The 53,207-nt window shown below is 37.4% G+C and overlaps 2 protein-coding genes across 2 annotated transcripts in view; one reads left to right on the plus strand and one right to left on the minus strand.

The window, feature by feature from the left end:
• LOC306884840 (zinc finger protein 646-like) overlaps positions 1 to 5,349 on the plus strand; it is an 8,420-nt gene extending 3,071 nt beyond the window's left edge. The window contains exons 2-3 of the mRNA XM_079441061.1: positions 1 to 1,116; positions 2,444 to 5,349. The exon at positions 1 to 1,116 is cut by the window's left edge and continues 36 nt beyond it. Of these exons, the coding sequence (XP_079297187.1) occupies positions 1 to 1,116; positions 2,444 to 3,380 (2,053 nt within the window). The 3' untranslated portion in view covers positions 3,381 to 5,349. The remainder of the gene's footprint in view (positions 1,117 to 2,443) is intronic.
• Positions 5,350 to 13,753: 8,404 nt separating this feature from the next.
• On the minus strand, positions 13,754 to 51,075 carry LOC306885392 (syntaxin-1B). The gene is made up of 10 exons (XM_079441862.1): positions 50,691 to 51,075; positions 31,124 to 31,198; positions 28,706 to 28,805; positions 21,898 to 21,972; positions 20,098 to 20,171; positions 18,819 to 18,927; positions 18,538 to 18,611; positions 16,933 to 17,070; positions 15,535 to 15,645; positions 13,754 to 13,944 (listed from the first exon to the last, which is right to left on the minus strand). Exons 1-10 carry the CDS (start codon positions 50,718 to 50,720, stop codon positions 13,864 to 13,866), a joined length of 867 nt encoding a protein of 288 aa, XP_079297988.1. The 5' UTR covers positions 50,721 to 51,075; the 3' UTR covers positions 13,754 to 13,863.
• Between the last annotated feature and the right edge of the window lie 2,132 nt (positions 51,076 to 53,207).

Here is a 53,207-nt window from a genome sequence, read left to right on the forward strand (position 1 = left end):
TCAGAAGCAGTTGATAAATCATCTACGGCTACACGAAGAGCACAGAGCAAAGACTGGAGATCGAGACCAACGGGTTCAAAGCATGTCTCATCCCAATGGTACCCGCTATGAGGGAGGCCCATCGCAGCTCCAAGCTATGAGGATGGGTGACCCCAAAATTCAGAATCCTCCTGTGAACACCAATTATGGTCAACCTCAAGGTTTCAAGAAACCGTATGCAGGGGCTAGGGCACAGCAAGTTGATGACGGCAGCGGTCGCCGCCCCTTTGCTTGCGATCAGTGTGGACGTACTTACCGTCATGCTGGCAGTCTGGCCAATCATAAGAACCTACACAAGATTGGTGAATACCACTGCAACGTGTGCAACTCCACTTATCCAAATCGACTGGCAATGAAGAACCACCTCCGAATGCATTTCGCTCTTAAGAAATATTCCTGCACCGACTGCGGTAGGGGCTTCAGGAACCAGAGGCAGCTTGAAACACATACCAGCAACCAGCTCTGTAAAGATCTTCCTGGTCCCCTTCCTGGTCCCAGCATGCAGACGGCTCCTCCTCCAACTGAATATGAATGCGATGGGTGCTCTCAAGTCTTTACTACAACCACAGATCTGGCCTCGCATAACTGCAGTGCCCAGCTTCCTTCTTCCTCTGCCTCCCTCAACAGCTCTAATATGAGCATGGAGACAGGTGACCTGGGGTCTCCAGAGCGTGAGGAACGCCCTTTTACCTGTGACCTTTGTGGCTGCTCTTACAAGCATGCTAGCAGTCTGCTGAACCACAAAAATACACACAAAATTGGCAACTTCAACTGCTCATATTGTGACAAGCCGTACACCAACTATATGGCCCTGCGCAATCACATGCGTATCCACACGCAGAAGAAGCGGCATATCTGCTCAACCTGTGGCAAGGCTTTCCGGCTGGCCCGCTTCCTTCGGAATCACCAGAGAGTCCATGAGGAGGGACACACCCGTTTCGGCTGCCCCACCTGCGGGAAGAGCTTCCAGGGTCGTTCTGGGCTGGCCAGGCACTGCTGCGGGGACAACCAGGTAGGCAAGGAGGGCGTGAGGAAGGCCACTTCAAGCACAAGAGAGGGAGAGGAATACCGGTTCACGTGAGTTTACGTCTGTTGTTCGTGATTTGTGAAGTGAACTAGTAAAGATCACAGGTTTCTACATGTCTATTACAGGTATATGATCTCCAATCCGGCTTCCTTGGGACCATACGCGTGCCGGAATTCGGATTTTTCTGAAGTTTGGACAGTATGATTAGTGGAGACCAGATAAGTTACCCCCCTTTGCTTTCAGTTAGCAATATGCACTAGACTGTAAGGATGTCTTGATATAATGGGTGAATTTTGATGTACTTATTAGGTAGATGTGTGTGTATTGTACCAAATCATTGATTCCCTCCTTATTTATTGATCTGATTGATAATATTCTAGAATGTATGGTGTAGTTTACTGTTGTTACCATTCGAACATTCAGTTGCCATAAGTACTCATACTGACCATCTTACATAAGCTGTTGTGCTTCCAGTCATAAATACTGATCTGGGCCCAACAGTATTTAGCATGGGACTTAGACCCATTTATTAAAGGTATATTTACAAAATAAAATAAATATAGATTTTGTTGCTTTTAAGGTGAAGCTTAAAACTCTGCTCCATTTTCTGTCAAGACAAAATAAATGTCAAGCAGAAAACCGTTTTAGAAATGTGCCAACATACTAACACTAACACACTACTTCCATATTAACATATTACATGATGAGAACAAACATTCATAAATACACAGATAGAAAAAACAAAACACGTTGCTTCACTACATGTGCTTAGTGCTTGGAAAACAAGTTCACCACACTTGTTTTCCACGTTTTATTCCGACCAGAATTGAGGTGAAACCTTATTTGCTGTACAATTGTTATTTTAAAAATGGCTTCCTGTGTGTACTCTTTCTATACATGGTAACATTTTCCATTTTTACCTGTTGAATCTTTTAGTATAAGTACTATGAGTTTGACAACAAACAGTGAGTACATTTTTCTCATGACTAGGTTGGTCCAGTAGACTGTTACAAAATTGTACACCTACAGTTCATATATTACCACCATAAACTATAGAGAATATTATACCACTACCTTTACTTTAACACCAAACACAATTGGTGGATACTTTAAGGTAAAACTCATATTCAATTTGTTCACTGCCTTAATAGGCAATGTTATTCAAGTTATCCTCTTCAAGCTGGGCCAGTTTTTTGAGTTTTGGCAGCTGGATTCAAGATCATATACCTGTATTTGTGTATCCGTCAATGCAGTTATCATAGAAGTCAGCTACATGTTGTCAAGTTACTTTCAGACTAATCTAGGTTACTAACTATTGAGGGGTTAAAAGGACAATGAGCAGGGGAGATTTACTTTTCCTCTCCTCTGTCTTCACAGATGTGACCAGTGTGGCCGTTCTTACCGGCATGCCAGCTCACTCCTTAATCACAAAAACACCCACACTGTCGGCATCTACCATTGCGCTGTGTGCCTCAAGACCTATTCCAATTTGCTCGCACTCAAGAACCATCGTCGCATCCATTCTGAAACTCGACGGCACCGCTGTCCAGAATGCGGGAAGGCTTTCCGCGTCTCCTCCCAACTACAAAACCACCGCCGTGTGCACCAAAAAGAGCGGGAGTTTGCCTGCACTCTGTGCCAGCGGAGCTTCCCTACCCAGGTTAGCTTCCGGCTTCACTTGGAAATGCAACATGGCCGCACCCCAAAAACATCACAACAGCCTGGGGTTTCGTCCAGTGGCTCAGATGTGAGTTGGGGCTCTGGGCTTGACCTTACGCTGATGCAGGCCCAGGGACTGGATCCTAATGGGGTCCCAAAGCTTAACCCATCACACCATGGCTCCAGTGGCAGCAGCTCCTCTGGGCATCAACAACAACAGCAGCAGCAGCAGAGTCGCAGTGAGGCGGGATGCAAGTCGCATGTCTGTGATCAGTGCGGCCGTGGTTACCGTCACGCCAGCTCACTTCTGAATCACAAGAACAGCCACAAGATGGGCACCTATTTCTGCAACTCCTGTCAGAAGGAGTTCTCCAATCTAATGGCACTCAAAAACCACAGACGCATCCACACAGAACCCAAGCGTTACCAGTGCCCGGACTGCGGTAAGGCTTTCCGGGTCTCCACCCAGCTCATCTGCCACCGCCGCATCCACACCAAGGAGAAGCCTTTCTCGTGTCAGCAGTGTGATAAGCGCTTCTCCAGCAAATCCAACTTAAGACACCATCAGAAGGTCCACTGGAACAGCTCGGCACCTTCTTCGAGTCGGAACATGAGCACCAACTTCTTGGGTATGCCGTCTGGGCCCTTTTTATAGTGGTGAGAACTGGGGAAGCAGAACTTGCGGTTTGTTTCGGAGATTCATGCCAAGGCTTTTGGAGGTGCCAAAACCCCCATTCCTTTTACTCTCACTCATCTCTAGTGCTTGAGGTGTGGCTGTGAGGCTTTTGTTGAACGGGTTGTTGTTTAGGTTAAGAGAACTGTCCCTGCATGTACCCTGAAATATTGGATTAAACAATGGATTTGTTACATCACGTAATGATGACTGTTAGTTTTAGGTCATAGTGACATTTTCCCCACTCTTTCTCTCATCCTAAACACCACAGGTGACCTTATTTGCATTTTCATAGTTCCCTTTGGGGGTGGGGAACATTGAGGGCCACTGCCTTCATTTCTGATACCAGCCTTTCGAAAAGTGCAAACTAGCTGGCGTCTTGTTTTAATTCTTGAAAACGGATTGCTTTCGGATGATACATTTCCCATATATATTGTGTATTAAATAGCACATTTCCCACCTTGGTACTGTTAGATCAGTATTGTTTATGTGATATCACAATGGGCAGGTTAAATTGTAGTGACTTTAGGTTCAAAATGGACACGTATTCCCATGGTCAGGGTAACTGCCACAAGAAACACGCATTGGAAAACCATACATTTCATCCCATGCCCAGCTTTGATTGAGAGTCTCGAAAGCATTCTCAATGTTCAATCCTAGACAATACAAAGAAAATGCATTGACTGTCCGATTAATTCCGAGACGTGTCGAGCAACTTGTATGTTTAACAAGTAGAAGTAACTATGTTTAACAGTGTATAGAGCGTATTTGAAACGTCTTCAGTTATTGGAGGCAACACACTTATGTGTTGTGTAGGACTGTCAAAAGTTATTTTTTTTTTTTTGTATTCCTCCCCCTTTCTGTTCATGTTCTAACTTTTCTAACTTGTGTGATCCTTGCAGCACGAAGATGAGCTTCAAACCTTGTTATTCAGCAGATGACAGCATTGCGCTTATTGGGTTCATTTCTTAGTGGCATCATTCGTTCCCCTTTAATTTTTATGATGTTGCTCAGAACCCATATTTTAAAACTGCAACTAACTTGCTAGTGTATAGAAACGATAGGTTGTGCTATGGAAAAAAAAAATGGGAGAAAAGCAAAAGGGGAAAAATGTATATTGATAGGCTTGTAATGGCATTTGGTTTTACCTTGTATTGTATTGTACCTCTGACTGTATTATTTACAGGAAAACTTTTATAAAAGATCACTGTAGTATGCATTTTATTTATATTAACACTTGTAACTGAAAACGCTAGTTTTAGAGCTCCCAGTTTTAGGATTTCTTGTATCAACCCCTCCATTCTCCAGAGACTATCGGACACGGAGTCAGGAATGGCAGGACTCCTAGAACACTTGTTATAGTGACTGTAATCTCCTCTTTCGTTGCCATTATTTGTTATGCTTTTAAACGAACATTTCTGTCCCTTGTGCAATAAACAGGGAACTGTAATAATGCGTGTTTTGATTGCAGTAAAATGAGTGTAAACATATCACTGTATTATTATATTGCCTTTCTCACGTGATGTCGTGACTGTCTCCCCCACGCTCATGTCAAGTTTGGATGTGCCTGTTTCATTCTTTAAGCTCATGTTAAGGAATGATTTTGTGATCATTACAATCAGCAAGGCAATCTTATTTTAACTCCTCAGTTACACCATGTTAACCCATGTATTTATTTATTTTTTATTTTTATTTTTTTATTTAATTGCATTTTACTATTTTGAGCTTGTTTTCAACTTCTATTACCTGGGATCACTGGTGCTAAGTCAATGTATTTTGAGTGCAAATGAAGTTGTATGTCCTATGATCAATGCACAGGAAGATTATATATTTATGTACCTATACCCTTGCAAATTTTACATGATTGGATAGTTAAAAAAATAGTTCTTCCCAGGTGCATAGTTGCTAGTTTGGCAAGGATTGATTCCAAATATAAATGATAAAAGTTAATTTTTTTTCTTCCTTGTTTATATATAAATAAGCTATATATATATATATATATATATATATAAACATACATATTGTTTATATATATGCACACACACACATACATATATGTGACTGTATGCTTTTTTTAAACTACATTTTGATAATTCATTTCCTAAGAGAACGTGTTTGAATTATAACCTCAATGCTCTCAAATAATAAAAATAATAGCTGGAGATTTAATGTAATATTCACTCTAAATTTATGTGTGAAAGTTTGCCATTCATTGTTGGTGTTCCGAAAGAGTCACCAACCACCATCTGGTTTCAATGTCATGGTGCCCTTGGTAAAGTCTGTTTATTATGAATGTTTCCATTCATAGATTTTAGGATGTTTAATGCACCTGACAGCTAGGGTAAGCAGTTTGGTTACTGTGGTCAGTAAGATCTTAACTGTGTAATCAAATAAGAACACAATGTATTACTTACCGTAACTTGTCTTGTACAGTTAAAATCACATGCTTTACCCTATTCCTTCTTCAGACCGATCACTAAGATGATCTCTCATATAGTCTAGGTATCGTTCTTGATAAATACACTATTATATAAGTCATTTCAATGCACGATAATATTTATGCAAAACTTATTTTACTGATAAACTATATTCTGATTTAACTTCAACAAGTTATAGTCAATGGTTTTGCCTTTTTACATTTAGCAGATTTATTTATTTTTATTGGGCGTTTCTCTTTTTTTTTTTGGAGTGTAGAGGTTTAGACAAGAAAGTAGGGATGAGGGGGAATGCAGTTGGGACACGTCCTAGGTCCTTGAGCAGACAGCTCTTGCATGTACTTGAACGTGTGCACACAGCAGTTGGTTTATATAAATAGTACAAAAGAGTATGGCTCTATTTTTAGCTGTGAATCAGTCCAAAATCAGAACCAGAGCAGATCAAATGAAAGGTAATACAAAGACTTTAATTAAATAACAAAATAGGGCGGGTAAACGTATAAGAGACCATTTAGTAAGTAACTCAATAAAAGGAACAATCAGCAGGTGTGTCTATATATGGCATTCATGATGAGTAATGCACTACAGGACAGGAATTCCCGCGCGTGACATCAGCGAGAAGAAAAGCGCGCCATTCTACTTCGTCAGTTATCGAGCAGCAGATCACAAAACTCGCATATCGCAAAGGTAACGATTATAAAAAATGTATGGTTACACAGAAATACCATTGTCATATTAGGCTATTTGAGAAATGTAAGCACTAAAAGGAATAGCTCACTCCAGATTGAAATTTCCGTCGTTATTTACTCACCCTCGTGCCGTTTCAAACCGGCTAACCGTTTTTTGAGGAATCTTCACTCATTTCTTTCCATATAAGGAGAGTGACAACGACTGTCAACTCCTGAATGACCAAAGAGCACCATACAAGTGCTAAATATGATTCAAGCATTGTATCCTGAAAGTATTCAGTGAAACGGTTGTATATTTATTTTCCTTCAAACTGAAGCGCGCGTTTGTGTCCGGAAATGGCGCGTTGACGTAATTGACGCCAAAACAACATTGGGTGAGGTGAATATTACCGTTGAATATCTGCTTAAATAGTTTTTCTCGTCACAGATCTTAGAAGACGTGAAATATAACATACCAGTCACACTTGCCTTGATAAAGCTTGATGATGACAACTCTTGATTGTGGAATACTACTAATTGTAAAATGCAGTGTGTGTGTAAATTCAACTGATTCTCAGGGGCTGCTGGACGAAGAATTGTGTTTGAATGACTGAAAGGTTGATTGGAGGTCCCGGAGTGTCCACTAGATGGTGAAAGATCCTTCAGGTAAGTTACAGTCTGTTTGTCAAATACCCTAAAACCAGGCAAGCTATTTAGCAGCCTAGACATGTTTCATTCATTTAATTTCAAAGCAGCGCTTCAGTGGCTTGATGGCAAGAGAATGCAATATTTGCAGCTTCTTAATTCAATTTCAGATGAGCCATTTCTATGCGTGGTCCAATGCATGCAAGTTTACACCTGTTTTGTGAAGTCCATGTTTTAGGTCCAAAATACATGATTGAAAAGCGTTTCTAAAGGGTGTGGAGGGAAAATGGCATGCATCATCCAGGATTTATTTATATATATATTTTACACCTATAGAAATTACATACATATTTCATGTTTTGTCTGAATTGAGAGTAATATATCTAAACCTCGGCATAAAAGATTAACATACAAAGCTTGTAGCTCAAACAGCGCTCAGTAGCTGAATTATTTTTAAATTAAAATTTACAGCCTGTTGCTTAGCAACTGGAAAACCAGCCCTTCATACCTGCCAAGTTTGGCAAGTTTTCACTGCAATGACTAAATTAATGAATTTAGAGTAATGATAAGCACTTGTTGGTCTTGCGCAGCTCCCAGGGCATCTTCTGCTGCAATCAATAACAACGTAATTGAGCAAAACCCCATTATCTTTCTAAATAACTTATCTACTTTGCACACCCGGGGTCTGGGGTGAATGTGGCTGGCTTAATAGTTAATTGAAAGTGTGTCCAATGCTTTACAGTGGATGAAACCTCTTTAGCACCGTTAGTTTGGAATTAGTGTGCCAAATGACATTCGAGTGACAATTTCCAGGAGGACATCTTATTTCATGAACTGATTCAGATGGGACTTCTGTAATTTTTGTTGTTATAAACTGACATTCACATGATTCACAAATTACAATATAGTACGTATATAATTAAGGGAAGAAATTAAGGTGAGGATCAAACCTGATGCTGCTACCGCAGTGGCTGTCCAGGATCAAATCTCTTTATTGATTTAATTTAGTTTTTATGTATAACCAGCAGGCAGTACTTGAATCTCCAACTGTTTATATTTCACCTAGAAAGTTGGCAAAAACAACTAAATCCATAATGACGATGCACCAGGCAGTGCAGTGTGAAAATTAGCTTGAAAAACACTCAGAATATATGCTTGATGAATATACTGTACAAGCTTCTTTTTCAGGTTATTGACGTCCTCCACCCCACCCAAGATTTGAGAAAGGAGTAAAAGTAGGGAAGACAACAACAGCAGTTGTACACTGGACAATCGTTTTTCTTTATTTTTTGTTTCAGTTCATAATATCTGTTTGTTGGGGTTTTTCTTTTTTCATTTTCATTTCAACTTAAAATTGACACACTTATAAAAGACAGCATCTGCATAGAGTTCTCATCTTAAAGATCCATGGAGAAAAGAGGGAGAGAGAGAGAGAGAGAGAGATTGTGAGAGAAGGGAGGAAGATAGCAAAGGGTTTTAGGGGAGGAGAGGGATACTGGTACGCCACACTAACCAAACAGAACAGCAAACAGTATTACAAGAGAGAGGGGGGAGAGAGGGACAGTTATTTTGTTTGTTTGTATCTTTTTCCTTTTTTTTACAATGCAGTACACACATACACATACAGAAAATAAAAGACAGAAGTTGCAATTCCAGTCAAAGTTGCAGGAATCGATTTAATTTCTTCCCTCCCATCCTTGGTGCCCATCTCATTGTGGTTTCTGCCCTGAAAGGACTTTCAACTTAGTATGGCGAGAAGACATTTGGTGACACGTAAAACGACGGCTGGAACCACGGTTAGAGGCTGTTGTTTCCCTCAACTCCCAAAATAATATTGAAGTCGGCGTTCTTCAGTGCTTTCAAATGCGTGTGTGAGAGAGCCCTTTTCTTTGTATTGCACAGATGAGTGTTTTTTTGTTTGCTTTGAGCATTATTGTTTTCCTACTGTACTTTTAAAGAAAGCTTCTAAATCCCAAGAACTGCGCTCTTCGTATAAGAGCAGAGCTCATCCTGCATTATCTTTAACTAGAGCATTTGAGTTTCAGCCATGCTACAGTCTACGCATGCACGGTTTTCTAACCAACACTGATTATGAAAGCGTCCAAACACATACCACGCAACGCACAAAAATGCCACTAATTGTTCTAAATTTGCCATTGCCAATGTGGTGGACCTCTGCAAAGAAAAGCATTCAAGATGCCTGGAAGCTACAGATGGTGTGCATTTGACCTGTAGACCTATTGATGGTGTACATGGAGGGAAGCACTTTTTTTCCCTCAGAGTTGAGCCTCAGAAAGGCTCTCTGAGGTAACGCAACGTATTTTATTGAATCTGATGGTAAAGCATTGTTCCTTTTCTTCGTTATAGAGCACTCTTGACATCACTGAAAGCGTCAGATACTGCTTTAAGACAAGCGAGAAAGCGGTCGGCAGCAAATCACTGCAACCAGGGCAAAGAACAAGAAAATCAATCAACCTCACAACTTTGACAGGAACTATTTTAGTAGTTTTATACATGGACATGCAAGTAATTTTTTCTCTCTTTGAAATATTTACAATAATTACAAGACAAAGATTCAGTTCAGATTGACAAAATCGCGAGCATTCAATAGTACTACTAATATAACAACTTCTCGGGATTCTTTAAATCATCGTAGTTATATAATTCATCACATTTGATAATGGTATAATTCAATTATGTCATCCTTATCATCTTCCCGTTCTAATTAGAATAGTGTTTTTTATCACATCATTACAGGCCATTCTCTGTAACTGATGATCATTTTGCTGAAATTATAGTTTGAGCACCATCTCCACAAACCGTTTCCTCGTTCTAAATCTAACACTGAAACAAGAATACTGGTATAAAGTTTAATGGTAATATACATCAAAGGAATGTGACAAAAGGGGATGAAATTAAGGAGGATCGTGGCTGGGGCTGTTGAGAAAATTCACGATCGCAGGTGCGCTCATTAGCCTTGGACTGAGAAGTTGTATCAACGTTGTTAACGTAAAAGTCTTTGAGAGCTGCTAAAGCACATGTGGAAACTAAGCGAGTGTTAATATCTACAAAACCGTCTACATAGCAGCAGACAGCTTCGTCGATCACGGCGGAAGCGTTCAAGCTTTGTTGTGTCGCCATTCGCTCGCTATGCGGATTGGACTTAAGGGTTTTTTATTCACCTGCAGTGATGAGGCACTCAACAACCCCAACCAAAAAGACTATTATGCAGTTAAGCTCTAAAAGGTACACTGTTTTTTTTTTTTTTTTATATATATAGTAGTGTCATTTTCACTCATTTACAAAATGCCTTCTCAATGTGCTGTGTTATGCCAGTGCTGTCTGGTCATATCAGTGTCTTTGTGACAAACATCCAAAAACAGTGTTGAAAAATGAAAATAAGACAACTGAGAAAACTTTCATCCAGATCTGTGCCCATGTCAGTATACAGTTTTTTTTTTATTTTTATTTTTTTTATTTTATTTCATTTTCTTTTAACCAGAGCTGATCTAATGTCTACGTCTAATGTATTGCCAGCACAGAGGAAGCAATGCAAGTGAGTTGAACAAGGGTAAAATGGTAACATAAACAGCATCATTGAGGGGAGCAAGAAAAAAAACAACATACAGTACACAAAACATTTGAACATCGTTGGGGGATATTTGTTTTGTACGTAGCTGTTTTTGGAGAAAGTGCTTTAAAATGAACAAGCTTGTGTAGTATACATTATACATATTGTTCAGAATGAATAGAAACAAATAAATAAATCTTTATATCGAGAACCTTGTCGCTGAAAGCGATGGAATTGAAAACAGTCAATGTATACGCAAGATCGTTCACAAGACTTAAGGGCAGGGTGGACTACACAATACAGTCGACTGTAACATTGTGCTCTGTACTCGCATAATGCTTTGGCTTTTTAGTCTTATTACTTTTCTTAACATTTGAATGAAGTCGGCACAGAACTGGAGCGATAGAGCTGCATACCATAGACCTTGCGCCCAAGGGCTCCAACAGCAGACGAGCACACATACACGCACAACCCCACACACACACACACACACACACACAAATGCTCATGCTCACATATACAGCAACGTGTACGTAAAGGAAAAAATGCCGAAGGGACAGGGCACGCATACATGGCCTTTTGAGTTGCACAATTCGACACCGCAGCACACGACTCACAATAAAGAATAGTCTTACGAAAGAATTCACATATCATCACCAGTTAAGCACAACAATCAAGTTTGGGAAAACATCAGGGGGAAGGGAAAATGAACAAGATGCGCTAAAATGATTCGTACCCAGAGTGTTTCCAGAGGGCGAGGAGGGGGGGAAATACGTCGTTTTACACTACAGACGTTGTTTAGGAACAAAATACCCGACAACAAACAAATTTTTGTATTCATGTGCACATCCACAGGGAACACATTCATGGGGACCACGGTAAAACTCCAGCATCGTCAGGGTCATGATCAAATAGGCAGCAGAACTAGTAAATGAAGTCAATCACCCCCCATCCAACCCTTAGAGAGTCATAATAAATAATCATAAATGGAAAAAAACAAACAACAAAACAGAAAACGGTACAACCCAAAAAATGTGGCGGCATAAGACATTGTTTTCTTTGATTGTAAAGTGCACACATGATCGAGAGCCATGCAAACTAACAAAGCGAAAGTTGCATGCGTTAACAAATAAGGGCCTTCCAGCTATATCGTCTACTAAAAAACAACACCGACATACATATTTACCTCATTTTACCATACATGTAAGTGATTCGACACTAAATACACAGAAGTTTCAAAGAAAACATGCTGGACGTTACTGGAATGATTAAAGCAAAATAGTCCCGGCCCTCTGCCTCAGGTTTTGTAAAAAGTGTACATTATTTATCCCCAAAATCATTCCTGTTCCCTACTACTTTGCTTTGGGTAGGTAAAGGACGGGACGGGGTGGGGGGGCTCCTGTTATATATTCTATGATAAGCAGTACATGGAAAATGAAGTCCATATCGAGAAAAGGAGTGCACTTTCAGAGTTGGTACATGTCATGAACGTCATGAACATGAGGGTAAGGGCGTTCTAAGAGTGCAACGAATCTGAATCAAGTCAACAGGGATTGTTCATCAAAAGGAAAAAAAAACAGAGCTAAAGTTTGGTTTTAAATTTTAGCCCTTGAATTTAAAACGAGCCGTACATAATTAACCAATCTGGCACTTTATGTCCGCAAAGAAAAGGATGCAACGAATTTATGATGCAGCTGTTTGATTTGTGTTTCTGAAAAAAAAAAATAATAATCTTTGGACAAAATCGAAGCGTCCTATTCTAAGCTAGAGTTCTCATAACAAGATGCCGTCTCTCTGGGTGCTCAGAGCTAAATTTAAGTTATTTCATATAAGATTTGTGTAAATGTCTTTCTATTTAGTCACTGCATAATAAGTGTCCTGACCAGCCGTACAAGTTTCTTCAATTGAACTGAAGAATGCATCTACAGGTAAATATTTCATCAGATAGCTCATCTACACTGCACCTACTCCCATTGTTTCAGATATGTAGAATTTAACAATAAGGATCTAAGAGTGTCTATCACATCCCCGTAGTTAATTTTATTACTCTCTCTCTTCATAAACTAGCACCAAGGTGAAACGTCAAGCAAACTCTCAAAACGGTCCTGTTCAAGCCCATCCTTTATATTATAATGTAAAATATATATGCAATTTATGTAACAAGGCAAATAAAAAAGCACAAAACTACCGTAAAATAAGGAAAATTCATTTCAGCAGACCTAACCACCCTCCAAAAGATAATATTTAGGCTAGGCATTGCTTCAAGTATTAACGTTTCTCAAAATGTTCCATAGAAGAAACCTTCTTTCAGAATCTTTTCATGAATTAATTCAAAAAGCGGGGGCAAATCACTATCAAAACTGCATAGTTCAACAGTTTGCGCAATGCCACCCTATTGATACCCAGTGTAGCTTTCGAAACGTGTTAAAATGAAATGTCCGTTCCTCTGCTGCCTACAGCAAATGAAGTAAAAACAAAATCATCTTCATGTACAAGCTTTGTGAGATCACTTCCTCTCACAATTCGAAATGTGTGCTTCTTAGTTCTTTTATTCTTCGTTTGTTTACGGTTGCCCACAGTAAATGTATTAAGACAGAAATTCGACTATGAGGTTGACGGTGCTTTTAAACTACAGCACTCCATCGGTAATGAGCTAATAATGTAACGATGAGAGATTTCATCGGAATGCAAGCAACCACTCAGAGCGTTGAAATCGGACTAGAACTACTATCTATAACATCTATGCAGTCAGTTGGTTATTATTCGTAATGCTAGTATGGTTTGCCAAACACCATGTTCTGCCGGAACGGAAAACAATTTAGCAGTTGCTGGCACTGTCCTGGAGGCCCCCCCAAAAATTAAAGCAACGGTAAAAAAATAAAATAAAAACAAATATTTTTTTTTTATTCCTTTACAGGTAGTAACCCATGTGCTGCTTTATGTTCAATACATTTACATGTACAGTTTGTAAATATGTTGTATTTGAACCGTAACATCTCCTTTATTTTTTTGATTGTTTGATTTTTTTTTTTTTTAATATTCGTTTTTTTACCCTACCCAACCCCCGTTTTATGACAGTTTCCTTATCTCATGTTTAAGTGGATAAAACACTCAGCTTTCCAAGTGTTTGTCTCTCTTCATGTCATTTAGAAGCCCAGGGTTCCTCCGATAGTGGACGCCAAAACCACTCCCAAAATTACACAGCAGATGATGATCATGATCTTCTTCTGCAGAGGGCGAAAAAGAGGGAGAAAGAAAGATGTGTGAACAAATGAAACCACAGTTCATTTAGCTCATCTAGCTACTCTGTTACGATAGTCAGCTAATCAAAGTAGCAGATTCACCTCATCTTAACCACACTTTAAATCATTAAATGAAGCCATTAACAATTAAACCATTACCAAAGTAAATCATTAAATTAATTAAAAGTTAATTCAATTATTGATGAAAGGACCCACTCTGAGCTGTAGCCCCTTTGAATACTAAATGTGTTCAAACATTAACTACATTTGAGAAGGTGGTGATTCGATATTGCGTAACTGTAAAGGCTAAATACAGTACTAACATCATACTGAACTCTGGACTCTCCAAAAGAAACTGCGCATGTACTGAATGTCATGCAGGGAAGCTGCAAATATTATATTGTGCCAAACTAAATTAACTCCATGGACATGCTTGGTTGGGCATGTAGACCGAAAACCACATAAGTTTGAAGCAAGGAAACATCTACTTAAGTTTTTTTGGTGACCATCTGAGTGACATGTAAAGGGATCAAGCAATGTTTTTGTTTTTATTGGTCGATTTGGGGCAAATAACAGGTCATACCAACACAGTTATTGGTGAAAAAAAAACTACTCACTTGACAAACAAAATAGCCAGCTAGCTTGACAAAAATATTCATTCTCAATCATTATTGATATTTATTGGCAATCAAATTTGCCCTGAAGTTTCTGGCTAGTGAATCGTGGAGCCTTTGTATTGGAAGTTAATAAGCTGCAAATAATTGCAGATCAATTATCTATTGAAGCTTGTTTCCACCACTTTTTTTTCTTGCAACTGTAAGTTTATATCACACAATTCATATTTTTTTTTCCTCGTGGTTCAGAATTGAGACATAAACTCGGAATTGTATTTCTGGAAAGAATTCTGAGAAAGCCAGAATTACAAGATTTGAACTCAAGACTTGTGAGAAAGTTAGAATTCTTAGAAACAAAGTCCAAATTGTGAGAGAGAAACTCAACTACAAAGAAAAGTACCAATTTTGAAAAAAAAAAGTCACGATTGCCTGTTTTAGTTTTTACTCCATGGCGTAAAGGGACTTCCATAATTAACAATTCTAATCTATTAACACTTGACAACAAGACTTCATTTGTTAAAATTAGTTATTAACACTACATAAAATGATTTAGCCTACCTATTAAGTTTCACCAGCAGTTCACTATTAGCAAATATCTATGGGACCGGTTAGAATCTAACCACCCCAGTTTGACTCATCAAAAAGCTCAGAAGTAAGTGGCTTAACACCAAGTGTCTGCAGTCTTTAGACCACCACTGCAGTGTCCGTTAGCCAGCAAAACTGCAGCAAAAAATCTAGGAGCAGACGGCATCTGTTGAAGAACCGATGAGTGCCAAAGGAGCAATATAGTGTTTCTGTGGATGGCTTAAATGATTTAGGAATAATTTTAAAATGCTCTTCTATTACTCGTTTTTGTGCATGACAGCTTATGACTGCATTCTCTAGAAAGAGAGCATGAGTCATTGTACACAAAGGGCATAATACTTAAAGACGTCAGGTGTAACAGCTGACGGTGTTTTACCTTGCGTGCCTGACTCTGGTATTTGACAGCCTTCTTGGTGTCAGAAACTGCTCTCTCTACATAGTCCACAGAGTGTTCCACGTTATACTCAATTCTGTCAATCATCTCTCCCTGTGAATGACAAAAAAAGGGACTTCAAACAAACGTCTTCATAATATTCACATTGGCACACATTTACGATCACTGTATGCAATGCACAAATCACACAAAGACGGTTTCCTGTTAGACATTCTTCTGTGTGTAGAGTAAGTGTTGCAAGTTAACATCCCTTAAATCCTTTGTGCTTCATGCAGCCTGATTTAAAAACCCACAAGCAGTGATGCTCGAGTGCCCTTAACCCCAGATTGATCCACGGGGACTGTGGTGTAAATCATTTCACCTGTCCTTGGTCGTGGAGGAAGAAATAAATTGCTATGTCTGAATTACATTTGAAAGTCAGCATAACTTTGCAGCACAGTGCACTTCAAGGACGTGTCTAGTTTTTGTCTAGCCACTGTTCACATTCAGAATTTAAAAAATGGTATGTATTTTTTTTATTTTTTTTTGCCTGACAGATAAGGCCTTTATGAATAGTATGGAAATGAACTGCATTTCAACGATTTTTCAAATGCCACATGCAGGGAGTTCAGTTCTATTTTTAACTAGAACTAAAACGATTTTATTAAAATTAGTTTTTAGTAATTGAAATAAAACTTAAAAAAACCCCGAATAAAATGACAGAAAAGGACAAAAAATCTACTTTAATATTCCACTGAAAAAAATAGTTTTTAGTAACTGAAGTAAAGTATGTGTGTGTATATATATATATATATATATATATATATATATATATATATATATATATATATATATATATATATATATATATATATATATATATATATATATATATATATATATATATATATAAATATTATTATTATTATTATTATTTATTAATTAATCAATTATTAGGTAACTTCATTTTTTTTTTAACAAATTAAAATATTTCATTTGAAATAATTTTGAGAGGATAATCTGATGTACTAAAACTGAAATAAAAATAGAAGACAAGGAAAAAAGAAAAGGAAACACTAATTAGGAAAATATAAAATTCTAAATATCAATAAATACTATAGTGATATAAACAATACTAAAAACACTGCCCATAGTCACATATGGGTCAGTAAATAATGACAATTTTTAATAACGACTATTTAAGTAAATTCCTCTGGTATTGGCCATGATAATGTGAATATAAAAAGAAAATCTCAAATCGATCCTCATTTGTATGCCTCTTTAACAGCCTTGTGGAAGGGACTTTTGTGAAGCGACAACATTGATAACATTTGTTTGACTATTATCTTCCTCCATCTGCCATTTTTACTCTGGTGAGAGGTGTAATGTTCTGTGTTGTACCTGACTCTCCACCAGCATGGCCATGTCCACAAACATGTCGTGCAGCTCACGGATGCTGTTCTCCAACTTAATGATCTCAGTGTGTCGAGTCTCAATCTCATTTAGTGCCTGCTTGGTCATCTGGGAGTCCATTTTGATCTGTTACGTGGAAAATACGAGAAACCATGGCAGGAGGTCAAGAGCAAGTTACTATTATTAAACATACATTTGTACAGAATTCATTCCTAAAATGGCAAATTTACACCGCAAAGTTGGCACAGAAGTGCTTCTGCAGCGGCTTTAGGTGTCTGTACACAGACTGTATAATGCTGCTCAGAGGTACCTCGAATGAATTTACACCGCAATTCCAACAGTATGCCTGATGCTAGGGGCTGAGGTGGGTCAGAGCAGGCTGGCTCTGTTGCAGCATTGCGTCTTTACACTGAATTTTGAGCAATCGAGGTGTAAAGATGCCTGAAGACTATAGGCTAGGTTGTAAGGAAATATTTAAATATGCTTCACATGGAAACCTAATGGCACATTTGATGTGGACATCTGCACTCTTAAAAATATAGATACCTAAAGTGTTTTTTTTTTGCAGTGATTGCATATAGGAGAACAATTTTTAGTTCCCCAAAGAACCTTTCAGTCAAGAGTTTTAAAAAGAACCATTTGTTCTTGGTGTGAAGAACATTTTAATGATCTAAAGAACCTTTTGTGGAATGGAAAGCTTCTGTGTATATTAAAAGGCGCTTTCGGACCGGAGGAAGCTTTCCATAGTTCCTAGAAATATTGGCGGAAGTTCCCACTTTTTGGCGTGTTCCCACCGCAGGAACTAGGAATATATTTAGCACTAGGAACTTCATTTGCTAGGAACTAATTTAGTGTCTACTTCAAAGTAGGGTCTAAAACAGTTCTATAAGAACTATCAGTGACGCAATATACACTAATTGGCCAAACGCATACGAAACACCAGCTACCCGGCATTTTTAAAAAGCTATGTAAACATTTATTCCACGAACATGGAAACAACCTAGCAGCATGTGTTCTGTCCAATATTTACCCAGCACTGGGTAGTATTTAACCCAGCGTTTTTTTTTTTTAGAGTGCAGGCTGCTTCAGAGTTCCTGCTGGCGGTGCGAATGCAACCAGGAAAATGGCCCGAGGGAGAAATTGGTTCTTGGAACCACCCTCCTGGCTAGTTCCTCTAAAAAATGCTGGGTTAAATACAACCCAGTGCTGGGTAAAATATGGACAAACCCAGCTATTGGGTTGTTTTGACCCAGTGGTTGGGTTACTAGCCAAACGGATGGGTTAAACATTTAACCCAACCGCTGGGTCAAAACAACCCAATAGCTGAGATTGTCCATATTTCACCCAGTGCTGGGCTGTTTTTAACCCAGCATTTTTTAGAGTGAACTAAGTTCCAAGAACTACATGATGCAAAAGCGTCTAATGTTCTAAAATGGAACCATGAAGAACTGATAAAGAACCTTTGATTTTTTTAATAGTGTCTGAAGTCCACAAGGCAGTAGTGGCTGTAGAAATCACAAATGTTTCTTCCACGGAAATGAAAGTCATAGTAAAATTACTAATTTGTAAAGGATCAGTGACTATTAAACTTACATCATCGGTGAAGATAGCAAGCTTCCCGCTCTCCAACATGTCTTCCAGCTCCTCATTGGTAGTTGTTCTGCCAGCTGATTAAATATAGAAGAACATGGTATCAGTATGTGGCGTACCAGGACATTTTGATGAGCATTGGAAGTGGTAATATGTTTACTGATAAAATGTATATCTTGAATCACTTAACTTGTGTTTAAAAAGTAAATACGTGTTCCAGTAATGTGGAGGCTGTTTCTCAGCTTGTGTTCGTGTGCGTGGGTTGCATGCATGTCAGAACTCACTAATTTCCAGTTGTCTCTGAATGCGGTCCTTGCAGCGGTCCCTGTATTTGGACTGCGTGGTGTTGTACTCCGTCATCACCTCCACAAACTTGCGTGACAGCGTGGAATGCTGTGGGATGGAGTTAGACATGTGGAGGCATCAGGGATGTGGATATGTAACTGCACTTCGTGGCATGAATGCGTTCGCTGACAGTAGGCGGCTCAGGATAATGTATCGAGGGCCAAGTGTGATCGTCGGGAAATCGGACCTTGCTTTTGCTGCAGTTTGAGAGATTCCTGCGCTTGTTCTGTTTCTGGACAGCAGATGGCGCTGAGGAGGGTGTTTGACAGAGCTGCTCAGTGGGAGGGCAGAGGTCACAGGAAGTGTGCCTGTCTCAGTCTGAACAACACCCTGAAGGTCAGATCTGCTGCTATTTTGCTGAATTTTGCTTGCTGATATAACTAGTTTACGTAACATAAAAACTTTTACAGTTTTGAATATTTCTTGAGCACTTCCTATTATACATTACTCCCATATGAAAGACACATTGACACAACGCATGTTTTAAATTTCTTTTAAAAATGCATTTTTTTAATTAATCTAATTATTTTGATTAATTTAATATTTCTTTAATTCTTATTACTTTACCATATTAACATTCTATTTATATATAATTACTTTTTATATTTGATCTTTTTTCTTTTTATTTTGCAATTTGTTATTAAAATGTATATATGCTAGAATAAATCCCATCGGAATTTTAAAATATGTAATAAAAATAATTTATAAATAGTAATGTGTACACACACTTAATAATTATAAATATAATACATATGTAAATAATAAAAATGTAAATGTTAGGGTTATATATTTGTATGTTATTATTTGAAATGTATTATGGTGGTAATGTACAATTTTGATTTGTGAAATTAATTAAACGCTTTACTAATGGAAGATAACTTGATTTTTTTTCTGTATAAATTTAACTTGATCGACAAAATACACAAATTGAGTATTATTATCATAACCTATGATTGATGAATTTAATCTCACAAAAAGAAAACTTAAAAAGTAAGACTAATATTATAAAACTGATCTTTTAATTGAATATTGAATTTAATCATGCAAGTTGTAATTTTGCTTGACAGAAAAACTAAGCTGACAAATAAATCAGTTCATCCTTGTCAAGTTCCTTAACTTGTAGTCTGTATTTTTCACATGAACTTAATTTGACTGTTTAGACTATTGATTATTGTTAGAAGAATAAAAATACACAGGTGTTTTTAATTACTTTCATACCTGTGTCTTGCGGATCCGCAAATCTGCAGATGATCTGTTCAACCCCTCCTCTTGCTCGATGCTTTGTTCGATTGCTGCAGAATAGAGAAATAAACTGAATGTAATGAATTGTTCTAGTAAAATGCGCTAAAGCCATAGCCTCCTGAACGCACCCTATAGATTGACATTTCAAATAGCAGCTCTCTCACTCCGGTTACCTGGCTACAACAGTTACTGAGGTGGCACAGCAACTACAACATGATCAAATCCACCCATGACACTAAAGTAATTGGCAGACTGAGCTGTTACAATGGAAGTGCATACACACTAGGTGTCAGACAAAGTGGTCCCAGAGTAATAACAAGTCCCTTAATCTCAGAAGAACAATAGATCTCAATGTCCACTTCAGGAGACAATGGGATTCAGACCCCATTCGGTTCTAATGCACACCATGTGTCACTGGCTACATCAGCGAGAGTGTGGATGAAGTTGTCGTCATAACGACCATCACTGTTAGTTACTTGCTTGTAGAAATGAAAAAAGCAAAACAAATCCCATTTATTTATTTATTGTTTGTTAAATATTAGATGTATATTAATAATAATTATTACATGCATAACAATTATTCATAAAATAATAGTAAAAATGTATAAATAATTTCTTATAAGAAACTGTATAACCCTAAAATAAATGCATTTATTATAAAAATAAATATATACAACCCTAAGCCCTTACCCTATATGTAATAAATGTAAAATCTCTAAGTATATCTAAATATAATATTTAATATTATGTAAATATAAAATAAAATTAAACTATTCATAAAAACATTTATAAAATACAATTTAGACATATAAAATAAATTATTATAGAAATAAATGTATAACCCTAGCCCCTTACCCTACATTTAATACATTTATTATATTTAATATAAAATATATTATATTATACAAAAATTAACCAAGTGCATAATAAATAACAAACAAATAGCAAAGTATATAATAAAACAAAACATTTATAAAAATAACATTTATTAAAAGTGAGTAAAAATTTAATTTAATATAAATAAATATATAACCCTAATCTCTCTCTCTCTCTCTCTCTATAGCTCAGGTGACTGGCTCTATGCCTGAAGACTATAGGCTAGGTTGTAAGGAAAAGCAAGACTTGTTTCTGAAAGCAAAGCTAGCAGAGTATATAAGTCATACTTCTGATTGATCAACTGTCAGTGAGATGAATGACAGTGCTAACTGATAGCTCTCTCAAGGTATTAGGCACTGGAGTAATAAAAACCATTTTTAATAGGACACTCATTGTCATTGTATTAGTTACTGAAAAATGTTATCTTTTGCTTTGTGTGGAGTGCACATTTTTGTCTTTTCCTGAGCAACTTCAGAAGGAAAGCACTCCAAAAGAGATTAGTCAAAACCCCTGTTAAGACCGTTCTATCGCTGAACACCCTTGGCCTCAGGTGGCTGCCTTCAGAATCAAAGATTGTGTCTAAATTAGCCTTGCCTACGTGATGATGAAGGTTTTCGGAACTTTAGAAGACTAAGCTTAATGCATACTTGCAAAATAGACCTGAACTTTTCTAATTTTCTCACGCTAAATTCAGAGTCGAAGAACACCGTAAGAATTATCACCGTCTCAAACTGATCTCAGATCTGTTTCATTGTTTATATAGAGAGCAGGCAATTAGCCCTTAATGCATGCGTGACTGCCAAAATAGACATAAACATCCACTACTTTGACTACTTTTGTTCAAAACAATTATACAAGACTTTAAAAGTTCTAATAAAGTTTACATTTCTGGTTTTATACCTTTTAATTTAGAGCGCACTTTATTGGCTGTCTTCTTGATGTCAGCTGTGAGGTCCTCCAACTCCTGCTTGGTCTCTGCAGAACAAAAACACAAGGAAATACAAAAGAGAAGGTGTTTAAATGCATATCATTTTGAGTTTTCAATGATAATGAGCACTGCTGGCATTATATATAGGGTACAAAGTCGTGTGACGAGATCTAGATACACTAGAGAACATGACAAAAATACAGATGCACTACATTTGAACTTTTAGGACTTGAGCCTCTGAGCAGATCTCCGGTCATATAATGTTGTTGCTCTTTTAAAGAGGAAAGCGAGGCGTCTGTGGTAAAGCGCTGGATGTGTGTACAGACTGCAGGCTGCAGTCATATGTTGATTGATAGTTACTGCAGTGCCATTCACTCCCTGGACACCACCTCAGCCTTTTCAACTCTCCTCTGACTAATCCAATCCCTCGCTACTTTCTCTCTCATGACATTTATTCCACTACGAGTGTTAATGCCAGTATCCCTTCATCACCAGGGAGTATTTGTGCATTTATTATGCACTTACAAATTCTGAAATATTTGCTGTTATATGTGCACATTGACTGTCAGAGATTTTAGTTTAGTATTTAAATATCTACCGCATTTTATCCATTGAACTATGTTATGCATTACATATACACAACATATCTTGACAAAATGGGCTTTAATAAGCCAGGTTGAGGGATTTAGACAAGCCCCATGCTTCAAATCTCTCAGCGCCTCCTTCTGGCCATCAATATTGTGACTCCTGCTGATCAATTTCAGAGGGATGGACAGTGGGCGGCAGGTGGGAGAAGAGTGATTAATTACTGTGCACAATGTATAGACGTATAATTTATCACTTTGATTGTCATTTCATCGCATATACGGGCGATTCCTCAATTAGGGGAACATTTCTGTCCCCATGGATGATTGCTTTTTTAGCTTTTAAAGGATCGATCGTAATGGCTTTAAACTTATTAATTGTGTCCTTAATGACTTTTTCCTCCTTTTTAGAACTGCCGAAAGCTTACATTTGCTAGAATTTCTCAATTTTCCTCTTTCATTAGCTTCTGGCTACTTATTTTGAACCAAAGGAACATGTTAAACTGACCAAATTGATAAATGTATATATCTGTATATGAAAAATGTATGTATTTATATATAACAAAATGTTCATAAAAATCTGAAACCGCATAGAAAGCATTTTTTATTTTATTTTAGAGAATTATGAACTTTCAAAGTAAAAATATAAAAAAATTAATTAAAAATAAATAAAATAATTTAAAAAGCGATTGATAATTATTAAATTAGAAATATTGGTGTGTGTATATATGTATATGTGTGTGTATGTATTTATATATGAGGCCTTTTCAAGTTTTTAACCTGCATGGAAATCATATTTCTTATTTCAGACAATTACAAACTTTAAAAATACGTTTTTTTTTTCTTTAAGTGACTAACAAAGTGGTATTGAAAAGCACTTAAAAAGCAGTGCTGTCGTGTAAAACAAATGATCTGTAGTCACTGGTGTCTGTTAAAGTGCTGTAGTCAGGGTGTGGCTGGTTCTCCTGTCCATCGATTCAACAGTGTAATGTATCTCCTGTCACTGAGTTTGCATCCTAATATTTGCACACCGCTACACTATAGTTGTGCTTACAGACAGCTAAATGCAGTCCTGCTCTTTCCTGCTCTATGAAAACAAGCCATCATCTCAGCTTTTTTTTTTTTTTTTTTTTTGCTCATGTGGTCGAGAGATCGATTTGACAGACGAGGATGTTTCTTGTCACACCCACTGTTTAACGTGACATCTAACCAGCACTTTAATAGCTCTTGAATGTGATTTTATTTGTATCGGTTTAGCGGTTGCCACACATTTGCTGAAGCAGACCTGTTGCAGAAACACATGAGGTTTAGTATTTCTACAAAATTATAGAAAATCTACTAAATCTACCTGTTTATTAAAGATTTTTCACAGAATTCCGCTTTTTTGTTTCTCAAAATTACCTTCGAAAATATTAAAAAGCCTGTCTAGACCTACTGACTGTAACTGTATAATATTTTATCAGCTAATGTTTATTTAATGTGAATGTACTGGAGATTTATTATAGATAAATGAACTGCATGAACCTGAAATTCTGTGCAGCATATAGTGTTTGTTGATGTCTACTAAAGATTATGTAATTTCTGCAGGGTTATTTGATATTTTTGGACACCACCTACTGCAAAATACATTCAGCACAATATTCGAACAAATAAATACTTTTATGTTTGCTTCAGAAAATCAAACGTATTGAACAAGTCAAACCATCCAGACTGCAAAAATTTCTCAACCCCCAAAGGACTGAAGTATAGAAATGTTAACCATCAAATTGATCACCCCTCAGCTAAGTGAACTACGCACAGCTCGTTTTTACCTGCTAACGTCACTCACCTGCAGGGCAATGTGGAGAAACTTTAAGGGCACTGTGCTATAATTCTGATGGCTAATTTAGTCATTTAAGCTGATTGGGTAAAATGCATTAATGAACTAGGACAAAGAGGTAACCATTAGTCACCCGTGGAGCCAACGGAGGTTACGATTTCTGCTCAAGGTCACATCTGCAGCTGAAAGAGAGGGATTCTTTTAGCAACCTGGCTTTTTCACAAACATTGCACAATGTTTAGCTTTGTACAGTAGCTCTTAGATAAGAACATAAGCTAGGGTGACCTCAGTAAAGGGATAATATAAAATGTTTTAGTTGTGCGCCAGTGGTATCTTAATGGAGAACTTGGGCTGCTAGATGTGGTGGATTAGCGTCGAGAAGTGCTGACCCAGAAATGTTACTGAGATCACAATAATACTGGATCACTTGAGGGCAAGGGGAATGGTATTGCAGTCTTGGTTAAGGATCTAAGCAGCGAACACAAAAGTTAGCTTGATCCCAAGTAGGGGTGACCCATGAACTTGTCAGCAACTGAGATTATATTCATGTCATTGTATTCAAAGTAAGACATTTTGGATTAAAAGGCATCAGCTAAACCAAAAATGACAGTGCCGTGTCTGTCTTTGCCTTTTTGTATGTATTCCTGTGACTAAATTCAAAGCTTTCTGCACTAAAAAAGAGAAAATCAGCCCTGCCAATAAACCTTGAATGCTTCAATACATGTTATGCAGTATGTACTGTACTGTATGTATAACGTCACAAGCTCAATAAATAACAAAAACACACACAACACTACATGCACTGGAACTAAAGAGGAATACAAGGAGAACAACTAATGTTAGACATTTAAAGCCATAAATGACCATTTCATCTTATATATTTACTCTCATGTCGTTTAGCCGTGTGTAATTTTGCGAATCTTAAGCAGAATGGCTGGGCATCCTTTTTCATAAAAAGACAGTAGATGGTGACTTATACAACCAAAAATTTTTGGAGCATTAGTCTATAAATCACCGTCCACTTTTGTCGTCACTGTAAAAAAAAAAATGCTGCTAAAATGAGTTATCAACTTAAAATTTGTTGAGACAACTTAAATATCTAACTTAAGTTAATTTAAGGCTTATTTTAAGTTTAAACAACACATTATTGCTTATTTTAATCATTTTAAATTGTGAAACTAATCCCAGCCATTTTTCTTTGATGACATGAGGGTGAGTAAATAATAAGGACGTTTTCATTTTGGGTGCACTGTTACTTTAAGAATGACTTTATTTAATATGTTCTCCATCTCTCCTCGGGGTTTCTGGTTCACACTGACACAGATATCGAGACACACTCAACTTCCACAGGCTCCCTTCATCCTTCATGCAGCATGGTGAAAACAGACAGGGAGGAAAGCAAAAGAAAGAGAACAGAAAAAAAACAACAGAAAATAATGTTCTTATGCATGCATGCAACAACTTAACAGAAACAAAGAAAGCATGCGAAGTGAATCACATGCAGTCAAATGTATGAAATTGAACCAAAACTGTCAGACACAACGAGACGTGATTTATTAAAGATTCATCTATAGCAGCTGAGTCATTTGTAGGCTGTGGATTTCTTGAACTAAGCCAGGCAGATCAGAGGGCACACTTGGTTCAGTAAGGCATATGAACAGTGTTTGTGGCAAAATGTATTTCATGACACAAAAAGGAATTGCAAAAATTATGACTTTGCATATGTAGTTCAGCCACAGTTGCTTTTCAGCAAAAACAGCCATGAATAACCTTATGGTTGTCTCTGCTTAAAAGTGAGATAAACATATTTTAACATCGACAATATATACTTCATGATTCTATTTGTCAATTTAGAAGCAATATTTGAGTACCTATACAAGTAACAGATTGAATAGAAGCATTTCTTCATTAAATACCATTGTAACTTGACTGATTTGACAGTCGACTTACTGCACATGCACACTCACTAAAGAGCTGCTCTGTCAGAATGGCCTCACACATTAGTCACAGACAATACTGGAATGACTCGGACACTCATAGACGTTTGCCGTAACTGAAGACTGTTGCTGGGGAAAGATGAGGTTTTTTAGCAACATTTGAGAACTGAAGAAACAGCCTCTATAGATGCAGTGTGGGCTGGTGCACTATGAGGTGTGTGGGCCGGGTCTAACAAACACTTAAAGCGATGTGGTGGCAGTGCCTCTTTTGTAGAGTGGGTGGTGAAAATGCAAGGTATTGGAGAAAGGCTTGAATAGGCTCACCAATGAGCTCATATATCTTGCCACACAGCTGCAGTGAAGTCATGGATCTGGTGCTTTCCAAATGCGATAAATACTTTATAGATTTTGCAATCCTCGCAATTTTCCTGCATTGTGACAGTATGCATGCTCATTCTTTAGGGGTTGTACATGTTTTAATGTAAATAGTCGACCCAAAAAATTAAACCTCAACTTCACGCTATCCAAGATAAAGATGAGTTTTTATTCATCAAAACAGATCTGGAGAAATTTAGCATTGCATCACTTGCTCACCAATGGATCCTCTGCAGTGAATGGGTGCCGTCAGAATGAGAGTCCAAACAGCTGATAAAAACATCACAATAATCCACAAGTAATCCACCCTCCAGTCCATCAGTTAATGTCTTGTGAAGTAAAAAGCTGTGTTTGTAAAAAAAACAAATCCAAAAGTATGAGTCGTCTATCCATGATAACATTTTCTCCAGTAAAAATGTTGTCTCGTCTGAATCAGGGGAGAAATATGCATAGATCAAGCAGTGTCTACAAGCAAAAACTGTTCTAAACAAATTTGTTGGTGGATTTTTTAAAGTTAAAATGCATTGATGGATTAGTTTCTTACAAACACACAGCTTTTTGCATTGAGAAGATATTAACTGATGGACTGGAGTGGATTATATGTGGATTATTGTGATATTTTTATCAGCTGTTTGGTGTCTCATTCTGACGGCACCCATTCACTGCAGAGGATCCATTGTTGAGCAAGTGATGTAAAGGGTTAGTTTACCCCAAAATGAAAATTCTGTCATTAATTACTCACCCTCATGTCGTTCCAAACCCGTAAGACCTTCGTTCATCTTCGGAAAACAAATTAAGATGTTTTTGATGAAATCTGAGAGCTCTCAGACCCTCCATAGACAGCAAAGTAACTAAAATGTTCCCAGGTCCAGAAACATAGTAAATACATCGGTAAAACAGTCCATGTGACATCAGTGGCTCAACTTCAGTTTTGCGATGCTACGAGAATAAATTTTTTTTTATTTATTTTTTTACGCTTAGGGGAAAGCGTGCGTATGCGTTGTGATGCACTCTAAAATGGCGGATGATGTAACTCGTGGGAGAAGAATGGTTGAGTAAATTGTTATTTTTGTTTTCTTTGCACAAAAAAAGTATTCTCGTAGCGTCGCAAAACTGAAGTTGAGCCACTGATGTCACATGGACTGTTTTACCGATGTATTTACTATGTTTCTGGACCTGGGAACACTTTAGTTACTTTGCAGTCTATGGAGGGTCTGAGAGCTCTCCAAATTCATCAAAAACATCTTAATTTGTTTTCCGAAGATGAACAAAGGTCTTACAGGTTTGGAACGACATGAGGGTGAGTAATTAATGACAGAATTTTCATTTTGGGCTGAACTAACCCTTTTAATGCAAAATTTCTCCAGATCTGTTCTAAGAAACAAACTCATCTACATCTTTGATGGTCGGAGCGTGAGTGCATTTTCAGCAAATGTTCATTTTTGGGTGAACTATTTCTTTAAAAGCATAGTTTACTGAAAAATAACAATTGTTCATTTACTCACCTTCTGCACATAGAATAATCCATATGACTGAATTTATTAATTTGTTCAACTTTCCCCATGGAAAGATTTTAAATAAAGTTTCTGTTTTTTTTTTTTTGTTTGTTTTTTTTTAAAATACAGCACACAAGTATTTTTATGTTCCGTTTATGTAAAGAAGGTGAGTAAATTATTCATCTTTGAGTGAACTATCCCTTTAAGGGCGAGCAGTATAGCAGACAAGGCAAATATTTCCAATGCATCACTGTTAATGTTGAAGACGTGGGTGGAGGTGATTGCTAATGTAAAAATTTGTCATCTTGCCCTGAGATAAAGATATGCATTCACAAACATGTGTCCACGTGGTGTATTTCTATGTGCGAATGGATGGATATGGGGAGGTAAAGCATGTCTAATTTGCAATTTTTTTTTTTTATTGCATGACTGACCGTCTCATTGATGAGGAGTCACATACAGTACATTAGTGTTCTTAAAAGGAACTACATTCTAGGCATTTCATAGATGCAGTGTATACACTGAGATGGTATTTTAGATAAAACTGTGTGCTGATGGGTGGAACTCACTTTCATCAGGGTTGGGTGCTGCTAGGATGGCACTGTGCTGCTTCTTGACCTGTTCTACATCCTCTGACAGCTTTTCAATACAGCCACGGATCTCCTCCACCTGTCAGGAGAACATGCGTTGAACGATGTGTCAATACAGTGACATTTGCAAATAGGACCAATTGCATATTGTCAGTGTTGGGTAAGTTACTTTCAAAAAGTAATTAATTACAGTTACTAATTACTTCATCAATATTGTATTTAAATTACTTTACTAATTACTCTATCTGAAAAGTAACTTAGTTACTCAATAAGTAACTTAATTATTCAAATCGCTAATTAGCTACATCTTAAAATCCCTATAAACCTTAATAGAAATTAAACTCTATTCTTTCAATTCGAGTCAAACATAGAATAGTTTAGCCTTTTAGCTTTAAAACAACTGTAATACTTAAACATTTTTATGAAAAAAATGTAACCACCTTTGGTTAACAAATAGAAATACTCTGCAAAATATCTGAATAACAAAAAGGCTTAAAAGTTAAACAATACATTTCAGTTTGGCAAGATGTTCAGGAAAACCCCAACTAGTAAAATCTGTACAGGTTTATGTCAAAATAACACGTTAACTAATGTAGGAAAGAATAAATTACAGAAATGATCTTCTCTGCTGAATAATGTCAGATCGCGCTGTTCTTATGAGGTAAATTTCTCATAGCAGGTCTTCTTTCAAAAATGATGAATATTAGATGATTTTTTCTTTTCTTAATATTTTAAAAAAAAAATTGTATCTAGGTGAGGGCGACTGCATATAATGAGCTCAGACACGGGAAACCTTGCTTTAGTTTCATACGGATTGCATAATCAGAAACATTAGTTTTTAATTTGAATTCGTTCAAGTGTCAAGTAGACACTTCAAGATTTTTAGATTCTATTGATTTTAGTCTTATATGTATCTGAGTCAGAGCCGGCGCCAGGGCACCTCCATCAGAGGGGCATTTGAATCACGTTTTGTGTGTGTGTGTGTGTGGTGGGTGGTGGTGGTGGGGGTTCGGGGTGGGATGGGAAGCGTGCAATCTGTGATTGCGTGCAGTTTCTGACGCTCGCTAAAGCGTGCAATCGCTTTCTTATGTGCGCTGTTTTACCGGTTTCACTTTCGCTTTCGAAACGATCACGTTCAGCAAGAAGGGGAGAGGATGGAAAGTGGGGGGCACCGTAACTCTGCCCGTGAATGCCCCCTCTTGGTGCCGGCCCTGATTTGAGTATTTAAGGTTTCTCTGTGAATCAGGAAAATCTGAAAGTGAACGCACCCGCACGCGGAGGGTTAAAGCCGCTGCATTCAATATCTTTAGACGGTAAATTTAGATTTCAAATTCAATATTGCTTTTAGAACTGTTGAAATTATTTACTGTATGTAAAGCAAGTACTTTATAAGTAACTGTAATTAAATTACCTAAAAATGAACAGTAATCCCTTACTTTACTTTTTCAGTGGATAAGTAATTTAATTACAGTAACGCGTTACTTAGTAACGCGTTACACCCAACACTGCATATTGTCATGCTCTGTGATAAGACAATAATTTAAGCAGCTTAAATAATGTGGAACAATTTATTATATTAGTATTTATTTATTAAAATTAATTTTATTAAATAGTTTATCATTTTAATAATACTTCTGTATCCTATATCACAGATACCATATTATATCTTGTCGCATGAAATGCCAGCTGTAGAAACTAATTTGATTTTAATGTAAATTTTTAGTAAGTAAGCATGCAGAAACTGAACTGCATAAAAATCAGTAAGTATCATGCTGGTATGGAAACCATGACTTGATTATTTTTAAGAAGAGCTTTCTTGTTTTATTTCTTGGCTTTAAATATTTAGAATCTACTTGGATTTACTTCAACTGTTTTCATTCCAAATTATGTGACAGTTTGAGTATGTAAAGGCTGGAATATACATCTTTTGTATAGATTTTTGCCAGAATTTGAAGTCTAGACGAGCCAGTTGACAGATTTCACCGACAATCACACAGTGTTTGATGGGCACAGACTTTGATTTTTAGCTTCAGACTATGAGTACATCCAGTCAGAGTATATCAAACATTGAATATTTTGAGAACACGTTTTCAAAGCTTATGTTTCTGTGTGAATTTGTTGTGTTCGGTACGACTCGAAAGCCTGGTAGTATGTGATCTCCAGTCGTTCAGTATACGATGCCCAGTTTTTTTTTTCTCTGTAACCAGTTACAAAGTTGACAAGTGTATGATGCCTAGTGTTTTAAAATCTGTTCAAATTTCAAAAGTCATTTATTGTGTTCCATATTTAAGTTGAATTGGAAAATTGACAGCAGCACTCAAGCTGATATGAGCAAATCAAATAATCTGCATAAATATGAACTGATTATGATGATACTTTCCTCGAGAGAAAGTTTACCTGTTCAAAAAATTCATCCATAAAGTGGTCTCGGTCGACATGAACGACTTCCTCATCATCGTCGCTGTCCTTAGCCTGTGACAAAAACAAACACATCACGTAAATGTCTTCATAATCTCAATGCAAGAAAAGAAAAAATCCTTCAAGTAGATGGAAAATTAGTTTTTTATAATGTTGGATGAGCACAGAGAGAGATAATAAAATCACAAATCTTGCACACCATACCTATACAGTAAAAAGGAAAATATTATGCGAATGCATATATTATCATAAAATAACTTACATTTACATGAATTTGTTTAGCTGATGCTTTTATCCAAAGCGATTTTACAAATGAGGAATACAACAACATAAGTGATTCATCTTAAATAGACAGTAATATGAGACATACAAAACTGCTCAAAAAGCATCAGTATTAATCATTCTTTGTTGCTGTTTTTGGTGGTATTATTCAATATATATCACCCAAGATCACGGTAATAATTGCCCAGAAACACTTGATATCAATATGCCATGCTGCTCCTCGGCATTTGGGCTTTAAAAGAGCAACTGTATTCAATGCATCCAGACAGCTTCTCTATTTCTCATATATAGAGGATAAAGTAGGGCAGCCTAATAAACTAATGCAAATCACATGTTTTCAGATGAGCACACGGTGTCACATTTAAAAGATGGTTTGATTGTGCTCACATATTGGTATGAGAATTGGGGATTGCTGGAGCCTGGAGGGCCAACTCAGATTAGCTGTATGGCCAATCCACGCTGAGCAGAAGAGGACGTTCTCCTGTGTGTGTGTAGCCAGAAAGACCATCCCGCCTCCCAACCTCTGTACCCTTTCTGGGAACTAATAGCTCTTCATTTCAAGCAACTGCTTCCCATCCAATGAAATGGCTATTTCCAGAGAGAAAACATATATTATAGAGCCAGTCAGGAGACTGAGATGGAATCTTGTTTACTGGAAGACTGATTGATATTCAGCAGTAATGTTATAGTACTCAAGGCCGGTCTTGGTCTTGAGGAGACTCGAGGAGATTTTTTGAAGGTCTTGTTCTTGTCTCGGTCTCCACTGCATTTGTATTCTGTCTTGTCTAGAGGACTAGGGATTTTATTGATCAAGACCACAACTGCGGTTCTTAAATTGTCTGGTTTATTTGTTGATTTATCAATTTGAATGGATGTAAAACGTCCTGCTTCAATGCAATCTATAACTTGTTTCTAATATCATTTCTTTTGATACTGTTGTGCCGGGTCAGAAATGAATGGGGAATTGTCAAAAATGTCATGAAAATTATTACATATACCAAAAAAAAATTCCAAGTACGATTGCAATAAAGTACTTAAATGAGACTTATGACATTTATATTTATATAAGGGAAGTACATTTTTATGAGACGCCACGTAGGATTTAAATCAAACTTCGCTTATCAATACATACATAAAACGCGTGCATATACACCTATAAATTACTCACATATACATGTATACTATTGGATGTTCAAAATATATGTATGAATATATATACACGTGCACACTAATATGAAATCCATACCAATACATATTATGTTAGTAATGAATGCATATACACTTGTGAATAACTTGCGTATACATATAAACTTGACGCATACATACACCTATAGACACTCGCTAATATATATAAACACGATCCATGCATATACACCCACAACAACACACACACATACATATAAACTCGCTACATGCAGACACACCTATACATACTCGCATATACATATAAACTTACACCTATAAACACTCGCACATACATATAAACTCGATGCGTGCATACACACCCATAAAACACTTGCGCAAACATACAAAATAAAATTCACAAGCGTATGCAATTCTGATGAGAAAGACGCATGCTTTAGTTGTGTATATATGTATATGAAAGTGATTTCATATGTGGATGTGCGTGAACTTTTCAGTGTAAATGGAAGGCATTTCAGTGTAAAAGGAAGCAGAGGCACTTCTGGCGGGACATTTGAAAATGCTTAACGTGGCTTAATGCATTAAAACAGTGTTTTTAAAAGACCAAACTCAATAAACACATTATTAATAAAGCATACGATGTATAGACAAGCAGATGAGTCCAGAATAAGAACGTAACGCGTTTAATTATGCGTAAAGCATTTTCCTCCCCATGAGTGTTTTATGTATGTATTGATAAGCGAAGTTTGATTTAAATCCTGCATGGCGCCTCATACATTTTAGAAGTTTTTGCTATTTCAGCAATGGTCCGCTCAGATGTGATGTATTCCAATCAAAATTTTAAGTGCAATGTAAAAACAGCGATGATGTTTGTCTAAAGTCATTCACCTGCAAAATCACCTGCTTTGTCTGTAAAATGGACAATTATGAATAAACCAGAGAGTACATGAAAAAGACAAGGCATCAAAATATAATACAGTTGAGTGTGATTAAGTCATTGGAGTTATTGAAAGACATCAATAATGACTATTTTGAAACGGGTTTCCCAAATGCTTGTTTTTCATAGAACAAATGTTTACGACAAACGCAAGACTGTTGACAGAAAGTCATGCATTTCTTTTTGAGAGTTTTACGAGAGTTGTGGGAGTTCTCTGCCATTGCGACATTTTCAGATCCGATTTGTTTCGACCTTCAGATTCACTCAACTTGCACAGTAAAGATACTGTATGTGACGGTCCGACCAGATGACACATATTCCATAAAAGCTACAAGTGCAACATAAAAATGCCAATTATATTTGTCTAACGTCATCTTTAGCACCTGCTCTTTCTGTAAAGTGGATAAACATAAAGAAGTCAAAAATAATTATTTATTCTGTTTAACACTGAAGCCTTAGACATATGTTCCTTCCAAAACTATTATATGTAATATCAGACTACACTTAAATAGGTACTACACTTAAATTTGAACTTACTTCACAACTGTTAAGAGTACGCTTTATATAGTGTGCATATGGGTAGTATGCATGAAATTCAGCTATACTACATCTGCCAAGTTAGTACTGTCAAGCGGCCTACCAACCTTAGTTGCATCGCTTCACTGCCATTCATAAATCCTCTCCCGTGGCCTCATGGGATTGGAAAGTGTCCACTGAATCCAGACTTCAGTATTCTGGAGAAAGTACTAGGTCACTCAGGAACTTTTCGCTTACTGGAACTACTTTTGCCTATTAGGACATCATACTCTTTTGGCGTATTGTTTTTTGCATGCTATATATTAGGGAATTTATTGATTTCGGATGCAGCGACTATGTTCAATAGTGGGTAAATGCTCGTTCTGAGACACAAAAGTAAACACGACATTTTCACGAAAAAGTTCCTTATGACTGCCACCTTGGGGCATATTGTGACAGGTATATGTACAGGAGACGTCTTAAACGTGGCTTAAATTGAATTAGCATTAAATATGCGATGTGGTTTGCATGACATGTAAATGCTAGAAAAAGCATAAGCTCTTTAGGGTTACTTTTGTTTTAAACTAAAACTACAGTAGAAGTAAAAATATTTAGCATATATAGCATCAATATAAACTAGTTTCCAAAAAAATCTAAAAAAAAAAGAAAGTATAATATCAAATATTTAAATTGGGAAAAAAATTAAAATGAGGTGGGTGGGCAAGAAGGTTTATTTCGTACTCTGCCATTGACTTGGTTGACATCAATTTACAAGAATATATGTAGGTATAACTGTTTATTTCTTGAGCTGAATGTTTTTAATATTAGATATTTCTACAGCAGTGCTATGCTAGACATAACTGTCTGCCAGCCGAGTGATGCCTGCCTATCTGCAACTAACGTCATTTAATTCATGCAGAGGCTATTTTCACTCTCTCGTCATCAGATAATGGCAATAAAGTCCCTTCCCCCATGGGCAAAGGTGAAATGTCCCGTGCTTTTAGCTTACTGACAATTGCTTATTGATTCAACATTTTAGCTACCCGTCTCTGTTTTAGCCCCCCCAATTCTATGCATTTCCCCATGACAAGAGGATTGCATGTCAAAGCACAATGAAATGGTAGAAGAAAGCGGCCGCTGTGTTGTCTCATCAGTGGTGCTAATGTTTACTCTCTTGCTTCTCTCCTTATCTGGCCGCTCCCTTCCCGAGCCCTGCCCTCCCTGCCCCCTCAGCATCTGGTTTCACGGGGAGTGGCTTTGCTGCTGGTCCCCTGCGCTCTATGTCTACGGTACTGCAGTATTAGTCGCTAATGACCTTCACTAAAAAAAATTCTATAGCAAAAAATTTCAGGAAGGAGCAGAGGCCTGGTGGATTTCTGAGTTTAAGTGCCGAATTGTAGCACCGAAGCCTCCTACCTGTGTGGTTAGTGTGTGGGTGATGATGGAGGATCCTGCAAATGTTGGTGCCTTTTTTTATTTTTTATTTTTTTTTTGGAAGACACGTTCTGTGTCTACAAAGCTGGAGAGCACCGATAAGGTCTGGGGGAAGAGTTTGGAGACAATAAATCTCCTACGATGTTAGACAAGGGTCACAGTGGGACAGCAATAAACAATTCATATCTGCTTTCATCTCTTTTGCTGTTGAGTGACAAGAAGGGATTCTCTGCTCGAACAAGGGGAGACATTTTAGACAATTGTTTTTGAGATATATTGGGTGCTTCCTTAAAATATGTCAGCCTGGAAATGACTACAACAGAATGGAGATTTATATTGGCTTTTAATTAAGTAGCTCAGGATTAATTTGCTATGAAGATTATGGATGCCATTATTAGTCATCGAACAACTGACTACTCAGTTTTTTTTTAGGTTTTTCCAGATTTTATATATCACACACACACACACACACACACACACACACATTGGGCTTACATGTTTTACGGGGCCTCTTCATTGGTGTAATGGTTTTTATATTGTACTATATAAACCATACATATCTCTCAGTAAGATTTCTCAAAAAGATGTTAAAAATAAATCTCACTAAGGCTAATCTCACTATGCTCACTAAGGCTGAATTTATTAAAAATATTAAAATAAAAAAATGCATTCCGTACTGCTATAGTTAGCGTGCTGACAGCATGCTGTTGCATTTGGCCATTGTGTTGCATCTCATGCTGTTTTTGGGGCGTTTCACAAGCTGGTGTGTCACCCTAAAATAGTTCCGTTTTTAAAAACACATCTTTCTATGAAATGCATTCTGCTATCTATTTTTGCACACGAGGAACAGATTCATGTCAAGGACATGTGAACCCATTACCAGCCTTTCATGGCTGATTATTTCGACATTACTCCATTTTATCCATAGCAACCTAAATGGCATAGTATTCACTTTATTAGTTCTTGCAGGAATGGTAGATGGGAACCGTGAGAAGGTGAAGGGCAGATCAAGTCAATCCATGCAGGGAGACACTTTCCTCAAAATCCACAAAGCACATGTCCTTTATGGTTCAAGTCAAGGTAGGTATAGGATATATGTCCTTCTCTGAAATTCAAATATAGGTATGTACTATTATATATAGTTATGCAAAGAACCTTGAAAGTCATGTTTTTCACATTATACATCGGCTTCTTGTCTTTTTAAAAAGAGCACCACTGTATGCTCAGGGATATGTCACATCTACTCACTGCCAGCCTTATGACAGATTCTCTGCAAAACTACAGCATAAGCAACCCAAGGTCATTATAGTCTATTTGGGTGCATGGCAAACGTCTGAGATTGGTTTTAAATAAGGGATATTATACAATCAGAGGGTCATTATCACAAAATAAACCCAGACGGGGTGATCAGGATCTGGGTTTGTACCACCCTGAGAGGGTTTGTTTTGCGATAATGACCGTCTGAATGTACATTACCCCGCTTGTTACACGGCTACTTAACAAAGAAATAAATACATGGACTTGAAATGTTTATTTGAGGTTAAATTATTTTAATTAGTCCTATACTTGCACAGGCCACAGAGAGAGAAAACACAAGCACAGCTGTGAGGAAACTACATACTTGCAATACTACATGACGGTTTTATTTTGGTGTTTTCAAAGACCTTGTAACTGTAACAATCACAATAAATCAAGATTGTGAGTGACCTCAAACACTTCTTCATAATGTCTAATGCATGAACTGTGTAGGCTCACCAATATGCAAAATTATTTACATAGCAAAGACTGAATAAAAAAGTAGCAAGTCTGTAAATGCATAAACTTCAGCAAGGCATCTTAAATTTTGGATCATATTTTATTTGACCTGTCCTTCTGTATAAGTTGACATCTGTCTAAATTGACTAGATTCTATCAATTAAAAGAGGTATTTGTGCTCTAAATCCCATATTTTTGCTTTGACATTTTGCTTTATCCTAACTATGCATAATTATATAGTTTAGCATTTTTTTTTTCCCTCTGCTGTCACCAAACCTGTCAGACAGCCCACCAGTTAAGAACCTCTTCAAAGCGGTATACAAGCTAAATAGGGGCAAAAGATACTAAGGAACACTTCAACCATCAGCATAAACTTTAATATGCATATGTTGAAAATAGGAACCTGCAGTGGTTTGGGTTGTAAGCTAAGAGTGAGTGCATTGTATGATGATCGGCATGTGCACCAGCCAACATATAAAAACAAGCACCAACATCATCTATCTATCACTGGAGAGAAGTGGCTAATTACGTGCTGATGTTTCAGCATATGAAGACAAAGTATGCATAGATATTGCTGTACATGAGTCATTTTGAATAGTACAGCCATGTCTAAAGACATTTCTTGAGTCGAGCCCACACTGCTAACCAGTTGATTTGACCTAGTTGCATATGAACCCATTGTGCTAATGTTTTGACCGCTTTCTCGACCTGTGTTTTAACACTTATGTTTATGCATTTGCAAATGCTTTTATCTAAAGCAAGTCACATTCCAGGCAAGGTACATTTTATCACTTCATGCATTCACTGGGAATTGAATCCTTGACCTCGGGACTGCTAGTCTCATGCGCTTTACTGTTTGAGCTACAGGATACAACAACTTTTTGTTAAATGAATATATCTTCTAAAAGCAAATTTTGATCTACACTAGAATATAGATGACTTTAAAGCCTTTAAATTTACTTCATGAGCCAAAAAGTTGTTTCTGGTAGCCATTGTCTTCCATAGCAAGGAAAAAAAAACACTATGGAAGTCAATGGATACCAGTAACTGTTTGGTTGCCCACATTCTTTAAAATATCATCTTTTGTGTTCAACAGAAGGTTTGGAACAACATGAGGGTGAGTTGATGACACAATTTTCATTTTAGGATGAACTGTCCCTTTAAAGCAGCAGATCTTTTATTGTGATCTCATAGGGCTTATAAAATGAAAAACAAACAAAAAAAAAAACATGCAAGGAAACGTGTAGAAACATTGGCGTTGATTATCAATAAACACAAACTGATTAATGTATAGTTATGAAGTTTGAAGCTGGTCCTACTGGTTAACCAGCATAGCCATGTCATTTTTATTTAATACATTAAAAATTATTATTTAATCTTAATTATACTGGTCTTTCCACCAAACTTTCATTTTGGTGGAAAGATTTCCAACAAGAATCTCACTGTCAACCAGTTACAAAAAAGACAAGCATGCAGTGGGAAAAACGAGTAAACAAGCATCCAAAACGCAACACAAACCGGTAGAAATACATTTTCACTAACTGTGTCTGTGCATTTTGTAGGACTTTTATTACTATGATTTCTGAATGAGAGAAATCTCAGTGGCACCCTGTTGCCCTATTTCACCAGGAACCTCAGGAGGTAGTTAGATCAGGTAATTGACTCACCTACATAGAAAGTCTGAGATGAACAACTTACATTTATGCATTTGCCAGATGCTTTTATTCAAAGTGACTTGCATTACATTCAGCATACATTCCCTTCTCGGGGAACAAACCCACGATTTGACCGTTTGAGCTACAGTAGCATAGAGTATATGAATCCAGATCCTACCCTGATATTTATCTTTAAATTATTCAGGGCCTCACTTTTATGCTGTCAAGCTGAGCCTTGAGCTGATTCTGCAAGACTGGGTGTAACACATGAGATTTAGGGACCCTGAATTTATATCCCACCTGGTGTACAATTAGCAAAAATGAAATAAATATAGAGAAATATGTGTTTTCTGACTTGCTGGTGTTAATGGTATATTATGCCAACCAGCTGTACCATAACCAGACAGGAAGCCATTTTGTTTTAGCCGTTTTATTGGCGGTGTTAAGGACTGGTGGGTGGTGTGCAGCAGAGAGGACGTGACATTGTCCCAGCAATAAAACTGTCCTCACAATACACTGCAGGCGTAGTCGTACCCACGCAGCGATTGGAATACAAACACACATACAACACGATTTAGCCATTTATGCATTTAGCTGTACATGCATGCACTGCTTTAATACGTCACCAAGTATCTGAAAATTACTCTAGTGCCGATACTGCCTTTTAATAAATAATATTAAAGCTTCAGCAATGAAGCTATTGTATTCAGCAAATCCTTCAAACTCCTAAAAATGCTGTGAGGTTCTTCTTGAATATGTGGTATAAAACACTGCTACAGTTAATTGAAAAAAAAAAAACTTTTTAGATGTGCATGAAATAGGCCTCTTGCCTTTTTTTTTTTTAAGTAGTAATAATAAATAAGCATCAAATCAGCATATTAGAATGATTTCTGAAGGATCATGTGACACTGAAGACTGGAGTAATGCTCAAAATTCAGCTTTGAATCACAGGAATAAATTGCATTTTAAAATGTAAATGTCTAAATATTTGATATAGCTAATGATATTATCACATTGATCATTTCATGAAATTCTAACTTAAATATGGCTAAAAATAATTACTGGATTACATTTTGCATCATGTCATGTTCTTAAAAATGTGGTTTCAAATGTGGCTATAGGTCATTGATAATAATAAGAATAATAGACGTGCATGAAATATGCATCTTGTAATTGTTTTGTATTTATTTTTTAAAAATTCTGAGAGATAAATTTCCCACATTCATACGTTTCAAGAATGCACTGAATTGCTCAAGTGGTGCTTTCCTTGGAATGAATGTGTGTCAGTTTCAGTTTTTTCATTCTTTGATTTATTTACCCACACTGCGATTGGAAAAAAAGCCCTTGGCAGGGATGAAGCAATAGTGAGTATACTTAGGATGCGAAAGCGAGCGTGTACGAGTGTGCGGCAGGGAGAATCAAGAGGAATAAGTGTGCAGCTGTAGGGGGAGGGTCAGGAAAGTGCAATCAGAGGGGGATGGGGAGAGAGACAGACCTCCACAGGGAAAGAGGGAGCGCTGGGGGAGGGGAGGCCGGAATGATGCCAAATAAGTTGTCACCGGAAAAGGACGTTTAAAAAAAAGGATCCCCATCCAAGCAGGTGACCAGGACCTTCGCCAGTAGATACAACCGGCTCTCGGAAACACGCATCTGAATCTGTGTCGGGTTTTCTCAGGATAATGCGGTGTAAAATCAAATGTGGGGGTAATGCAGAAATGTCACAATCTTGCTTCCCTGCCGTTGGCCCATCTGCGCTGAGGATGGCCACTGGCCACAGGCATCAGAAGTCCTTACAGCATTAGACAGTAACCTCCTTTAGCCTCATAATACTGCATTAGTTTCTGTTGACAAACATGAGGAGAAGTGGTGGAAAATCTGATTATATTTCCAAAGTGGAAGTAAATCGCATTCCCGCTTTAACCCGTGGATTCTTTCGATATACAATGCCACATTCTGGGATAGAAAATATGAGGCACTGTATTCAGTCTTGCATCATGTCTAGCAACACCAAATGATGTGCGTTCCATCGTGAAACTGAGAGAGAACTGCAGAAAATCCAAAAAAAGGGGAAAAATATTATTAAGAGGTGACAAGATTGAGTTTTGCTTTTGAATGGTGTGCTATGCAACCAAAATTGTTCCTATCAAAGTTAAAGTACTTGCAAAGCATAGTTTAATATTTAATCACATTAAATTGATCATTTTATTAAATTCTGCCTTAATTATGGCTAAAAATAAACATTGCATTAAATTTTGCATCATGTCTAGCAACACCAGTTGATGTGCATTTGTCCCTTTTAATTTAATGAAAAAATTGTGGCTGTAAAAACAAAAAAACAGGCAATAACTGTGTATAATAGATGAGGAAGATGCAGTATAGTGTGTGTTTTGTGTTGTCTTTTAGTGGTGCATGACATTCTCTCCTTTCCACCCAAGGGACGGGGTTATCCCCAGTTCAGTTGTGCTATAAACCGAGGCTAATAACAAGAAACTAAATAGACAGATGATGAGTCCTTTGTCAAAGAACTGAAAGCACATATAGTTGGGCAAAAAAGTATTTAGTCAGCCACCAATTGTGCAAGTTCTCCCACTTAAAAAGATGAGAGAGGCCTGTAATTTTCATCATAGGTACACTTCAACTATGAGAGACAGAATGGGGGGAAAGAATCCAGGAAATCACATTGTAGGATTTTTAAAGAATTTATTTGCAAATTATGGTGGAAAATAAGTATTTTAATTTAAACATTTGAATGGAAAAATGATGACATTAGAATTGGAACCAATCAGAAGATGTTTGATATTTGATGTTGTTTGTGTTTTAAAGAACACAAGACATGAGACTAAGATCCAGAATGTAAAGAATATTAAGACATGACAATATTATGATTACCATGATTGTTGCAGTTGAATCCTGTCATGCAACAAATATTATTTTTAGCAAAGTGATGGTTCTTCTAAAAAATGGCTGTTTTTTTTTTTTTTTGTTCACTTGCATTAAATTGATAGTTTTATCAAATGCCATTCTTAATTATGGCAATGCAGTATCTAATACATTTCATATAATCATATATTTTTGAATACTTGACTGAAAAATAAAAGCTTGCATGCCACAAAAGCTGTTTCCAAAGGCAGTAAAACATGTCAACACATGGTAAACTATTAATAATGTCCTTGCCCATTTATTAGAGCTTTAATAAGGAAACAAAAATATTTTTGATATTAACATTCATGTAATGTTAATAGGATCGTGAATTCTGCCCGCAGCTCCGAAGAAGCTCAGGCACTTCTGAGAAACATACAGAAACACGTCATGTTTGTGGGGCGATTGGGACTGACACCTCGACCCCTTACTAGCGCTGATAAAACCGCTTCCTGTATCCCATTGGAATAGCTACTGTCTTTTCACATTAGTCAATAATGACTCGGGTATGAAAAAAACTATCTGGTTCAAATGACAGCAAGCCACTGGAGAATGAACAACAAACTTGCTGACTCATTCACAGTCTGCAGTCAATTTAAAGCATAAATCCACCCTGTAACTCTTAAATCATGGCAATTCTTGCCGATCTATTGAAATTACCCATCAGGGCGGTATTTTGTGGGCATGACTAAAAGGTATTAAATCAACGCTGGTCAGAAAGGGAAAAGTGTGATTCAGTCTTAATGAAATCTAAAGCCAACCTGACCTCAGTCTCACTTGCTTGATGTTGATTCTTGACTTTGCATGCCATAATGATCCTGTTATCTTATGAAATTTCCATTACGTGGTGTGAATAATGTACCACAGATGGTACATATATTATCATGTATGATGCACAGCAGATGTCATTGCACATGTATCATGGGGAAATCAGTACTCTAACAATGTCTAAGCAAAATGTGAGTGAAAATACAGTTCAGCAGAATTGGTCATATGAACACAAGTGAAGTGAATTAGTGAAGGTCTTTGTGTGTGTTAATGATGTTGGAGGAAATATTTCAAAAATGCCTTGTCATTCTTTTAAAGCCAAAAAAGTGAAGGAAAATGGATCAATAAAAGAACCGATCAATACTAATGATGTTATTGACAGGACCTCCCCCTTCAAATTCTTTAGTGATTACCAAGACTGTTAATGGAGGAGCGAACAAACGCACCAACAAAAAACATCCAATTACTCCAGTGGTCACCCACCCATATGTTAAGACCGATTAAATCCAGAAATTAAACGTCAAAATCATTTTTCTCATCGTAATGTCGTTTCAGTCCTATATGACTGACTGACTTCCGCAGAACACAATATAAATAGTGAAGAATGTGCTCTTCTCTCTGAATCCATATAGCAGCTTAGTGTGAGGAACAGACTGAAATTTAGGTCAAGATTTGGAGTAATGGTTTTTATTATACATTTATGATGCTTTTGCATGCTTTTTAAGTTTTAAAAGCACTAGTCCACATTAATTATAACAGCATGGCAAAGAGTAACCAGCACATCAGTACAAAAATGACTTTTTTTATAAAGAAGTCATATTGGTTTGGAAAGATTAATGGTGAGTAAATTATGACAGATCAGATTTTTCATTTTTGGATAAACAATTTCTTGGATGCAAGTAGGGCTGGGCGATATATCGAACGCGATGATCATGCACATCTTGTCAGTAAAGCCGCTTCTGTCTTTCAAATGGAGCAGCATTTAATACACCGAGCTGTAGATCACTGACAAGCTATGCAATATCGCGTTCATTATCGCAGGTGAATCGCGTTCGATAATGAGCATGATATTGTGTAGCTTGTCAGTGAACGGCTCTGTGTATTAAATGCCGCTCCATTTGAAAGCAGGTGATGGAGTTTTAGCGCTAATCACGGGACCGGCTTTACTGACAAGATGCGCATGACAATCACATGCGATATATCGCCCAGCCCTAGATGCAAGTATGTGTCCCAACACTTATTTTGAGTAACTAAAGAGGAGCGTGACTCTTATGCATCTCAAATTTTAATACTGAAATACCTTGACTGTGTTTCCTGCACTGCATGGCTAAAAGTAATTGTTTTAGCTGGATTGTAGGTTTTCAGTCTGAATTGTATGGAAGCCACTGTTTCTGCCACTGAATAAAAAAAAATATTTTATTTTATTGCGACTTTTTATCTCACAATTCTGACTTTTTTCACAGAATTGCGTGATATAAAGTCAGAATTGTGATTTATAAAGTCACAATTGCAAGATTAAAAACTCGCAATTCTGACTTTTTTTTCAGAATTGTGAGAAACTCACAATTGCATGTTATAAATTACTATATAAACAATTCTGAGAAAAAGAGTCAGAATTGTGAGTTCATATATCACAGTTCTGACTTTATTCTGACTAGAATTGCATGAAATAAACTCCTAATTGCAAGACCTAGTCGCAATTTTAATAAATGTCAGAATTACGAGTTTGTATCACGCAATTATGAGAAAAAAAAGTCAGAATTGTGAGATAAAAAGTCGCAATATCCTTTTTTTATTTTTTATTCAGTGGCGGAAACGGGCTTCCATACAATTGAATGTGATAAGAGAGAGAAAGAGATACGAGTGCGCTAGATAGACAATAAGCTTTTTATTGCATTGTCCTCACAAAAAATTTTTTTTTGACTCCTTGATCGTGGTCTGAATTGGTCAACAAAAATAAAAAAATCTGAAACTCATCAGTTTGAATCAGCCTAACGAGTCTCCCAACGAATCAACGAAACTTCTGAGCATGTTTTATATATATTTGAAGACAACTGGACTTGTAAAAACTGTAAATGCTTAAATGTAAAAATATCAGTAGTCCATATATAAATGCTAAAAACTTAAATGTTAGTTGTTACACATCTACATTATTATCTAGGTGCGTGGTTAATAAATTAATGCACTCTAATGTAATGCTAAACTTATACGCGTATACTTGAATTAAAATTTAAAACATTTAAATCAAGGAGTGCCTTGATACAATATATATACTTTGTATTTTTTAAAAACAGTTTTAGAGTAACTGTGACGTATTAGCCAGCAAACATGCTAGCAGATCTAGTCATATCTTGTGGAAGACTGACTTGTTCAAGCCTTGTCTCAGATTGTTCATGCAGGAATAAAGTGCCACTAAAAAAACTGAGGAAACCGCTTTATATGTGTATGCTAAAAGAAGTATTAGCAGCAGATTAGAAACTCTGATTCACTTCAATATGAAAAGATCCTATAGCTACAGTATGCAGCCATGGATACACTTCTGCTAAATCTAGTTTTAGTTTGTGAAGAATTCTCTGACAGAGTCCTTCTAGATATTTAACCATTCCAACTGACACAGTCGCTTTTTGCCAGAATCATCCATCCTCAGTTTCCACAGTTATAAATCACTAATAAATTCATAAAAACTGTGAAAAAAATTCTGCCTTCAGTTTAACCTTTGAAAATCCTTACTACACCACCTTCTGCTGAGCTTTATAAAAGCAAAAAGAGCCAACCAACTCCGTTTAGGCTCCCAGCCCAAGTGTCAGTGCTCAAAATTCATTTTATACTGTTAGAAAGCAGTTTTACCCAATTCCTGCGTGTCAGCATATCTACCCAGGGTTCGTTTAGTGCAAAAACCCCACAACTGAATCGTTAAGCCTTCATCTATCTCCTAACAAAATGTCTTTATGATGCATCTCATTTATCCTCCATCTGCTACAGTACCTGTGGCCACCTCTTCTTATTGCTTTCTCTACTCTTTATGTCCTCTTCCAATTCCCCCTATCAGATATTTGGGAAAATTCCACTTAATTCCCTCTGTAACACTAATGCAGTTTCATTGGCCGCCACTGTACCTGCAGCGCTTCATTCTTCCAGTTTGGACACAGCCACCGCTTCCCTTCCATCTGTGACCTATCGTGACCTATCTGTTGCATCTGTTGTTGGGCAGCGGCCAACTTCACATATGTAGCCGTATATTCCCCTCTCCCTCTCTCTGCCAATTATTATCTACCTGTTCCTGCCCCGTCGGCTGACAAGACACCTACTGAGTTCACTTTCCCCATGAGCTCAGCTCTTGCTGCAGTCAGCTGTAGCGTTGCTTGCTGCTTATCATTCTGATACTTTCTCTGTGTGTCGCGTCGGCTACCGGGGTTCCCTGCTTCTATCCCATCTGTCCAGAGAATTAATCCCCCACACGCTCAAAAAAACCCTATTTTGAGTATCTAACAGGTTTACAACCGATCAACTGGAAGAAGTCACAAATCAGCCGTTTTGATGCATTATATTAGGCCGAAGTGATCTAGACATATTTTTGGCATTCAAATGCGTTTCTTATGGCGCTTTTCCACTGCGTGGTATGACTCGGCTCGGCTCGGTTTAGAAGGGCATGGCACGGCTCGGTTTGCGTTTCCACTGCAGTTTAGTACTGCTTTTAGAGTATTATTCACGTGTCGTTATAGTTGCTCCACCTCTACTGCCATGACTCCTGAAAAACTTTTTAATTCTGCGTCGCTCCATCAAGCTCTCGCTGGATCCGCTCCTCAGCTATCAAAGAGAGGGACGTCTGTACTTCCTCAACAGACAGCGAAACAGCCATTTTTGGTTGTTAAAAAAGGTGGCTTCGCTGGCTGTGCTGACTGATTTAAATCTAGCGGGTCTGTTGTGTCTTGTGCCGCAAGTTCAATGAAGCAGGCAGAGACTATACTCTCTGGCCAATCAGTGATCAGCAGAGTTTACACGTCACGTTTTGGTAACGGTACGGCTCGCTTAGAACCACGGCCGAGGTGGTACTAAAAAAAAGTACCAGGTACTGTACCCAGTGGAAAACCCCCCAAAAGTGTGCCATACTGAACTGTACCGTGCCGTACTATGCAGTGGAAAAGCACCATTACGTGCTTTGTTTCCGTCACTCAAAAAACCTTTTAAGTTCATTATTTTATTATGCTTCCTCTAGTCTATGGTGAACCCTGGTATGTGACACATTCACTTGTCCATTCCAATGAAATCACTAAATGATAATTTGCAACCAAATATGCTCTTTTATATAAATCTACTGATATGCATTAGTTATTTTTGCTTGGCCGTATAAACAAATGCTAACATTGATCATTACTTTAATTTAATTTTTTTAGGAGCAAATATATGTTCTCCAAGAACTGTGAATAAAGTTACAGATCAAAATGTGTGGTTTAGAGTTCATAACCTGTCTATGGTCATACTTGCAGCTGAATTATATTCTGTGGGCTCTATTAGCACTTGTTTAGTATCAATTATCACAATGTGTCTGACTGGGCAAGATTCGGTATGTGATGCCACATAATCTTTGCCTTCCTGGCGCTTCTGAGTAAATTAGGTTGCCAACTTTCAGTAAGACTACACCTGTGGTTTATTACTATCACAAAATATTATCTGGACATCATGTTAGATGCAAAACATATTAAAATAAAGAAACTCATTCTTTATGCCATCTTCTCTAGAAATACTGTGAAATTCAACACTCGACAACAGTCAGTGGTTCCAACACATATTAACTAGGGTCCTAATTTATTTGCATACATTTTTCATGTTGTTTTGCTTGCTTGTTCGTTTGTTTATTCATTTTGATGCAATCAACGTCAAACAAACGTGCTGTTTTTTCTCACTCATGACATGTATATTTCAGTTAGCTGGCTAATGAATGTGGAAAACCATGTCCAACATTCAAATGATTTGAGAAAAGTTCATCAGTACAGTCATACTGAGTATATTCAGTATTCTCGAATATTTCAACATGGAGCTTAAACTAACAAGCTGGCATATCTTGGCAGAATTAGGAGTCTGCAAACTTATTTTTAAAGGGATAGCTCACTCAAAAATTAGAATTCTGTCATTTACTTGCGACTTTTTTTTTTTCTCTGGAACATTAAAGATATTGTGCAGAAACATCTCAGTATTTCTTAACCAAACAATAGAAGTCAATGGTCACCAAAACTGTTTTGTCAGTTCTTCAAAATATCATCTTTTGAGTTCAACAGAAGAAAGAAAGTCACATAGGTTTGGAATGAGTAAATGATGATCCCTTTAACATACCTAATTCTGAAGGCACAACAAAAGTTGTTTCACAATAATGCACAATTCACTGCCAATATCATTTACATTAGGAGTCTTAAACATGACTTTCCCGCTGAAGCCTGTTAGCTGAGAGGCAGAGAAAGGCAGAGAGACACAGACATTCAACCTTGCCTCTCTCAAGGACATCACAGGGCACAGTGAAGCACAGCAATACATTGTGCATGTTTAGTATCAGGATCTGGAATCGTTTTGTTACACTATAATAATATATTATTATAATATATAATTATTACATGCATGCTTGCTCTGTCACACTAACGCTGACATGAACCATATCTGCTTTTCAAAAGACAGTCAACACATCACTCATGAAATGACTTAGAAATTATATAGTTTTAGTCACACTATTATTGTATCTCAAACATATATTGGGTAAGACCGAGGCTAGTCGTCACCCGTTCTACTTTGGTGAATATTTCTTAGGGTAGATTTATTTTCTCAAGTCAATTTCAGTATAGACTCCTGATGCTTTAAAGTCTTGGCTTCAAAAAAATATATCGAACATTTCCTCTGCCAAGAAAAAGGTTCAATGAAGACACATTGACCTTTTGTGATAGAGCAGGCGTCTTGTCATACTATAAGGGGTAAGTTGTCACAATATAACCTGACATTATAGCCTATTATAGTTTTTGGTAATACTTAAAGAGTATAAGAATTACAAAATGCAAAACAATGAATGAAACATCATAAATGTAAAAGGTGTAAAATTATTTTGACCAACAAATAGCCTATAGTGTAAAATAAACTCTCTCTCTCCCTCTCTCTCTCTCTCTCTCTCTCTCTCTATCTAATATATATATATATATATATATATATATATATATATATATATATATATATATTTATTATTATTATTATTTTTTCATCTAGGTGTTTGAAACCAAAGTACAAATTTGTTTAATTGAACTTTGGACTTGAAACTTTATAGGTATTGAGATAAAGCTCTTCTTCTGCGTGACAACTAGCCCCGGTCTCCACAGACCTATTATCCGAATGATCTGCCATTGATATTCTGGTCCATTTTCTGCAGGTTCCTTCTGGCTGTTGCCAGCGCAATCGTAATAAATGAAGTGTGCTAATTATCAGAACGAGGCTGCTATGTGGTCTTCTTCATCAGAGTCAGACTTTATAATGTGAAATATTGGAAATATTGCCACTGTTGGAACATAATGCATCCCCACCCGGCTTTCGTGAGAAATAGCCTACTTCAGTCTGCAATTATCCCATTCAATCACACTCATTCATTTAATGTCAGATCTCTCCCCTATACAAATGAAACCTAATATTGAAAGGGGCAAGGTCAATGAATTCCGTCTGATCTATCCTTGCTCGTCTCCGTTATGCATAGACACGCTCGCCCTGCGCACGCCCACAGTCCAAGTAACCCGTACACTTCCCTCACCGCGCGACCAATACGTCACAGTGATGTTGACGATTACATCAAATGTGATTATTGCCCAATCATGTCGCATCAGATCCGCGTTGAGCCATTAACACCTTTAGAAGCAAGACTAATGATATATATGTTTAAAAGCACTGTGGCAGCAGCGTACAGTGAATGCGCGCATCACGTATAATTGCAAATTCTCTAAATCCAATTATCTGTAGATTACGTTTCTACGTAGCGTCTGATAAGCAAAGGCTGATATCAGATGCTCTGGGTCTCCGGGGGAATAAGGGAAGTCTTGGGCTGATTCCGGTCTGAATGACTTTTAGGATGAAGCGGATGAAGACGCGCGTCTTTGGGTTGGGTTGTGAAGCTGCTGATACATATAGGCCAATATATATTTCTATAATCATGGTAATGTACATATCTCTCTTACATCCCCCACCTCCCTCCACAAAGCCCCCCCCCCCCCCCCGCTCCCAAGAGCGCACCACACGCGCATACACTGATGAGTGCAGTGCACTGGGTTCAGGCGTTTCCTTTACGATATTTCATTGATCTCCGGCGACGGAAAATTCGTGGAGGCTGGGCGACGCATTAAAGCCTCAAGGCCCACCTTCGATATTAATGATAAAAATAAGCAATTAAGTCGCTAGGAATACTTTGGCAGCCATGTTGTATTCGTTTGCATGCAACAATATTACACCCTTTCATATTTAACATCGCGGCTAAGAACGGAACAAAGCGTGCTGCAATAATCCAAACGCGTCCGATGAAGATGTACATGCTTCCAGAATGGAGCTTTAGTGGAGACGCTCAAAATTCCCCGGTGCAAAATCTATTAGAGTTAATAGGGTGCTGAACAGGGCACTGGGAAATGTTATTTTCGTTTAACAAAAAAATCGGTGTTAATAATTAAGGACGCGGTGATCATAGAATTAGATATAGGGATGGTGCGTATCAGTGTAAGGATGCTGGCTAACTATCCGCAGCCGTCTATACCCTAGATCACACACTCCTGGGCGACATGTATCAAAGGTAGTCTGTTTGCGTGCATGCTAATGTAGGGGGGCTCATTTCGCGAATTACCCCATATAAAACCCGATTTGATCGATAAATCGATCCATAGCACATGGAACGGCGCGCGCATGTGAGCCGCTATTAAAAACAGCAATATAAGCGCGATGTGGCAGACGGTTACATTTGTGATTGCGTGAGGAAAAAACATCGGAAAATGTATGAAAACCGTACTATGCCCATAAATGCTCAGCCGTGAGCGAGCAGCAGTGAGATGTCAGCTGCTGACGCCCGGTTGCGGTGAGGAGACGGAGGAGATGGGAGGAGATGAAGGATAAAGCATCAGAAATACAGACTTACACTTCGTAGTTCCTGCGTGCGATCCTTCATTTTTCCCCGCCGTGCTGGCCAAAAATATCTCTTGAGATGTCCGCTGCGTTCGTGGATTTATGATTAGCGAATGTCTGGCTCCTGTGTAATTTCCCACAGATTTAGGTGGTTTCAGGGGAAAAAAAGGGCGCCCTGTTCTTCCCCCTCTGCACTATTTCAAGCCTTTTCCCTGTTCCTGCTTCTGTGATGGTGTGTCCTCCGTGGCGGTGCAGTGATGCCCCGCAGCGCGCTCTGACTCCAGCACACGAATGCGATTCCGAACGCGGTACTGATGCTGCAAAAAAAAAAAAAAAAAAAAAAAAGAGGGGGAGGGGAGCGATGCAGAGGGCTGGAGCGCTTCTGCGCATGCGCCGCCGTCTCACTTTACCTGCCGCCCCTCCCCCATTCCTTTCGCTTGCTGTACTGCGCGTCTCCGCAGCGCGTAACAGCCCCACGTTCCCCATGATAACTAGGGAACTGTAGTTTGTTTTAGGGGCCTCTTTTAGGCCCTACGAAATGATCGATGCGGATCTGTTTAATTCTAATAGAAGGAAATAAGTGGTAGGTTGCACTGAAAAACATAAGGTCTCAAGACATTACAGACTAAACCTTTCAAATCTTTTTTTTTTTTTTTTTTTCATTAGAGGTGTGATGTAGGCTACATGAATTTACCTCAGATCCCAAATGTCTATTTTAATATAAATTTTAATTTTCTCTATAGATGTTTATTTTTATTTATTTATTTTACTTTGAAGATTATATGCATCTTCATGCCAAATGAATAAATCAGTTAAAAATAAAAACTTGATATTTAGAATTTTCTTATGTGATTTCTTTCATAAAGATGAATTCAGACAGCATCAGTATTAGTAATATTAATATAAATGTTTTAAATGTTAAAAATAATGAAGACCACAAGATAAAAGACAAGGAACATGCAATTTTGATTTCATGCTGACTTTAAAGCATGCAACATATGTGTTTGAATGTTCAAAGCTTACAGATAGACTAGTTTAACTGTTTAGGTCCCGGTTGAGCAGGAATATAGCATTGGCGGTGTAGTTATCTCTTGGTCTTGGTTTGAACTACTTAAATATCTCCCAGAGGGAAGCTTCTGGAGCAAATGATCTGAGTAGGAGGGATCTTCAATGCATCTTTGTGCCCTAGTTCCCTGTCCTGACCCCGCAGAGCTCAGAAATGTAAACAGGGGTAACTGATTTAAAGGATATATGGTCAAGAATAAAACACTTTTTGTAATCCCATTATCAAATGGCTCCAACTCAAAGACATCCTGATCTAAGAGGAAGATATACAAAACAGTTTTGTCCATGTGCAGTTAAGTTACATTTTACATGTTTTTTTCATATATTTTCAAATGCTTCTGTAAAAAGAGATTCATGCAGCATACAAAATATCGTTAAATTCAGTTGCACAGTGGCAGGTTTAATATGTTCATCAGTCATCTGTGCTCATTCAGTTGGTGGTTCAACATTAGCACATAATTGACCACAAGGCTTTTAATTTATAAATCCCATTAAACACCAATACACGTGCATAGTAGTTGTCATTTCAGACTCTTTTTTTGAATAAGGTCTTTAACAGCAGTAATTATCACAAACCAGCTTTTGGGAGGTTTGGGCCTAAATTATTGAACTGAACACAGCGGAAGGCCTTCAGGAGATACTCCTTTGTAACGCTTGGGTTTTCTACAGGGGGCGCTGTTTGGCTCAGAAATTTTTGGCTTGCCAGAAATATTGATCTATTTAATCTGTAACAAATCTATATCAAAGTATGTCAGTCTGTGTAATGTATTAAATCCATAGACATAAAGAATTGTTACATTTAGTTTACTTAGTACACTTAACCACCAGGTGACAGGTACCGCTCTCTACATGCTGTTCGTTTTTACTGACATGCCTTGAAAGTGACTCATTTTAATTCAAACTATCAATGAATACCTAATCTAATCAAGTGTTTTTAATTTTTCCAAAAAACATGATTCCTCAGAAGCTGTTTTATCTTTTCCCTGCTATTTTTGTGACAGTTTCATTGTTATTATTGTTCACATTTACATTTATTCATTTAGCTGACGCTTTTATCCAAAGTGACTTACAATTGCTATATGTCAGAGGTCGCACGCCTCTGGAGCAACTAGGGGGTTAAGTGTCTTGCTCAGGGACACATTGGTGTCTCACAAGTGGATTCGAACCCGGGGTCTCTCACACCAAAGGCATGTGTCTTATCCACTGCGCCATCTGTTCACAAATCTAAGACCTCATTTTACCCACTATAGTGAATTAAATAAGCAGCCACCAACCTAAAGCTTGACTGAAGTACTAGACACAACAATATAAATAATGTTTTTCAAGAAATTTTTTATTGCATCTTAAAAGCATTCTTTTTTAATCAGCTTTTGTATACATATGAAATTATAAAACAAATGAAGAATAAATTTTGAGAATCAGATAAAATTATTTTAAAAATTACAAAAGAATCAGATAAAATATT

This window comes from Barbus barbus (assembly GCF_936440315.1).
Source record: "Barbus barbus genome assembly, chromosome: 19".
NCBI lineage: Eukaryota > Metazoa > Chordata > Actinopteri > Cypriniformes > Cyprinidae > Barbus > Barbus barbus.

Coding starts and splice junctions, on each gene's coding strand:
- LOC306885392 (XM_079441862.1), bottom strand. CDS start 50,720: ATGAAGGATCGCACGCAGGAACTACGAAGT. Junction 20,172..21,897: donor AGTGCGCTCTAAATTAAAAG/GTATAAAACCAG, acceptor TCTATTCTGCAG/CAATCGAACAAAGCATCGAG. Junction 18,612..18,818: donor TCAGAGACAACTGGAAATTA/GTGAGTTCTGAC, acceptor ATATTTAATCAG/CTGGCAGAACAACTACCAAT.